Source organism: Schistocerca gregaria, chromosome X, assembly GCF_023897955.1.
Source record: "Schistocerca gregaria isolate iqSchGreg1 chromosome X, iqSchGreg1.2, whole genome shotgun sequence".
NCBI classification, from domain to species: domain Eukaryota; kingdom Metazoa; phylum Arthropoda; class Insecta; order Orthoptera; family Acrididae; genus Schistocerca; species Schistocerca gregaria.
In genome coordinates, this window is record NC_064931.1 from 713185918 (window position 1) to 713258006 (window position 72089).

Below are 72089 nucleotides of genomic sequence, written 5' to 3' on the forward strand. Positions count from 1 at the left end.
GTCCGCTGTGCCGTGCGTGTGATCATTGCTTGTACAGCCCTCTCGCAGTGTCCGGAGCAAGTATGGTGGGTCTGACACACCGGTGTCAATGTGTTCTTTTTTTCATTTCCAGGAGTGTATTTATCGCTGTTGAATAGACCTTCAGACACCATATCAGATGTTTCACAGGTGGATTCACCTTCGAACCTTTTCCAGGTGCATGGTGGATCCATCTCTAAGCCCCATACCGACAATAACCTGTGGTGTATCCACCTTCGAACCTTATCCTGGAAGTAACACATGGTCGATCCACCTATGGGCTCTATCCTGGTCCCTCTGATTTTTGAACTTGCATCTGATTTTTTAATTTCCCGCCAGTAGAGGGTGGGGAGAGGATGCCTTGGGATTTCCCAGAGGGAGGGAGGAGGAGGAGGAGGGGGAGGAGGGCTAGGGGGTTGCTCAGAAGGATGGATTATCTCTAGGGAGTCATAAATCAGGTAGCTTAACAATAGGTGAAGGGGTTATGGCATCAATTTAATTAATCACCTTATCAATTTGATATCAATTTCCTATCAATTTGATATCAAAAGTGCCGTGAAACTCCCTTTGCTTTACTATTTTTACTGTTTTATAAAATACTTTTAGCAGACGAGCTAAGTTGATGCTGATGCAGTTTTCTGAGGAGTCCTGCTGCTGAGACGAAATAACTGCAGTTCATCCGAATCACAATATGACCTCAATTTGTTCAGGTCATTAGGCAGAAGGGTCCCAGACAAAAAACAAAATGGTCCTTGTACAAATCTTACCTGTAAGATGCTATTTACTATACTTTGACTATACTTTCAGACCGTGTATGATGTGATTTACAGTTCATGTCAGTGTCATCAGCTAATCTAAAATGGTACAGATATGATGTGTTTATGAGTATTCCTTCTGCATCCCAGCTTAATGACTTTAAGACCTCTTACAAAGCAGCAGAAAATAGTTTCGGTGAAATGAAGTACGCTTGCCTCACTTTTCTCAATTCTAAACAGTTCCTTCTTGATATAGTCGAATGGAAGCTCCAGCCTTGTTGCATATATTCTTCAATGAGCTGATGTAGGGAGGTTCTGTCATTTGACTGTGAAGTATTACCGCCAGAGATTTTATTGTGACAGTCAAGCACTTCCATAAAATCTGGTAGCTAACATTCGTTGCAGCCTTCTATATGTCACGGATTCGAGGCCCCTTCCGCCGGAGATTCGAGTCCTCCCTCAGACATGAGTGTGTATGTTGTTCTTAGTATGAGTTATTTTAAGCTAGTTTAAGTAATGTGTAACTCTAGGAACCGATGACCTCAGCAGTTTGGTACCTTAGGAATTCGCACGCTCACATCCTTCTGTAATGTCGTTGACAATCTGCAGATGGTACAGTGTAGTATACCCACTTCTAAAGCCAGCTTGTTCTTTCACCTGGTTAGAGTCTATACGTGGTCGCCATTCATTTGCTTGAAGAAACCACAGTTTGCTACGGTATTAGTCAACAAGGCCGTTTGGGATCCGTGTGAAGCGCCTGTAAAAGTCAATAAGTGTGTAGCAAGTGCAACCTTAAGTCCAGTGAAAAATTTGGAAATTTGTGATAAGATCTTATGGGACCAAACTGCTGAGGTCATCGGTCCAAGTCGAGGGTTTTAATTGTCTATCACCCTGATTGCTGCAGGGCCCAGAGTGAATTTAGATTTAATGAAGTTCAGGAGAGGTTGCATTCCTGCATATGTTTTTGGTACATTATTTAAGATGATTTTAACTGACCTCCACAACTTCACAGCTGCCTTTCCGGGTGGGTCGAAACGAGGGGACTACGTTGCTTGCTCTGTTGTTTTCTCTAATCGTGACCTCAAGGTCTGGCTCCTGAAGACTTTACTGTCTTCAAGGTAGAATTATATATGATCTTGAGAGCACTGAGGCAGATGAGACGTGATTTGAGCACTAAATTTCTTGTGTGTTCCGACTGTCTGAGTGCCCCTTACTCTGTAAAACACATGTACCCTGCAGATTAAGTAGTCAGGAATATTCAGGACGCCCTCCTTCAACCACAATAGCTCCGAAAGGAAAGGTCTTAGTGTTAGGTGTCAGGGCATGTGGATATTACGGGGAACGAAACGACAGATGTAGCAGCCAAAGAGGCGTGTCGAGATCCTCAGTTAGTGTGATGTGCCGTCCCCTTGCATGCTATCGCCCCGCTGTTGACATACAGTCTTGCGTCAGTGGGAGTATGAGTGGCTGGCAGTGACTAGTAAGGCCCGGAAAGCGGCCGTGACATACTTCCTTCCCGCCACGTCGACGGGAAGTGGTCCTTGTAAGTCATCGCATAAGCCACAGCTGTGTGACGAATGGCTTATTCCCCCCTCCATTGTGTGGTGTTTGTGGCGTACATGTCAGTGATCGCCACATTTTATTATACGGTGTTCCATTTTCAGACCAGAGGGTAGCGGCAGAGATGCTCACAGCCTTGCCCTCTGTCTTAACTGATTTTCCAACCAACTTGGTTAGAGTTTTAAGCTTTAGTGGACTGTCCAACATTTTTCCCAAGATTTTTGGGAGATGGTCATAATGTGTTGCCAGGGCGATTGGCTAACACATGTTTAAAAAAATGGTTTAAATGGCTCTGAGCACTATGGGACTCAACTTCTGAGGTCATCAGTCCCCTATAACTTAGAACTACTTAAACCTAACTAACCTAAGGACATCACACACATCCATGCCCGAGGCAGGATTCGAACCTGCGACCGTAGCGGTCTCGCGGTTCCAGACCGTAGCGCCTAGAACCGCACGGCCACTCCGGCCGGCAACACATGTTTATTGAAGTAGCCAGCCGGTGTCATATTTCTATGCGACTGTTTTAATTCTTCTGCCGTTTTATTTGTGTTTTAATCTCTGGTATAGTACCTTTCACCTTTTCTCCGTTGTCTTAAGGCGTGCGAGCTCTAGTGATTGTGTGAGTGAATGTGAGTAAGGTGGGAGTGAGCGAACTAGTGTCGTTGTGTAGAATTCATCTGCACTGCGCCGGCCGGAGTGACCGAGCGGTTCTAGGCGCTTCAGTCTGGAACCGCGCGACCGCTACGGTCGCAGGTTCGAATCCTCCTCGGGAATGGATGCGTGTGATGTGCTTAGGCTGGTTAGGTTTACGTAGTTCTAGGTTCTAGGGGACTAATGATATCAGAAGTTAAGTCCCATAGTGCTCAGAGCCATTTGAACCATCTTCACTGCGTACAAAAATTTTAGCGATTTTATCCATGTTTGTTAATTTTAAAATGTTCCAGGGCGCTGATAACCTTACCATTGAGCACCCGTAATGTCAAAACACACACTTCGTGTTGAGGGAGTAAGCGGGACAGGTGACTACGCATGCCAAATAATCTTTAGTAAGACGGCGCTGAGTTAAAACAACGGATAGTTCCCTCCCATTCATCCCGCCAAGAGAAAGGGCAAGTGAACAATGTTGCCTCAGGGCTAAGAGGGATGGCGCCCCTTGTTTACCTTCCGTAAGTAACTGCCGTAGGAACACGCCTCGAACGTCGCGGCCTCTTTTTACGACTAGTCCAGTACAAACAACCTAGGGAAAAAGCTTTGTGGATTGTATTCACTGCACAAACTCGTATTTTTCGCAGTCTACAGTCGTAGTTTTCTAGATAATGTAAAAGTTTCAAATTTACTGACTCTTATTGAAGATTCACTATGCACGGACCTGTCCGCCTGCTTAGGTGGGCGGTAACGTGTTCGCCTCCCGTGCAAGTGGACCCGGGTTCGATTCCCGGCCGGGTTGGAGATTTTCTCCGTTGTCCTCATTATCATTTCATCCTCATCAACGGTGCACAAATCGCCCAATGTGGCGTCAAATGAAATAATACTTCCTCTTGGCGTCCGAACTTCCCCAAATAGGGGCCTCCAGGACAATGATGCCGTACGCTCATTTTCTGTACGGACCTATGAGCACATGTGTACACATTACATACGCTTTCGTTTAACGGCGTTAATTAGTCATTAGCATGTTCTGTGGATCGTATTTGCTTCCCGTTAATGAGAAGAACACCGCAAGTGCCACAACACGATTTCCCAGAAAGTTCGCTCAGCGTAAGAGGAGTTAAAATAAGCAAGCACGTGTCTCAGCATTTCCGTAGAAACTCGACAGTTTCTGAGAAAACGACGTTGAAAGTCTTCGACGAAGTTTAGGTGCCTTTAAGCTTGCGATAATTTTTGCCGGATTTGTGACATAGTGGCTAGCGTGACGGCCTCTCAGCTTTGCTGCTCGTACTCGAAACCCGATTATTCTCTTATTTATTTATATTTTGTCACTTATCTACCCATTTCCGTAGAATATTACTACACGAATGTTTCTTATGAAGAGGATAGAAGGGCTTCATATCAACTGAAAATTACAACTGGGTTTCACAATAATTGTAGTACACTTATTACACATTGAAGTACTAGGGAAACTGGTAGAAACATGCGTATTCAATACAGATATATGTAAACAGGCAAAATACGGCGCTGCGGCCGGCAACGCCTGCATAAGGCAGCAAATGACTGGTGCAGTTGTTAGATGATTACTGCTGCTACAATGGCAGGTTGTCAAGATTTAAGTGATTCTGAACTTGGTGTTATAGTTGGCGCACGAGCTGTGGGACACAGCATCTTTGAGGTAGCGATTAAGTGGGGATTATCCTGTACGACAATTTCGCGAGTGTACCGCGAATATCAGGAATCTGAAAAATCATCAAATCGCCGACATCGCTTTGGCCGGAAAAAGATCCTTCAAGAACGGGACCAACGACGACTGACAAGAATCGTTCAACGTCACTGAAGTGCAACCCTTCCGCAAATTGCTGCAGATTTCAATGCTGGGCCATAAACGAGTGTCAGCGTGCGAACCATTCAACGAAACATCATCGTGTACCCTTGGTGACTGCCCTAAGCAAAGCTTTAAGCTTTGCCTGGGCCCGTCAACATTGACATTGGACTGTTGATGACCGGAAACATGTTGCCTGGTTGTGCGAGTCTCGTTTCAAATTGTATCGAGCGGATGGACGTGTACGGGTATGGAGACCTCATGAATCCACGGACACTGCATGTCAGCAAGGGACTGATGAAGCTGGTGGAGGCTCTGTCATTGTGTGCAGCTTGTGCAGTTGGAGTGATATTGGACCCCTGATACGTTTAGATACCACTGCGACAAGTGACACGTACATAAGCATCCTGCCTGATCACCTGGACCCATTTATGTAGATTGTGCATTCCGACGGACATGGGCAATTCCAGCAGGACAATGCGACACTCTACATGTCCAGAATTGCTACAGAGTGGCTCCAGTAACGCTCTTCTGAGTTTAAACACTTCCGCTGCCTATCAAACTCCCCAGACATTAGCATTTTTGAGCATGTCTGGAAGGCCTTGGCACGTGCTGTTTAGAAGGAACCTCCGCTCCCTCGTACTCTTACGGATTTATGGACAGCCCTGTAGGATTCATGGTGTTGATTCCCTCCAGCAATACTTCAGACATTAGCCAAGTCCATGTCACGTCATACTGCGGCACTTCTTCGTGCTCGCGGGGGCCCTACACGATATTAGGCAGGTTACCAGTTTGTATAGCTCTGCAGTGTAGCAGCATGCGGATCTAGGAATATTTTTCCTCATTCAGTGCATCATATATGTGAGTATAGTTTTTTCAGAGTTATACTATTTTTAAACTCTCATAATCTGATATTACATTATTATATCAATTATTATGTTAATTCTTTCATTTTCTTCTTATGTTTATTTACTGTGGTGAATTCTGTTGGATTATACCGATCGTAGAAACATTCAAAACACAGAAATTACGAACAGCACGAGCATCGCGGCAAGGCAGGTTTGCCACAGTGACACTTCTTCATATGAATTTCATACGGGAAACACTGCTAAGGATTTTGCGCATTGGCTATAATTTCGCTGCAAACTACGCATAACAGGAAACCGGCACGTAAAATTGATTATGAATCAAGATATACTACGGGAATTTCACCAAAGTCAATTTCAGATGATTTTTCATTTTTTAAATTCGTTCCCCAGATATATACACTCCTGGAAATTGAAATAAGAACACCGAGAATTCATTGTCCCAGGAAGGGGAAACTTTATTGACACATTCCTGGGGTCCGATACATCACATGATCACACTGACAGAACCACAGGCACATAGACACAGGCAACAGAGCATGCACAATGTCGGCACTAGTACAGTGTATATCCACTTTTCGCAGCAATGCAGGCTGCTATTCTCCCATGGAGACGATCGTAGAGATGCTGGATGTAGTCCTGTGGAACGGCTTGCCATGCCATTTCCACCTGGCGCCTCACTTGGACCAGCGTTCGTGCTGGACGTGCAGACCACGTGAGACGACACTTCATCCAGTCCCAAACATGCTCAATGGGGGACCGATCCGAAGAACTTGCTAGCCAGGGTAGTTGACTTACACCTTCTAGAGCACGTTGGGTGGCACAGTATACATGCGGACGTGCATTGTCCTGTTGGAACAGTAAGTTCCCTTGCCGATCTAGGAATGGTAGAACGATGGGTTCGATGACGGTTGGGATGTACCGTGCACTATTCAGTGTCCCCTCGACGATCACCAGAGGTGTACGGCCAGTGTAGGAGATCGCTCCCCACACCATGTTGACCCTGTGTGCCTCGGTCGTATGCAGTCCTGATTGTGGCGCTCATCTGCACGGCGCCAAACACGCATACGACCATCATTGGCACCAAGGCAGAAGCGACTCTCATCGCTGAAGACGACACGTCTCCATTCTTCCCTCCATTCACGCCTGTCGCGACACCACTGGAGGCGGGCTGCACGATGTTGGGGCGTGAGCGGAAGACGGCGTAACGGTGTGCGGGACCGTAGCCCAGCTTCATGGAGACGGTTGCGAATGGTCCTCGCCGATACCCCAGGAGCAACAGTGTCCCTAATTTGCTGGGAAGTGGCGGTGCGGTCCCCTACGGCACTGCGTAGGATCCTACGGTCTTGGCGTGCATCCGTGCGTCCCTGCGGTCCGGTCTCAGGTCGACGGGCACGTGCACCTTCCACCGACCACTGGCGACAACATCGATGTACTGTGGAGACCTCACGCCCTACGTGTTGAGCAATTCGGCGGTACGTCCACCCGGCCTCCCGCATGCTCACTATACGCCCTCGCTCAAAGTCCGTCAACTGCACATACGGTTCACGTCCATGCTGTCGCGGCATGCTACCAGTGTTAAAGACTGCGATGGAGCTCCGTATGACACGGCAAACTGGCTGACACTGACGGCGGCGGAGCACAAATGCTGCGCAGCTAGCGCCATTCGACGGCCAACACCGCGGTTCCTGGTGTGTCTGCTGTGCCGTGCCTGTGATCATTGCTTGTACAGCCCTTTCGCAGTGTCCGAAGCAAGTATGGTGGGTCTGACACACCGGTGTCAATGTGTTCTTTTTTCCATTTCCAGGAGTGTAGTTTGTGCATGGTTAAGGACAATGTTATTTCAATATACATCAGAAAGCATTCGTGTAGTAATCTTCTATGGACATGGGTAGATAAATAAAAAACAGAAATAAAAATAATAATCGGGCTTCATACACGTGGCACAAAAGCGTGAAGCTGCAACGCTATGCACTGTGCAACCGCTTCAGTTTGACTATTCACTCGCTAAAAAGCATGTCAAGCACCTCTAAAGCTTTGGCTGTCCATTTCTCAGAAACGACTGAGTATATACGGATAAGCCGAGACAAGTGTTCCCTTATTTTTAACCCTTTTCCTCTAAGCAAAGTTTCTGGGAAAGCGATTTACGCTACTTCTCATGTTCTCCTCGTAAAGTATGGATTTTGTTAGTACATTCACAAATATACTGTCTGCTCAAATAACGTTGTGCATCACTCTCTGCAACTTCTTAGTGTTGATGAAAAACATAGTAATAAAAACTCGGCAAATAAAAATTGTCAAGATACAAATTACCAGATTACTAAATCATATATTTTAAATCCTCTGGATTCATGCTTTCCTGCATGTGTACTCCCTGTAAATGAAACATTTGCATTCCGAGGAATAAGCTTGTATATCACGTAATGCTATAAAATTTTGTATCACTTCCGTGCTTTCATAAATATTTTTTTAATACTTAGTTTTTATATAGTTTTAAGTTACATTCTTACTACTACTGGCAAAAATGCACCTTATAGCAGTAGAACCGATCTATTAGTCACATAGAAGAATCATAATTAGTAAAAAGTAGTGAACTAGTCATTCTTTTTTATCCATTATAGCAATGGAGACATGACATCACTTATACAGTACGCCAAGACTAAGACCTTTAAAATTCTCTGTAACATCTCTTGAAGGATTCCATTAGATAGAGTAAATCCTGTTTTTCTTCAAATTTCCGTGCATAACGGTGAGAATGACGCAGTAGTATTGAAACCATTTGATGTGATTGTGTACTCTTTTGTCCTTCATGGATAATAAAGATGCTGAAATTGTGCCACATTCTGAGTTTCCTTTATGGAAACGCCTGTAAGTAATCATATATAAATGTTATCTGCATAATTTGGTAAGTTTTAGTTGAGGATCTCTCTTAATGTCTGAACCCATCTACGAAAAATCTACAAAGCCGACTTGAGAAATCTCTCTGTTGACGAAATGCCTTTTGTCAGAAGTTCCAGCTATTACATTCTTTCCAGTCATAGAGATTGGATTGTTATCCTATTGGTTGACGCAGATGAAGCCAGCGTGTATGGTTGTCAGATTACTCGTGCATTTTCACATAATTTACTCCCGTGTCAATTATCTTCATCGGTATAATTTATCGTCATATTAGGATTACCCTTATCCTGATCGTTATAATTTATTAACCAAGAATCCTTACCCTTTCATTAATGCTCTATCTATCTTATTACCCAATTTGTTATCCTTATTACTGATATTTATTATCCAGCTACGCTTTACCCTATAGTTTCGCCCATGTATGCCTTTTACACATATGTTGATCACATCTCCTCCTCCTCCTCCTCCTCCTCCTCCTCCTCCTCATCCTCTTCCTCTCTGTGTCCACACCTACTGTCCACGAATCCTCCCTCGCCTACATGTTAACATCCTCCTCCCCACTCTATCAGTCTCTTCATCTGGTCCTCCCCCTTTCTTTGTGCATTTCCTCGAGCCCTTGTTTCTCACTGTATCTTTCACCCACTTCCCTCTTATCATCTCTCCTCCCCTTTCTCTTTCCATCTCTGCCTCCCACACTTCCTTTTGCACCTACCCACCACCTGCTTACATGTTCCACCTGTCTCTTGCATCCCCCTCCTCCCCTCTCATTTTCCTCCTCCCCTCGCTCTGCCCATCCCCATATCTATTCATTTCACCTTGCCCCAGCTATCTTCATCGGCTCTTGTAGCCCATGCAATAGTGCTCAATAAAGCAAGCTGATTCCATCCCAAAATATGCCTGTTACGTAGAGTGGGCGACACAGCAGGGGCTTTAAAATCATTTATTTACCCCTGCTGTATAGTCCGCCATGAAAAGCAGTTTGATAGAGCAGATTGATACAGCTCCTGCAGAACACGAATGTCATGCAGACTACATGTGGAGACCCAAAAAACCGTTTCTTGCCCTTTGCACATTGGCTGCATTTCAGAACAGGTTAACTTGGCAGGATCATAAAGTTTACACATAACGTGCCTGTCTTGCAGGACAGCCAAATCGCCAGGGGCTAGAAATAAACACTTTTTGCCTGTATTTCCGCTCCTATTGGAGCTAGGAGGGTGTAGACACCATTGTGTTGATACACATGAGGCCTGCTGCTTCTGTGCCAAATTTGCTAGAAATCTATCAAGGAGTTTGGGATGAGCTCCCAGAAACACATACATGCTCTACTTTATACATATAACAGATTAGTATAATTTTTAATCCCAGGTGGCGTCCAGTATGACACAACATAAGAGTCACCATGATGTCAGATATGTGAAGTATTGTATGAGCCCACCTACTGTAAAATGAAAGAAAATTTAAAAAAATCTGGGTGAGGTATCAAGTTAAGGTATCTAATTTGACAGTTGCATATTGCGTGTTTTATTATTTTAACATGTTTAGCAACAGCGTGGTGCAATTTAACACACCACACCTTTTAAAGACGTGTGTGTAGCCATCTTTTTTACACAGATTGCACTCTTGCTATGTAACACTTACACTGTGGAGGTACAGGTTCTTTTTTATCAAATTACACTGACAGTACTTTTTTAACAATTTTTGTGCATTAGTGTTGCACCCACACCAGTGCATACATCAAGTGGCACCGAGCGTAGCGCCAGCCCTGGACCTCTGCTGCCACCTGCTACCGCTGTGTGTGCAGTGTGAGGGCATAAATTAAAACTGCAGTGGTGGCAGGCCCAAATTACCTTTGGCACCCACCCAGCCTCACTGAATTGCAGTAGATTCATCCCCTCAAGACCATGTATAAAAATTAGTATTGGAAACACCTATTAACTCTCAGAAGCAAAGTCATACTGGAGCACAATTGTCTTAACTTCAAGAAGAAGTTTTACCACCAACATGATGCCTTGGCAATTGGAATTGGCTTGGCTAGGATATTACCTGACATTTACATCAACCATATAGAACAAGAAACAAATCACTAACAAAATAATATATTACAAAATATATGTTGGTGATGCACTCATTCTCCTTGATAGTACAAACAGTGAAACTGATACATCGGCAGCAGATTCCAGAAAAATGCATAAAATTATTAAATTCACTGTTAAGCATCAAAGAAATAAGAGCTCAAATTTTCTCAATAAAATTTTGAATAGTAACGATTAACATCAATTTAGCACCCGCCACCACAGATGTCATGATTGACAAGTCATCACGTCATCCCATCCACCAGAGCCATGGTACAATGAATGCAAAAATTACACGAGTCACACAGATAATCAAAATGGAACCAATGTAATCAAAACAGTTGCTCATAAAAATGGCTATGATCCTATAATAATAAATAAACTCCACAACAAAATAAAAACAAAAACCACAGATTCACAGATTAGCGATTCACACAACATTCACTCCAACACAAAACAGCCTCCCACAGAAGCGAAACCTATGTATACTGTTACCCCATACACAGCCCCACTAGCATACAAAACACTAAACGTTTTTAAAAATAAGAAAATTAAAATCAGCTTCTCTCCTAATAGTAGCAAAATGTTATGTATGAAATAAGTCTTTCCGAGGCACCCTATAATAAACCGAAGTTCCAATGAGATTTATGCACAAAGTTCTACAATGGAAGACAAAAGTTTTGAGATTAGGAAGAAAGAACCCCTTCATGATTTAAGGCTTAGAAACTTGTACAATTCTACATTTGCAGCCCACATTGCTGCCGAGCACCATTCGGTTTAGAAACATTGAGAGAAACATTTAATATTACATTTAGTAAAAAAGGAGCAACTATGAATCTGTTATAATAAACAGAAATTCACACACACACAAACACACACACACACACACACACACACACACGCGCGCGCGCGCGCGCGCGCGCGCACGTTCCACTGATAACATCCTTTATGAGTAAACTTATCTGGTTGACAGAAATTTCCTGAAAATCTTGCACCAAATACTTACCACACTAAAATATAAATAATCTATACACTTATCAGCATATCAAGTAATAAACCGTATAATACTGTACGTATCTACTACAGTCAATATTATTCATAGCACTAAATATCAATTAAATTTAAGGTACTATCAGTATCACTGTTCAGATGACATGTTAGAACGTTACATGCTTCTATTTACATTTGTTCCTTTATAATTTTGTAAAATGAGTTTGTAACGCTATGATTCACAAAACCCCATTTATATTTCAATTTTTAATGCCCTATAATTCATGAAAATATCTTTACAGTTTAACACAACAGTAATTTACGCTTCCTTTCCAAAACTACCGCATCTTTATACCGCTACATGGCAGCATTTTTGACACTCATGTTCATCGTAGGCATTTGTTTGTCTTCATACAATGAGGTGACAAAATTCACGGGATAGAGATATACACATATACAGATGGCCGTAGTATCGCGTACACTAGGTATAAAAGGGCAGTACATTGGCTGAGCTGTCATTTGTACTCAGATGATTCATGTGATTTGGTTGCCGACGTGATTGTGGCCGTACGACAGGAATTAACAGACTCTGAACGCGGAATGGTAGTTGGAGCTACATGTGTGTGACACTCCAGTTCGTAAATCGTTCGGGAATTCAGTATTCCGAGATCCAAGGTGCCAAGAGAGTGTCGACAATATGAATTTTCAGGCATTATCTCTCACCACGGAAAACACAGCGGCCGACGATCTTTACTTAACGACCAAGAGCAGTGGTGTTTCTGTAGAGTTTTAAATGCTAACAGATAAGCAACACTGCATGGTATAACTGCAGAAATCAATATGGGAAATACAGTGCCTCGAAATCTGGTGTTAGTGGGATAGGGCAGCAGACGACCGACGCCAGTGCCTTTGCTAAAAGCACGACATCGTTTGCAGCACCTCTCCTGGGCTTGTGACCGTATTGGTTGGACCCTAGACGACTGGAAAACTGTGGCCTGAGCAAATGAGTTCAGATTTCAGTTGACAAGAGCTGATGGTAGGGTTCGAGTGTGGTGCAAATGCCACGAAGGCATTGTGCAAACTGCTGGTGGTTCCGTAATATTGTGGCTTGTGTTTGCGTGGAATGGACAGAGTCCTCTGGTCCAACTGAACCAATCATTGACTGGAAACGGTTATATCCGGCTACTTGGAGTCAATTTGCAGCCATCATGGACTTCATGTTCCAAATCAAAAATGGAAATTTTATTGATTGGTCTGCGGAATATTCTAGACAGTTCATGCCGATGATTTCACCACTCAGATAGCCCAACATGAATCCCTTCGAACATTTATAATACATAATTGATAGGTCAGTTCGTGCACAAAATCCTACACCGTGCGGCGGGGCGAGGTCGGTCGTTTGTGCTGTTGTTTGTGTTGTGTTGTTGTTTGTGTTGTCTTGTTTGTGTTGTCTTGTTTGTGTTGTTGTGTTCAGCTCACCTACCTCAATAGGAACCTTGCCGATGTCCCTTCACTCTGTGGTAGCAGATAGGTGCTAGGTAGTGTAAAGCAGTGTTGATGAAACAGCTACCTAATACTTACCACACAGAGGCCGCGTAACTCTAGTGGAAAGTCAGTAACTGAAAGTGGATGATCAAAAAGTCGGGTGTTCGGGATATTCAATCTAATTAAAGAAAAGCGTTTAAAGTTATATTAACTCTGTTTTTTATTTATACGGAAACACATGAAATGGCTATCAAGCCCACATTTAATATGGTGAAACGTTATCATTGGAAGTTCACTGTCCGTGTAACAAATATTCACTCGAAAAGCAATCAGAATTGTAGCGAATCCGACCCGACCAATTTTCGCGTTCTACCAGTAACAGACTCAAAAGTATTCGCTAATTAGGCATTCGGTAGTTTCAGTGGTCTTCTTCGTAAGAAGTGCTCGCCCAAATATTCCGTACAGAGCACGCAATACGCCACCGGAGTTGTTACTACGACCAGAAAGTTCAGACTCTCATATCTCTCAAACCATTTAACTTAGAAACACCAAACGTTCATTAAAATGTTTGTAACTCCAGTCGCTTCAGTCACGATATGTTCGAACCGAAATGAGCTCACTATTTCCTCATCTTACACAGTATTTTTATCGTGCGATCTATCGTCGTGTTATCCGTAGGACGGCTAACAAGCGACTCCCCGAGGTACGCACGTCTCTGACCACACTTCTATTCGCGCAGCAACAGCTTAATTCTGACTTGCTGTTGATGTAAACCACCAATGAGAATGTTCCTTCATTATCATTCACGCGGCTAATCTTGCCTTATCCAGTCACTAATTTGATAATAATTAATTTCAGCAAAACTTCAATTTCTTTCTTTTTTTTTTTGGCATCACTGGTTTGATGCGGCCCGCCACGAATTCCTTTCCTGTGCTAACCTCTTCATCTCAGAGTAGCACTTGCAACCTACGTCCTCAATTATTTGCTTGACACATTCCAGTCTCTGTCTTCCTCTACAGTTTTTGCCCTCTACAGCTCCCTCTAGCACCACGGAAGTCATTCCCTCATGTCTTAGCAGATGTCCTATCATCCTGTCCCCTTTCCTTATCAGTGTTTTCCATATATTCCTTTCCTCTCCGATTCTGCGTAGAACCTCCTCTTGTATTATGTTTAAACAAAATAAGCAAAGTGCTAAAAATTTTTCAAATTGGTGAATAAACTAATTCCGCCTCAAACCTCCATTCTGGCAGCTTTTATACAAAAACATGCTCACACAGACAAATGTCACCTGAATCGTGGTTGCAACATACTTTCCCCCGGTACGCTTGTACAAGGTTTTACGAAAAATTAAATATTAAATTTTAATTTATGTCCCACACACACTCACTCAATCATTCTCACGCACTCAAAAGACAAAATATAATCAAATAGTAATTATGAGCGATTTTTGTATTACGTAATGCAAAGTGACTGAAGTTTAGAAAAGAAAATTGTAATTAATTGATTTTTATGCACTGATATCTTTGTAGGAGAAGAAATAAAAACTTTGAGGTTCGCCGATGACACTGTAATTCTGTCAGAGACAGCAAAGGACTTGGAAGAGCAGTTGAACGCAATGGACAGTGTCTTGAAGGGAGGATATAAGATGACCATCAACAAAAGCAAAACGAGGATAATGAAATGTAGTCGAATTAAGTCAGGCGATGCTGAGGGAATTAGATTAGGAAATGAGGCACTTAAAGTAGTAAAGGAGTTTTGCTATTTGGGGAGCAAAGTAACAGATGATGGTCGAAGTAGAGAGGATATAAAATGTAGACTGGGAATAGCAATGAAAGCGTTTCTAAGGAAGAAAAATTTGCTAACATCGAGTATAGATTTAAATGTCAGGAAGTCGTTTCTGAAAGTATTTGTATGGAGTGTAGCCATGTATGGAAGTGAAACATGGACGATAAATAGTTTGGACCAGAAGAGAATAGAAGCCTTTGAAATGTGGTGCTACAGAAGAATGCTGAAGATTAGATGGGTAGATCACGTAACGAATGAGGAAGTATTGAATAGAATTGGGGAGAAGAGGAGTTTGTGGCACAACTTGACAAGAAGAAGGGATCGATTGGTAGGACATGTTCTGAAGCATCAAGGGATCACAAATTTAGTATTGGAGGGCAGCGTGGAGGGTAAAAATCGTAGAGGGAGACCAAGAGATGACTACACTAAGCAGATTCAGAAGGATGTAGGTTGCAGTAGGTACTGGGAAATAAAGAAGCTTGCACAGGATAGAGCAGCATGGAGAGCTGCATCAAACCAGTCTCAGGACTGAAGACCACAACAACAACAACAACAACAATGTTTATTCAGAAAGCAAACAAATAGCCAAAGTGGCAGTACTTAGAGTTATTTAGAGTTACTGTTACACTCCAGCCTATATCCATTTCACACAGTTCGATCATTCACAATCTCATCGCGAATTACAAGTCCATCTCGTTAACTACGCTAAATGTTAGAGCTCACACCAGGTGCGCGGCTCCTCATCACTCAGAGACTAAATCCTGCGGTACCACACAAAGCGAAATTTTCTAAGTCTTGTATCCTTTGGTGTCTCGAGCCGAACTGTCCGCTTTCGCGTCTGCTCCAGTACTGTCCCTCCTCACGTCCCCAGCAGCGTTTCCAGGGGGCCGAATATCCTCGCTCAACTGACCAGTGCAGTTCCATTTCCTATAGCCATCCATCTGATTGGCTACAGCTTATTCTACATTATTTTAACGTATTTAAGTATACAAAGCTTGACCACTTTCACGTTCTAAATAAAGTAACAACCACATCCATTGTTAAATTCTTTAACATAAAACCAATACAATTTCCTTCTCAACTTTGAATGTCACAGCTAGTAGCCTTGCACCAATGTGCTTTGTGATAATTAAATGAAGAAAAAAGTAACTATTATGCACTAAACTTTACAACAAATATACAATTACCTAATTGTTCAATAAGGTGTCATGTTGTCATCATTCAATGTATTTTGTGTGGAGGAAATAATGATCTGATGCTCAACGGAGAATATTGACAATTTAAATTCTCGAAATCTTTTAAACAAATAAAATTACAGAGTTAATTTTTACAAAATTTGTCATTTGCTACAGAAGAATGCTGAAGATTAGATGGGTAGATCACGTAAGTAATGAGGAAGTATTGAATAGAATTGGGGAGAAGAGGAGTTTGTGACACAACTTGACAAGAAGAAGGGATCGATTGGTAGGACATGTTCTGAAGCATCAAGGGATTACAAATTTAGTATTGGAGGGCAGCGTGGAGGGTAAAAATCGTAGAGGGAGACCAGGAGATGAATACACTAAACAGATTCAGAAGGATGTAGGCTGCAGTACGTATTGGGAGATGAAGAAGCTTGCATAGGATAGAGTAGCATGGAGAGCTGCAGCAAACCAGTCTCAGGACTGAAGACAGCAACAACAACAACAACAACAATGTTTATTCAGAAAGCAAACAAATAGCCAATAGTATCTCCTGATGTATTTTGTAATATTCCGCTGTTTTCGGAAAATCTGAATGACCTAGGCCACTTTTTACCAGTTTTACCAGTTTAATATTGTCATCTTGATTTTGTTCCCTCCTGAGGTTCTTACAAATGCATTTAAGAACCATCTTTTTTAGGCACCACAACCAGTGGGTTGTTGTACACACTAATTCCCCCTCCTATAATGTCCCATTTAAGCATTTTCTGAATCATATCTCTCACATCTTCTTTATCTAATTCCGCAACAGCGAATTGCTTTCAGAAGAAATGTGCATCCTCTTTTACAGTTAGATAACATTCGTAATCTCGAACTAGTCCTGGCTGGTCAGAAAACACTTTCTGATGCCTGCTCAAACTTTGTTTCAGCACATCCTTTTGTGTTTCTGTAAAATCGGATAATCCCTGTTCTTTTTCGTTAGTCTTCATTCGCATGTTTTCTATCTCAAAAAGAACTACTTGCTTTCTTTCGCCATACTCATTATATCCCACAATATCCTCTTTCTTTCTGCAGTAACGTATGGTCATGTCACTTTGCTCGTCGGACTCATATTGCCTTTTACCAATATAAGGCATATCTACTGTTCTTCACTGCACCACAATGACAGCTGCATCACGGCCAAACTCCACATTCCCTTTGTACTTTGGCATGAAATGTGTTCCCACCAGTATTTCCACATTTAAGCCATTTCTTATCAGAAAATTCTGGTCCAACTGTACACCACTGAACCTGACAGGTAGCATAACTTCATGTTCAACTACCTTCTTACTTTTACAATAATATTTGTGTCATTCATCCTTACTAGCAGTTAGAGCAGTCACAAAACCCTGTGACGCTGCACATAAATCGGAACCACTAACCAGTAAACAAGGAACCTTCTCACTAAAAATAGAAACTACTGTTATAGGCTGTCCTGCAGTTTTCTCCTTGACTTCAGAATCAGGTTCGTATAACAAATCTTGCACTACATCACGTCTGTTGAATCCTACACCTTCTATGGAAATTACGCACATATTCACGGAATCTTCTTCATCTTTAGCTGTGGCGGCTTTAATTAGTCTGTGCATTACTGACAAATCAAAACATTTCTGCAAACATTCTCCTTCTTTAATAATAATATTGGATTCTGCAACACTTCCCATCGTGTTGTCAGAATTATCAAAATGACCCCCTGCTTCCTCCACTACTGTTCCTTCTTCGTCGCTGTCAAACACTACTCCTTCTAATCTACATAAAACTTCCTCTGCCATTCTATATTCTTCCTCAGGTACCTCTAATACCGTTTCCCCCATTATAGTGCTAATTTCACATTTCACCGCAAAAAAATTTTTTCCGCAGAAATCTACCACACTTCCTCAAAAAAACATATTTTAGCAGTTTTCCTCTTCTGTGCAACATCTGTTTCTACTATACCAACCGCAAGATGTTCAGCTGGTGGCTGCCTTAAAAAAGGTTTTGCTAGATGATTTAACCTGTGCTGCTGCAGCCTGCAAACGGAGGCATCATTACAGACTGCCATTAGTTTTCCCCCTCTCCTACGAGATCATTGCCACTGGCATTTCTTTCGGCTGGCCGTCTACGGGACTCTTCCCAGTCAGCGGACTGGTGCTGTCTATATTAAACGTTTCGGTCTCTGTTATTATGTCTACTTCCAACAGGACCCCCTAGCCCTCGGTACCTGCCTCTGTAATTACTGGATCTTTGCACTTTTATTCTGTTTACATATGCCTCGGCTCTGCTTTAATTTTGCTTAACGGAAGGCCTATAATCCCTCCTAGCGTTCTCCTCCTACTTTAGAAGATTTTCTACCTTCTCAAGATAATGAATAAATTTATGAATATCATCTCTTGGTGCCGAGATTATTTTATTACGCCAGTAAAAATGCAACTTTTTCTCTATACCCATAACGATCTCTTCCGTCTCCACTTCGGAGATCAAATATGACAAAGTGATGACACGTTTATGGCCGAGGAGACGTAGCAGTGTTAAATATGGCGGACCTAAGATCGCCTATAAAAGGAAACATTTAAGAAAACTATTTAATTATGTTGTAATGCAAGGAATCGAGGCACAGTAATTTTAATCTACCATCCTTCAAAAAATTTCATGGTGATCCCAGTAAAACTTGAATATTCATCACATCTGTAATATTTTATGATTTATTGTTAAAGTGAAACTAAGAAGTTTTCTAACAAAGACCTCAATACTCAAATCTGAAAGCTTTGGTCGATATTAACGGTAGACATTTCATACAGAAGCGCATCATTAAAATGACAAATTTTGTAAAAATTAACTCTGTAATTTTATTTGTTTAAAAGATTTCGAGAATTTAAATTGTCAATATTTTCCGTTGAGCATCAGATCATTATTTCCTCCACACAAAACACACTGAATGATGACAGCATGACACCTTATTGAACAATTAGGTAATTGTATATTTGTTGTAAAGTTTAGTGCATAATAGTTACTTTTTTCTTCATTTATTTATCACAAAGCACATTGGTGCAAGGCTACTAGCTGTGACATTCAAAGTTGAGAAGGATCCTTTCCTTGCTTGATTTGATTTTCCATTACAGTGTGGCTATGTTCACATTGTTTTCCCATATTATTTACTTATTCCTGCATCTTATTTATATCTGCATTTACTTGTTCCCCTAACTGTTTCAGCAGCTTGCTTAATCTGAGATATCAAATCATTTTTTACTGTCACAACAGCATTATTACATTCTTGTTTTACTTTACCAATTTCAAATTTTTACATGGTCACTAAAGAAAGTCATGTCATTTTCACATGAATCTCTAAATTTAGAAATTTTGTTCTCCATTCTGGATTCCGTTTCTACTGACATCTTAGTAAACACTTGATTAACTTCAGAAACCAATCCATCGGCTTCAGTATGCAACCCATTTATTTCAGTGCTCAACCCATTTATCTCCGAACTTAAAGAACTCTATACATCGGAACACATTTCCTTCATTATAGTGTTCATATCAGAGCTTAATGAAATTTTAATTTCGGAATCCAATCCATTCATTTTGATATTCATAACCCCATATGTTTCAAATTATTTACTAACATTTCTGAAACATTATCTTTCTGCACACAAGCAAATTAAAACGGTTCCTGTTTCATCTCTGTAACAGTAACAAGTGTAAACTTAACATTAACCTCAGATTCTGCTTCAATTTTTTCTTCCTGTATAGGGATAGGTGTGGAGTTTTCAAACTTAGATTCCGTTTTTAGGCTTTGAACAGAAAACCGTGTTCTGTTCATTGTCTGTCCCATAATTAGCATACACTGAATCTGGCAAGCAACTGTCATTTGTTTGTGATGCATCAAAACTAAATTCACCAGCCACTGCTTCATCTGCATGTATTACTTTCTCCAAATCTACCCTCACATTCTATCTACTATAGCAGGGTTATTATTTTCCGCCATATTGACAAGTTTCTTTCCACACACACACACACACACACACACACACATCAAACGATGTAAAATACAACTCAGCTTTTCTCGATTGTCGTGAGCACCGCGAGATGTTACAGCAGGTCCATTCCCCAGCCTCTGCCCCCCCCCCCCCATATATAGTTTCTGGGTTCTCACTCTGTCCACTGCGGCCAACTTCGGCAGACAGTCGGCTGCTTTTGTTCGTTGTCGCGCGATGTTCAGCTGTTGCCGACGTCGTCAGCCGCCTTCTCCACCGGTTGTTCTAGCCGCTAAATCTTCCACTTCGCTATTGCTGTCCTTTCTGAAACATCTTTCCTTTGAACACATTGTGCCTCTGTCTCTCTATTAAAGTTTTTTATGCATGTGTGGGACTTTCTTTTATCAGGTTAGCTACACTGCTGCTCTTACAATGTGCACTCTTTTTAATGTGGCATTTCCCGGATACTAAATGCACCAATTGCACTGGGGGGTGGGGGGACGGGGTCGGTCGTCTGCATTCTCTCTTTCACTTGTCAAAAGTCCGCCTACCTCGATAAGCTTCATTCCGACGTTCCTTCACACTGTAGTAGCAGACACGTGCTAGGTAGTGTAAAGCAGCGTTGGTGAAACCACTACCTAATAGCTACCATACAGTGGCCTTGTAGCTCGAGTTGAAAATCAGTTCCTGAAAGTTCCTTTTAAAAAATCGGGTGTTCGGAGGATGCAATCTACTTGCAGAAAGCGTTTAAAATTATATTGAATCTACTATTTATTCATATGGAAACACATGAAACGGCTGCCAGGTCCGTATTTACTATGATAATACTCTATCATTCAAAGTTCACTGTCTGTACAACATAGTTTAACTCAAATGGCAGTCAGAATTTTTGCAAGTCCGACCTGACTAATTTTTACGTTCTAACAGTCACAGACCCACAACTATTGCCGAGTTAAACATTCGGTCGTTTCAGTGGTCTTCTTGGTAATAAGTGTTCGCCAAAGTATTCCGTACACAGCACGAAATATGCCACACGGAACTGCTACTATCACCAGAAATTTCACACGATCATAATTTTCAAACTATTTAATTTAGAAACACCAAACTTTCATTAAAATGTTCGTAACTCCAGTCGTTTCGGTCACCAGGTATCGAACCAGAATTAACTTACTATTTCTTCATTTTTCAGAGTATTTTTATGGATCTACCTAACATGGTGTTATCTGTAGGCCGGTTAGTAAGTGACTCTGTCGAACTACTCTACTCACCTCCACACCACTATATTTGTGAGGGAACAGATTAATTCTGATTGGCTGTTGATCTAAATAACCAAGTAGAATGTTTCTTCTAGGTTATTCTTGCGGTAAAACTTCACTTATGCAACCAATAGTCTGATAATAATTAATGTCATTAAAATTTCTATTTCTAGTATATTGTTTAATCAAAATAAGTGATGTACAAAATATTCTCCAAATTGATAAATAAATTTATTGTGCCTTTAACTTTCACTTTTATACAAAAGCAAGCTCACGGCGACATACATCATCTGAATCATGTTGTACTGTAACTTTTTGACGGTCTATTTGTATAAGGTTTTATGAAAAATGACATATTAAGTTTTAATGTATGTCCCACATACACTCTCTCAATCATTCTCATGCACTCACACAACAGAATATAATCAAATAATAATTTCGACCGATTTTTTATTACGTAATGTACAGTGACTAAAGTGTTAAAATTCTAATTAATTGATTCTATGCACTGGTAACTCTGTAATGGCTTTAAATGATAATGCAAGTCAAATGGTATTTGTTTTAAAGATGGTTTTAAAAAACAAGCATTGGTATTAGGAATTTTAAGTAATTTTATTTATATCCATCACTATAATAAATAAAAATCTGAAATTAAGACAGCATCATTCCATTAATAACGAAATACTGTGTACCAAATTTGAACCCAAATCGGATAATAACTATTATGGTTTATTTAGATTCATAGAGGGCATGAATCCTTGAATCGACTGAATGTTATGCTATGCAGTTCTCATGGCAGGCAGCCTCAGTTGTTCTCTGAGCAGAGTGAAGGAACCACTGTACTAGGTGGCTGCATGCCTTACTGCAAGGAATGTTATGTTGTAGTAACTTGCTGCATTACAACTGGCAACAATTTCACAATGACATAAAATGGACATCGTAATCTGCAATATATTTATTATTTGCTTTTACATATCTCTTACAACATGGGGGTAGACCTCTTTTTATTCCTTTTTCAGCCATTAAAATCATATCGTAATTATCTAATGAGCCTATTGATTGTTTAGTCATTTTCAACATTGCATACCAAGTTGACCAGGTGCAATAAAATATCAAGATGGAACTAAACCATAAGCAGCTACACAAGCTTTTCTAAAGTTTCCGAACACATCAGCAGATAACAAAAGATCTCTTTTAAGGTACAAATCAAAATATTCGCTAACATTTCTTATATTAAAATTTTTTCCGAATTATATTTGTATGTTGACAATCTTTATCACATATTTCACAGTTATTTACTTCAATGTAAAATTCTTTCTTTACAGGTAATTGTGTTTCTGAAGATAGATAATGAAATCAAATTGCTATTGTTTCAAGTACCCAGTTTCCAATACTTTTTGAAAACAATTAAATTTTATGTCTTTGAATAATAATTTTTACTTCTCTAATTCTAGCTGCTTTTTATGTGTTTTTCCATTGTAAATGTAAGTTAAACATGAGTTTAATATTTATAATATACCATTCATTTATTCATGCTTCACAGATTCGAAACAAAGCTAAAATTAACAAACCTTTTTCTGTTGAATGTTCACTGATTATTTCGAAACGATTGTAATATACAATTTATATATATCAAATTTTTATTTGAATCTGATCGGATGAAATTTTCCTGCACCACTACAGTTTGTACCTTCATGTAGAATATTTACAGATCCATTGCTAACATTATCAAAATTTCATCATAAAATTTGTATACTTATCTGTTGGGTAAATCTTCCATTTCTAATATATCATTTAGATTCATGAAGAGTGTGAATCCTAATATCGACTGAATGTTATTCATGATGACCAAAGTTTGTGTCTATAATTTTAACTTTTCTTATCAAATACTTTTTGTCTATTGTAGGTCCCTAATATTTTTGTAATTCCTTCTTTGACATTTCATATACTAAGTGTCTCTTCAATTTTTGTACTTTAAAATAAAAGATATATAAAACATTGCAAACCAAATTTGTCTTTAAAATATTTATCATTACCTATTTCATCTTCTTCATTAGAATACGAATCATTTTCTTCAAAAAAAGACATTGATAATTTCTTTCAGGATTTTTTAGATATTTGCTTCCACTGTGTTTATTTAAATCTGTTAATCCCACAGAAATATCGTTTTCTTTATCATAAACAGTGATTTTATACTATTATTTTTGAGTAAAATGAAATCCAAATATTCAATTTGGCATTCATTGTCTAATAAAGTACTTAATTTACGCCCATATCTTGGTAAAGCATTTTATTGTGTTAAAATACCTCTAAAATTTTGATATTGATATCTTCTTGCATTTATAACTACAATTTTATTATAGCATAATTTTTAATTTAAATAAAGTCGTGCTGACCACTCAGCTACTGGGGATTTGCAGCGGATAAACTAATTACTCCTGAAGATATTGCACTCTCACAAACAGATGTATTTGTTTATATTTCCAGGGAAATTATAGATAAAGAATTGGTTCTGTTATTATTTAATTATTTAGGATAATAATGTTTACTGTATTTATACCACAGAAGATGGAAATTTAATTTCACCTTCGTGAATTGAATTTTTTACAAGATTACATAGGTATGCAAGAAAAATTCAAAACAATTAAAATAGACAAATAAGAAATTAAAGGTTAATGAACTACATTCATGTGCCTTTCTTTCCTCTTATTTGGTGTTTTTTTTAATTTTACCTAATTTAACTTAAACCTTGTAATTTACATCTATTTTTAGTTTCTAATTTGTTCTTTCGATCAATAATCAGAACAATAACAATCTTGTATATTTTGAAATTTAAAAATATATCTTTTGCACAATAATTTTCGAATGCAATATCGAAAGAAATTACGTCAAATTCTTTTTTAAATCTTGCTCTATTTTTACATTTTCGATTATTTCCTTATCTTCTTCTTTATACCACAAACTCTGTGCATCTTCGAAAATTGCTAGAGTTTTTAAGTACATTATTTTATTAAAAGAATGTCGCTTAAAATTGGAAAGGCCATATGAATTTATTTCAAATAATGGCTCTTCTTTAGAATACTAAAAAATTTCTATTTCTTCTGACAGACTACTGTATGCAATACAGATAACTCCTTCTTTCATAATAATATTTATGTTTTTCTCCATTTTTGTAATTTTTTATTTCGAGCTCTAACAATATATATTGATTTTTACCATTATTTTCATCTAAAACAACAACTCATATAAAATTATTTTTATGATTAATTATCAAAGCATAAACTTTATAAACTCGAGTTATTCCAGTATATATCTGCTGTTTAAAATAACTTTTTACCTTTAATTCTGTTTCTCATATTTAATATTTGTTTTAAAAGAAATTTTTGTATTCAGTTGTAAAAGATTCTATATTACCAAATTATTTTAGTTTTCTTAATTGTATGCTTAAATTTTCAAAATTCTTGTTGTCATTGTTTAATAGATTCTATATACACTGCATTAATGGATTTAATTTCTATAATAGGATAAGGATAAAGTTTACTATGGTTATTTATTCTTTTCCTACACACACAATGAATAATATTATTTGTTTTTATTAATTGTAATTATTAAAAACTTATTTATTTTGTTGTTAAATAAAATAAACTATTGGATTTGGAAAAATATGTCTCTCCAGATTATATAAAACCACTTTGTATTACAGAAATTAAATTCTCAGTCTCTTCGAAAATTTCTATGGAGTTAATAGGTGACAAGTTAAAACTGAAAACAGTTAAAACAAATGTAATAATTATTCCTCCTCATTCTTGATTATATAGTACTATTTTTATTGGATTCCTGTTATTTTTTGTATTTTTACTTCCCAAACAGACATATTTTAAAAGATTGTTAAAAACATTGCAACTACTATTTTGTAAAGGATCTGTAATTTTTTCTTACATTTTAGGTATTGGAATGAAGTAAAAAGAAGCATTTTCGAAATATTTCCTATTACTTCTTAGTAATCATAAATAATTTGTTAATGGAACAAATTATTGTTCATTTTGGAAATCAGGATGAACATAATTATTAATTGTTCCTTCCAGTCTTGTTATTCTACTTTCTTTAAATAATGTCCAAGCAAACGTTAGTTTTAGCTTTTTGTTTCAACAATTTAAAAATGTGCAATGTAGTTGCCCTAATTTTGGTTTATTCCTGCACTTAATACTTGACAAATACATTTATTGCATATTGTTACTACAAAATTTGAATTTATCTACGTTAAACAATCTGTTCGAATATAATTATCTTCATTTGCTATTACATTACTATCTTCTTTATATTCTTCTTATTTGTGAAAATTAAAATTATATCTGAGAAACAATGTAAATTATAAGAAACAGAGTGGATGTAAGATTATTTTCAAATGGAGATATGTGTGAGCAGTTAATATCTACACCAAACCTTAAACAAAGAACTCTATGTAATACAAAGCTTGTTGCTATTATCATGAATAAAACTAAGATCACATTTAAGAAAACTTGTATGTTGGAAGGTTTATACTCGGTTTATCAGACGAACTAATTTATGGTTTTTATTGTAGAATAAGGAAACCAAAATATAGAGAAAATATTATCACAATATGGACAATAATGTATACAATATACAAGCCATGTGTCTATTGAAACATGAAATCAGTGCTTGATTATTTTCATATACGTGAGCATCCAACAGTTAAAATTTATGGTATTCAACAGGTAAACAATAAAACTTTAGGAAAAATGAAAGATGAATGTAATGGAAAATAATGGTAGAATTCATTTGTTTGAGATTAAAAAGGTAGACTTATAAAGACCATAAACTTGTTTATTTAAGAACAGAGAACCATAGAGAATGACGAATTTAGTTCTAAGTGAAAAATATGAAATCAACACTGTTGAGATAAACTAGATGGCCTTGAGCCCTCATGATAAAAAAAGGTGTCTTTTGCAAAATAAAATAGATATGTTATCATAGACACATTACACATTGTGAAAAAATGTAACAAAACCTTTTCTATATTAATGTAAATATTTCTGAAAAGGCTCATAAATGTTAGCAACACTAATTTCTTTAAAAAAATTAGTGAATTAGAAGTAAATTCTTTATATAATATTACCAATTGTGAATATTTACCCACCACATATGGAAAAAACTGTGTGAAACCCAATGATGAATTTAAAAAAATTTTTAAATTATAAATATTTAAAACTATTTAGTAATTGTCATCTTCAATTTTTGAAGGAGAGAATATTAAATTGAGATAGAAAGGAATGAAGATTCTTAAAATATTGTTAAAGAATTTCATAATTTGGAATTTAATCTGTGAAATTTTGTTCAAAAAATCTATTTTCCCTATTAAATTTTATAATCTTTAAATCGACAATACCAAACCGCTATAGCAGTTTGATGATTTTTTGAATAAAAAAATATAAATGAAATTCAATAAGTCACAAATCAAACAGATAAATATTGTTGTGTTTGTAAAGACTGTAAATATAAATACATAAAATTAAAAGTTACATGCAAATCAGGTACAACTATAGTCAAGTCTGATATCAACAAACATGAAAATCAATGCTTCACCTCAATCTTATGGCTCCTCAAGAAGAATGAAATAGGAAAATTCTAGGAAAGGAATAGTTCACACAAAATTTAATTTTTTCCTTTGTTAATCATAATTCATTTATTATTTACATTCTCCTTCTGTATGAAAAAATATCTTTTATAATAATTGAATGTCATAAGAAAGAATATTTCTTTTTCTAAATTTTCTAAGTAATTTATTATAAAATACCGTTTTTAAATGAAAATAAGTGAGTCAGACAACAGTATCTAGATAACAGTAGTGAAATTTTTTTAAAGCTAGTGAGTGAGCAAGTGAAACAAGAGAATGAGTTATTAGTTAGGTTAAAAAAAAGAGCCAGAACCTGCTGACTCTAGCTAATACAAGACACATTACTCACATTTTGCCACTACTAGTTAATTTATGAGACAAAAAAAGAATGATTGTGTGCCATTTTTGGCCATTAGGCCCTGTCTGGGGAAGTTCAGATGTTGGTTGCAAGTCTTATTTCAGGTAACGCCACAATGAGTGACTTGCACGTCAGTGATGATGAGATGATTATGAGTACAGCACAGTACCCAGTCCAGGGGCAGAGAATATCTCCATTTGTCAGTACATACTTATGAAAGATTTGTTTACTTCCTCACACTAGTTTTGATTAATTTTTTCCTCATCTTTGCATGAGCCATAAAATGTTTTGAAAACCAGTTTGGGACTTCACAAATAGATGACACTGAAAAGTCTCAATAACTACTTCATGCTTACAAATATTTCACTAGTAAGTGGTCGCAGTTATCTCTATTTGTATTCAACATCTTCATTAACCTCACTATTATTAAATACATCAGCTTTATGAACATGTAGCTCATTCTAGGTTTTCATTAAGGCTCTATCTTCCTCATTATCAGCTGAAAAATTTTGATGTACAGTTCCTCAAAGTGTTAATAAATGATGGATCTAGGATTATGAAATTTTAAACTGAATGGAGAGCAGAATAGCATTTATATCTCAGTTTACCTCCATTAATATATGGGTATGTTTCCTAACATAGCCTGTATACTTTACATATGTTCAGTTTTGGGGACAAGAATTTAGAGTCTGTTTGAACCTCACTATAATGGCTAAGTTGTTTTGGGAAACTATCAATACATTTCTCAAGTAAACGCTTTCCATGAACTGATATACCATGCAGTTGGTCGATATGAACCCTGTTTACATCAGTGTGACTCTGGCCAACCGATTTTAGCTAAGCCTTGAAAATGTGCAGCTATAATGAACATACTGTCACAGACTGGTTTCTCACATATTTCTACTTGTTGGTTTTCAAGTTTATTGAAATATCTGTAAGTATATTTTCTTCTTGACAATGCCTCTACATTATACATCTCATTATTTGTTCATTATAAGAAATAGCCATTTTCTCTTATATTCAAAACCATTTAAATCCTTACAAACTGTCATATTTTCTCAATTGAGAGTTTTGCATAGCCACCTTTGAAAAATCTTAAGTACTACATGAACATTCCCAAATTAATAACAACATATAATATAACAATAACGTGAAACATTACGATAGCTCTTTCTGTGAAACTAGATTGTAGGCTGTCCCGAGCTATGCTGCAGTCTGGTTATAAATTCGAGTTAGATTACTATTATAGAATAAACTAAATTTATCTCCATATTAATCTCGACAGCAAAAAATTTAATATGCCTATAGTGAAACATGTATTGTGGTCAGATAACCATACTGAACATCAAAATGCTTGGCAGTCATCTTTCGCTGCTGGTGTAAATTTCTCAGGCCTGTATGTGACTCATAACGTTTTTGCACTTGACTTGTCTGAATCTTATTTCCTGTCTATGTTATGACCTTTTGCAGCTGTGTGTCATTTTCCTGGGTTCTGTAACTTCTTTCTCATATTGATGTATCGTTTATCTCGTTTCTTCTTCGTTTCCATCAGTTGTTTGTTGTTTTTAATGTACTAGGAGAGAAAGTCATGTATCTGACGCCAACCTTCCTATTATGATAAAAAACAAAACAAAAATATTCCGTGGAGGCTTGTATTTCAAAGTTAGTGCCACTGCCCTTAGATGGTGTAGTCATGTCATAATAACAGCAATGGATTTCTGATGTGATGCACGGTATATGTATAATATATATGAATAAAACAACTAGGTGATAAACTAATGTCCAACTAGCAGCTAACTTGTTTATTTATAACATCTTGTGGGACTATGGGAGCTAAAGCTATTTCATTATGGAACAAATCAGTTCAGAGTTTATAGAATGTGGATTACAAAACATGAACAAAGAATTAAAGAATGAAGCAAATACGGTAAATGAGAGAGTACACAAACAATAACTCTTCACACATGACAGTTTTCAGCTACTGGTTGAAAATCCTATACAGAATATGAGTACACATAAAGAAACTTTCAACTTGTGTTCGAATACTGGAGGTTTGTCACTCGAGCCTATTGGAAATGAAACCTGCTGAGAGGTGTTCCCTAACTGTATATCGTTTTTCCGTTTAGTGTTCACTGAATGGATATTGCAGTTTCTTGTGAATGAGTCAATACTGTCAACAACACATAGTGACGTTAGGATTCCGAAACACTTGTGCAACAGCTTTCACAAAGTCGTGACACCGCAGATCAGTCTGACCGCCCGTTTCTGGGCTACGAATATTCTTGGTGAGTGTGTATAGAGATGCCCAACAATCTGGCTCCAAACGATATAATGGAGTAAAAGAAAACAAACCTCCATGTTTCAGTATCACAGACTGTAAACATCATTCTTATAGTGAAGACAGTAGCATTCAGTGTCTGCACAAAATCTAGAACTTTATACTTCCAAGAAAACCTATCGTCATTACTCAGAATTCAAAATGATTGACGAGACTAACTGTTTTACCACCTTTGGACAGTCAAACTGCCCTCTGACATGTATCATAAATTGTATGCACTGCGTTTTATTACAGTTAAGTGTTAATCTCTTTTCTGAAAGCTACAGCTGACGTTGCTAAGCACCTTAATGGCCAGAGTATTTGTATTACTTTTCCCATCTTTCACAATAACACTTGTTGAAGGGAAGGAGGACGTTTTTTCCTCATCTGTTTTGTTTAGTGGCAGTTCGCTGACATACATCAAGAAAAGTACTGGACCCAGAACGGAATCCTGTAGCACTCCTGACTCTACAGTAACCCAACCAAATTCAAAGTTATTCCTTGTTGTTGACATTATGAAAACAACTTTTAGCTTCCTACATTCCTAGTATGAAGTGACTCATTGTTGACTTTTCCGTAGTCACATAATGTTCCAACTTATGGTAACATAATGTATGTTCCATACAAATAAATGATTTTCTTTAAACAAAGAAAATACTATCTTCTCCCTCTCATTTAGTCCTTCTTGTGCTTCATACACAAAAGAATAAATAGCATTTTCTATGACTACTCCCTTCATGAAGCCAAACTGAGAGTCTGACAGCAAATTATGAATACTGAGATGTGCCACTAATATCCCGTGAATTGTTTTCTCAAAAACTTTTGAGAACAATGATAGCAAAGATAATGGTCGATAATTGTTTAAGTTAGGTCTTTATCCTTATAATTAAGTGGTTTTAATTCCGAATGTTTCAATCTGTCACGTAATTAACCATGCCTGAAAGACCCATCGTCCTGAATTATCGTATAATGCATTAATCTTCATAATCCTGTTTGAGTTTTCATTGCAAGTAAAGAAGCCTTTACTCATTAATGATGTAATAATCTTTCCAGTTTTATCTTTTCTTGCTTCATATAGGCCCATTCTCCTAAATATGACCAGGCGCGAAATAGAAACCAAGACGAATACTGAATGAAGCTTTGCGTTGTGTCTTGCGTTGTGTGTTGCGCGGTGTCTTTAATCTGCTGTCGATACCGTCACGTCGAATTTTTTCAGTTCGAGCACACAGTGAGCACGCAATGCCTAGAATGATAGACGCTCTCACCAAGTTTGAAGTGCTTGCTGTCATTCGATTTCTTCACGCAGAGATATTTTACCTGAATTCATGCAGACCATGTAACGTAACTGTCATATGTGTCAGTAAAGTGGGGCAATGGTGCACGTTCTTTGAAGGGGTGAATCGGGACGTACAGACGTTCATAATTTAGGCGGTTAGATAAGGATGGATGTGTCAATCGACTGATCTTGTTCAGCGAGTGTATCGGGTGATTCTAGATAATCGTCTACGAAAGGGAATTCAGAACAAGCGAAGAGGAATATTGACTTCACGCGTTGTGATTCCTATTGTCAATGCTCAACTGCAACAAAGGTGATCCTGGAGAGTTGTTTTCAATGGGGGATGTTTGATCACCCACCATAGAACTCGGACTTGGTTTCCTCTGATTTCCATCTCGATGCTCACATCAACCACTAGCTATTAGGACAGTATTTTGACACAGAAAACGTGCAGCAGACAAGCGTAGAGAAGCAGAGAATATGTGGATTTGAGATTAGATTAGATTAGTTTTTCGTTCCATAAATCCATGTTGAGGAGATCCTCGTAGATGTGGAACATGTCACCTTTTTTATTTTTTTTAAGCTGAAGTAACAATACTAATAGTATAAAAATATACAACACATCATTTGTTTCTATTTAAAAATTCGTCAATGGAGCAGAAGGAGTTGGCCACTAGCAAGTCTTTAAGATCCCTTTTAAACTGATCTCTATTTGTAACTAAATTTTTCCTATTTGCTGGCAAATTATTGAAGATGAGTATTCCTGAGTAGTGGACCCCTTTTTGAACTAAAGTAAGTGCTTTTAAGTCCTTGTGCAGATCATTTTTGTTCCTGGTATTGTATGTATGAACTGAGCTGTTTGTTGGAAAAAGAGATATATTATTTAGGACAAATTTCATTAAGAAGTAAATATACTGAGAGGCAGTAGTTAGTATACCCAGTTCTTTGAAGGGGTTTCTACAAAATGTGTGTGAGTTTACTCCAAAAATAATACGTATTACACGCTTTTGGACTCTGAAAACTTTTGTTTGACTTGAAGAGTTACCCCAAAATATTATACCATATGACATTATGGAATGAAAGTAGGCAAAGTATGCAAGCTTTTTCACTTTTATGTCGCCTATGTCTGCTTACACTCGAATTGCAAATACAGATTTGTTAAGGCGTCTCTGCAGTTCTGTGGTGTGGTCCTCCCAACTGAATTTAATATCAAGTTGTAATCCCAGGGATTTAAGATTGTCAACCTCTACTATCTGCTCTTCTTCGTACTTTATGCCTATGCTGGGTGGAAACCTCTTACAGGTTCTGAATTGCATACAGTGAGTCTTTTCGAAGTTTAATGTCAGTGAGTTGGCTTTAAACTATTTATCAATATCCATGAAAATATCATTAGCAGATCTTTCTAGTACTACACTCGACATACTATTTATTGCAATACTTGTGTCATCTGCAAACAATACAAACTCTGCTTCTGGCAGTGTAACTGATGAGAGATCATTAATGTACACAAGAAAAAACAATGATCCTAAGATGGATCCTTATGGGACACCACATGTAATTTCTTCCCATTCTGATGATGACTGATGACTTAATTCACTAGTCCCTTTCACTGACACCCTTTGTTTCCTGTTAGCGAGGTATGACTTGAACAATTTTGCAGCACTGCCCGTGACACCATAGAATTCTAATTTATTTAAAAGGATGTTGTGGTTTACACAATCGAATGCCTTTGACAAATCACAGAAAATACCTGCTGCTTGTAACTTGTTATTTAATGAATTAAGTACATTTTCACTGTAGGTGTAAATAGCCTTTTCGGTATCAGAACCCTTCAGAAATCCAAACTGTGTTCTTGATAATATGTTATTTGTGGTCAGATGGTTGAGAAGCTGCCTGTAGAGTATTTTTCCAAAATTTTTGAGAATGCTGGCAAAAGTGTAATCGGTCTGTAGTTTGATGGCATCTCTTTATCCCCTTTCTTGAACAGAGGCTTAACATCTGCATATTTCAGCCAGTCAGGAAATGTCCCAGTTATGATTGACTGGCAAGTAACTTAAAAAATGCTTTGTTTTAATATTTTATTATGGAAGTTATTTCTTTTGGTGATGTGAGTGACATGTTCATGTACCTGAAGCTATTTGTAAAGACTATTTTCAGATATTCAAGGGTATTATTTACTGATCCTGACAATCCCATTCTATCAGTAATGGATATAAAGTACTTGTTAAATAGATTTGCCACACTATGCCCATCGGTAACTAATGCGTCATCTACCCTTAGTGCTATTTGATCCTGTTCCTTTCTGGTTCTACGGGTCTCCTCTTTCACTATATCCCATATTGCTTTTATTTTGTTCCCTGACATTGCTATCTTCTTCTTGTAGTGTATTTGTTTAGATGTCTGAATCACTTTTTTTAATATTTTACAGTATTCCTTGTATTTAGCTAAATCATTAGCATTGAAGCTATTCTTGGTCGATAGATACATGTCCTTTTTGTCTTACAGGAAATCTTTATTCCTTGTGTGATCCATGGTTTTATTATAGACTTCTGTTTAATTGTAGTAACTTTTAGAGGAAAACAGTTTTCAAACATGGTACTGACATTGTTCATGAATGTGTTACATTTTTCATTCATGTCATGAGCACTATAAACATTTTTGCAGTTCATATCTTTGAGCAGTTTTCTAAAACACTCAATTTTTGGTTGATTGAATACTCTCCTGTACTCAGAGGTAGCAGTCTTGATAATGTGCTTAGAATTTACATCTAAAACAAGGAGCTCCATGTCATGATCTAATAATCCATTTATTACAGGTTTTATGATATAATTTTGTTCCTTTGATTTGTCTATAAAAATGTTATCAATGGCTGTCCTTGAGGATTTAGTGATCGTAGTTGGAAAGTTTACAGTGTCAGTTAGATTGAAAGATAACATTACTAACTGCAGTAAATGTTTACTGGAAGATTAAATTAGAAAATCTGTACTAAAGTCACCAGCAATCAAAATTTCTTTGTTTCTTACTGTTAAATAACCCAAAAGTGCTTCTAGATGATTTATGAATAGATTATAATTTCCTGCAGGTGCTCGGTAAATAGTTACTATTATATAGGATCTGTTATGAAACTCTACTTCTGTTGCACATGCTTCTAGATGCTGCTCTAAACAGAATTTATTAATATCAATGTTCTTGAATTTATGGCAGTTTTTAATAAATGTGGCAACTCCTCCTCCCTCCATATCTACCCTGCAGAAGTAGGAAGCTAGCTTAAACCCTGAAATATCTTACATATCTATACCAGTGGTCACTTGATGTTCAGAGAGGCAGATTATGTCAATTTCGTTAGATGAATTCATTTCATCGATACAAATGAGTAGTTCATCAACTTTATTTCTGAGTCCCGGAATGTTCTGGTGTAATAAAGATAACTGATACTGCATACTAATGGCATTATAACTGCTTTGGTGAAGATGAACTGGCAGTTTCTGATTACTTTCTGTTAAACATTGTTTAAATGGAGGCTGTATGCTAAAATCTGACTCCTGTTTATCTATTTTCTCAAACTGATTCTGTCTGCCAATCTCTCTTAAAACTCGTTTTCTATCCCCCTTCCCTATCCTAAGAAAAGGCATCCCTCTGACACCTGTGACCACTGGTATTTTACCAGTGTCCCCACTTAAGTTTTCTGCAATCAAGCCAGACAGTTTTCCCTTCCCTTTCCTATTGAGGTTAAGGCCATGCCTAGTGCAAAGTACAGGCGTCTGCCATCTGTGGCGAGGGAATTGCGAAGTTGGCAAAACGCTGCGACAGAGTTCTAAGTCGGAGCATCCAAAACGTGGGGAAGTAGCTGGAAGTTGTAATTCAATGATGCTTATAATTTTTTTTTATTTTCGCTGTGGTTTCACTCTCGCGACCAATCGGACGAAAAAAGAATAGCCATCATTTATTGAGCACCCATACTTCTGCCTTGGCATCTCTTCCACAACTGACCACATAGTTTTCATACTACCATACAAACGCCACGTAGTTTCACTGAGAAAATATGGCTATATACTGGACATTTACGTAAAAGGGTTTTTATTTAATTTAAATCAACAATAACATTTAAAAATTTATCAAAAACACACAGACAACATTCATTCAGAAATTAATCTATGGCAGAAGTACTTGCCAACCAGGCAGGATTCCAGTTTGTTCTAATACTTTTCTCTTTTTCCGTCAGCAACTTTATTTCACAAATGTGACGGTCTGTTTTTTTTTATTGCTGCATTCTTTGCTCCTGTCTGTTCTAGTGTAATAACATATTTCTTATCTGCATAAGGTTCGAGAGTGGACTCAATATATTACCGTTACAGCACGTTTCAGGCAAATGAGTACGAAGCGTGAAATTACCACAGAACATTATTCCATATCATATTAATTAATGGAAGCATTGTAAAGAAGTGAATGAACTGTGTGTTTCCTAACTGGCTTAGAATGAATCAGCATTATATCATAATTTTTCATTTTCTGTTAGTTCTGCACTGGGACTGATTATGGTGCTTGCATCATCAGTGTAACGCGGAAGATCATTTGTATAAGGTAAGGACATATAATTCCGTGATATTTTTCAGCTTCAGCTGTGCAAAATTCACAAATAAAAAACGGTCGTTTGAATAACAACTCCCGAAGACAGACTGTACGTTCTAGAATTCTTTTTGTATTGGACTGAGTACTGTTAAATTTTACAAATATACTGAAAAGGCGTAGAGATGAACTCTTTTACAACTCTTTTACAATGGCTCCTAAGTGCAGGACAACGTTTCTAAATACGTGATAGTGGTGTCCTAGTTCCGTGAATTGTACCCTAATTCTGTGAGATCAAAAACCGTCAACATAATGTTCACAAAACTACCACTTCCTAACATTCTGTTGTGATCCACTAGATTGCAGTAATATTTCTAACTTGTTAAAGCGACGGAAAAGATCTAAATGGCAAAATCTACAGACACTTACTTCACCTTAAGCAAGACTCATAATATAACAAAAATGAGGAACAAATGTACAAAAATAAAAAAAAACATACCAATTACTAAATCTAACACAGAAGGAGAAACCAAATTGTGTTTTTTTCTCCGAACAAACACATTAATTTGCACTTACTGAACACATCTAAACGATTTCGTCAATATCATCCTATACATCCTCACATTTGGCTCCAGTGCAATTCTTTATATCACCTTCATAGTCCAAGTTGAACATGAAACATGTAGTGATGTCATGAGATTTAGCGTTTCTTCCCCAATTTCTCCATCCATTTCTTCCCTCTGGTTTTTAGAAGGTGGTCGAACCCCAGTATTAGCATTGCGTGTAATAGGAATAGGATATAAATTGGTGTAGATTACGATTTTCTACGAGTGTTCCTCTCTGCTGATGGTTCACTTACGGCAACTGACAGTAATTGCTCATCCTTCGAAGTACATTTCACTCAACAACTGGCTGGTGACTGCAGAGGGTGCCAGAGTCTATGGCGGGACTGTATCTCTGTGAAAAGGGTGCGTCCCGGACTTCTTGATCCCAGATTTAGTTATTTGACGGCAGGAAAATTTCTAATTGCATGCATTTCCCCTCATATGCGAATCAAGTTCAACTTTACAGGCACTTTTCAGTTATTTATAGACACTGACATCTACGAGTAGCAATATATGTGTCGTGTACGACGGAAAGTTAAGTAAGACGATGCCATTTCCTTAAGCGACTTTCAGTGCTTCTGGAGACACATGCGAACCATGAGAATCCATCAACAGCAGAACAGCTCCATTAGGTGGAAGTGATCTGACGAAGTGCTGTAACCATTTCACGAAAATGTCACTGTTTATCCAACCTTTTCGAATAACTTCCGCGATGGCCTCACTGTGGACATCAAATTTTTATGCTAGGATATTCTGCACACCTATAAAGGTTATTAGGAGTGGTCCAGATTTTGCAGAAGCATTGCCACATCTACGTGTTGTAATCGTTGTTCCTCTTTGAACGTAAATTCGCTTGAATTTTTATTTTATTTTATTTTTTTGCCCAATGCTTGTCACCATTTTTGACCCAGCTATGATGAACATCATCTCTGTTTCATCAAAATTCCGAATCTGATTAGACGAATTCCTCTAATTGTGGTGATCAATGACTTAATCGAGACAGTCATAAAATCCATGAGTTAATACTGGATTATCACATGATGCGCTATCCTTCACAAGTTTTAACGTTTCGTAGTGTAGAATTCATTCAGCTCTTAAAGCCAGCAAACCACATTTATTCCGGCAATTTCCCGTTCAAAATACAAACATCCATGTGGGATTATGGTCTGCCTTGATGAAAAACACTTTTATTTTTTATTCATTTATTTCCAAATGAATTTCAGCGACAATATTGTCATCAGTGGTTCTTTAATTCTAAAACATCCAAAAACAGCATACTCATGAACATTGTAAAACATTATTATATGTGTACCGTCTGGTCCCAATATATTGTTCACTGTGAAGAGTTTTAAAAACATTCAACATGTATTGTGGCTGTTAGTAAAGAAATATGAAAAAGCGAACTTATGTACGTCAGCATTTTTCTATTGGGATTGCGGTAGTATTGTGGATACAGTTTTGGCGTGTACTAGATTCTTATGTAGTTTGTCATGTTTTCATTTCGTGTATAGCCTCTTTGATGTAATAATTTTCTTATTTTGTTAGTTTTCGTTGTAAACTGTACCTGCGTTTCAGATATATAGATCAGTTTCGCTATTCATGTGGTTGTAGATTTTATTCATTAGGTGCCCTGCAAAAGTGGAATGTGTGCTGTCACTCTTCAGAGCTCTCATGTGCTCTGTGTACCTTGTTCGGGAGTTTACGCTCGTTTGTCCTGTGTACTGGGCCTCAAGGGGCTACAAGTGAGTTGGTGTATTCCAGAACTGTTGAATTTGTCTGAGGTTCTTGTGTCCGATCTTAATCTTCACTGAACTGTGTTGTTTGCTCTGTATGCTACTGGAATCCCTTGCTTTTTCAGTATGTTTCCAATTCTATGTGCTATTTTGTTAATGAATGTTAGTGTGTATCATCTGCTTCTTTTTCTTGATGAGGTGTGGTCTTCTATGATGTCTGTGTGCTCGTCTCTGTGTTTTCAGAAGCTTTGGTTGCGCTCTTGAGTGAGTGCACGCTATTATTATGTTTATTTCTGAACTTTTTGTTGAGCTTTTTTATGGTATCTGTTTCTAGTCATTTTTAACAGCGATCTTATTGGTTACATTTCATTTCTGTGTGTAGTTTTGGTTTAAGAGGTCTTCCGTCTATCGTGTGGAGCATGTATATGAGACTGGCATGTTTATGAGCTGTAAGGTGGTTGCATGAGCTGTGGATGACAGTTCTTGTGGCTGTGGATTTTCTATAGATGGAGAATTAATGTTTCTAGTCATTTTTAACAGCGATCTTATTGGTTACATTTAATTTCTGTGTGTAGTTTTGGTTTAAGAGGTCTTCCGTCTATCGTGTGGAGCATGTATATGAGACTGGCATGTTTATGAGCTGTCAGGTGGTTGCATGAGCTGTGGATGACAGTTCTTGTGGCTGTGGATTTTCTATAGATGGAGAATTAATGTTGGTTGTTGTTTTTTGTAACTTTAAGATCGAGGACATTTAGTTTCTTGCTTTTTGATTTACATTATGGAGTGGATTTTTGGACGTATTGTATTAATGTTACTGTGTCGCTCTTCCTTTCTATTTTGTGTTTTATTTGTGAGACACATAATGTCATCCACGTATCGGTAACAGTATATTATTTTGCACCCTTACTGTTCTACAGTGTTATTGAATGTTGTTTTCTCTATGTGTTCCAAGAAAATGTTGGCTAAAGTTCACCTGTTGTTATACACTTTTCTCCTAATTTGTAGGCACGTTTTCGTATGTGGATAACGGGTTGTTTAAATCTGATCTTTTGCATTTGAATTATGTATTATGCGAGCTGTTGTTCAACCTCCGAGGGAAACCCAGCGGCCTATCCCCTTTTCTAATTTCCAGTTTTTGATGTTGGGTTGTGCTGCAGTCGAGGTGCTCTGTAGCTTTCACGACATTTTCCGTTAGAGTGGTGAATGGGACTGAACAAAGTTTTGAAGCTTTGTAAATGCTGAAGTCTTCTTTTAAAACGTTCCTCACAGCCAATTCAAGCATGCTCCATCATATGGTTTCGTGCAATGTTTTCAAGTTTTGTGTCTTTCTTTACTCACCCCGTTATTGACACAGCAACAAAATCTACCGCTAAAAATATAGAAATTGTTTTGTACTGGCACATAGTCCCCTCCCAAAATAAACCCAAAAAAGCGGTAAACTCATTGTGGCATATTAAATACTACTTGCCAATATTTTCTACCATTGTAGCACCATAACAGTTAAAGAAAATTACACATTTAGTTGTGTGTGAACTTCACAAAATATATATGTAGACACGTCATTACTCTCATGAACTATTTCAATTACTTAGCCCTTTTTTCTGTATTTACTATCGTAACCCTAGTTAAGTAAGAGGTCATGTTTTAGAAAATTGTAAAATTAAGTTTGAAACCATAAAGCTGTTCTAACACTGTGTAACCGCGAAATTATTATAATTACATGCATTGATTCCTTGTAACTTCATCTACGTTACCAACCATCGTTAACGTTTATGCATTAACATTTACCTCTCAGTTCACTATTTCGTCAGCAATGATCACAAACTATAGATGATCTCTAGCGCATCACCAATGTTCACTGCATAACATGTGCTGGAGTCATCCCCTTTCCCACAGAGTGCTGTGGTATACAGAACTGGGAAGTAGGCTGTTACGGCGTAAAATCAGCTCCGGCACGCCAGTCGGGAACGACAGGGAAGTGAAGGCTGTGAGAAGAAGTCAGCCAATCGCACGCTCACCGACCTCCCTTCCAGGACGACAACGCGAGAACAGCAGCCCCCGTGTGAAGGGGACATAAACGCCGCGGGCGACTGGTGGCAACCCACTTCAGTAGCAGCTTCGAGATTACCCACTTGGATAGCAGCCTCAACGCTAGAGACATCATTAGGACCCTCTATGTAGCACAGACTTGTATTTGTCTATTCTGAAGAAGACTGCTTATTTTGTATGTCGCCCTTTGCTTGCGACACATCTAGCAAAGTTAAATATTGCAATTTTCTTATTGTAATAAAACTCATTATTACGAGTTGTTTGTTTGTTTGTCCAGCGAACCGAGTAGGCAGGATTCCTAGACACAACACAGGCCACTTGCGCTATCTGTTAGATACTTCAGAAAGGTGAACTCACAGAGCCAAACACCATCACAGGCTGCTATACCAAGTACCACAGCATTAGAAATACCAGGGAATTAGACATCGTTATCCTACATACCAAGGAAAAGTGTAGTTCAGCATTTAAACGTATGGAACTAACAGTAATATGCCCTCACTCAAAGGCTGATTCATAATTAAAACTGCATGAGATATATAAAATGCCCCTTGAGTTTCACATAAGGTGACCCACTTACTCACTGAACCTTGAAAATCACGAAAATATTTTCAACAGCCGCTGTTGTATGATTTAAGTCTCACAAAGCAGGCGGACCTTGCCACGTTTCCACACAGTCTTAGATTTTTAAGTTCTCTTTCACTGGGCTGTTGAACCTGTAACTTCCCATGATGATGGCAATTCCCCAACGGCTGCTATCACTATTCTGCGGAGGACTACTTGCAAGGGAATGATCCTATCCTCCACGTCGAAAACTAATCTCAAATTTTTCACAAAGGAGAAATAGACCGAAAGGAAGGCACTGTAAAACTTTTAGCTGCTAAATCTCCCTGCAAGTATGTTTGGTTCAAATGGTTCAAATGGCTCTGAGCACTACGCCACTTAACTCCTGAGGTCATCAGTCGCCTAGAACTTAGAACTAATTAAACCTAACTAATCTAAGGACATAACACACTTCCATGCCTGAGGCAGAATTCGAACCTGCGACCGTAGCGGTCGCTCGGTTCCAGACTGTAGCGCCTAAAACCGCACGGCCACTCCGGCCAGCAAGTATGTTAAGTAAGTGCTAAAGTTACTGATGTTTGCAACGCGAAGAACCGCTTATAACAGCGGTTTGTACAGCCCTTGCTGCCTATCGCGCAAATCGGCGAATAAGCAGACACATGCGTGACAAGAGACGGTAGCGCAGCGTACCACGATGTCCAAACTGCATACATGCGAATTTTCAGAACTTAAACAACACCAAAAGTTTCTCAAATAATTAGTTTCTTGACAAATTTGCAGTTCATACCGACAGGGTAACCGGTGTCGATGCAATTGTTGCACAAGTGACTGGCAGAAGAAAGAAAATCAAGGCAGTGAATTATGCTACGTTACAGATGTCTTCCATCAATCGGTATTTTAGTTTGTTGGCATGAAATATTTTATCACAATTCCTGCAGTACAGTTGTTATGATAATTTTCAAATAATACACATTTTACTAACAGTGAAACAGTTTCTTGTTTGTTTCCTGTTGTCACAAAAATGCGAAGTGTCTATTGGATGAGGTAAACAAATATTTACACCAATTTTATTTATTTATTTATTTTACACAGAACTGGGTTGGACTCAGAAATGGTCGTGACCGTTGTTCTGTATACTGTGCTGCGTACCAAGCATACTCATTCACATTCGTACAACGTGGTGGTGCAAACTGACAATGCACAATTTTAACAATACTGTTCTGCTGATAAACCTGAAATGACAAAGAGCTATCGGAAATTGTATTTCCCGACAATTTTCTGAAAAATACTTTACACAGTCGAAAAATTTCTTCGTCGACAGGCTGAACCATTAGTTTTGGGTGGAATTCGAATTATACAGGGTGTTTAAAAAATGACCGGTATGTTTGAAACGGCAATAAAAACTAAACGAGCAGCGATAGAAATACACCGTTTGTTGCAATATGCTTGGGACAACAGTACATTTTCAGGCCGACAAACTTTCGAAATTACAGTAGTTACAATTTTCAACAACAGATGGCGCTGCAAGTGATGTGAAAGATATAGAAGACAAGGCAGTCTGTGGGTGCGCCATTCTGTACGTCGTCTTTCTGCTGTAAGCGTGTGCTCTTCACAACGTGCAAGTGTGCTGTGGACAACATGGTTTATTCCTTAGAACAGAGGATTTTTCTGGTGTTGGAATTCCACCGCCTAGAACACAGTGTTGTTGCAACAAGACAAAGTTTTCAACGGAGGTTTAATGTAACCAAAGGGCCGAAAAGCGATACAATAAAGGATATGTTTGAAAAATTTCAACGGACTGGGAACGTGACGGATGAACGTGCTGGAAAGGTAGGGCGACCGCGTACAGCAACCACAGAGGGCAACGCGCAGCTAGTGCAGCAGGTGATCCAACAGTGGCCTCGGGTTTCCGTTCGCCGTGTTGCAGCTGCGGTCCAAATGACGCCAACGTCCACGTATCGGCTCATGCGCCAGAGTTTACACCTCTATCCATACAAAATTCAAACGCGGCAACCCATTAGCGCCGCTACCATTGCTGCACGAGACATTCGCTAACGATATAGTGCACAGGATTGATGACGGCGATATGCATGTGGGCAGCATTTGGTTTACTGACGAAACTTATTTTTACCTGGACGGCTTCGTCAATAAACAGAACTGGCCCCATGTTGCAGTCCCATCGTCCCTGCATCCTCAAAAAGTACTGGTCTGGGCCGCCATTTCTTCCAAAGGAATCATTGGCCCATTTTTCAGATCCGAAACGATTACTGCATCACGCTATCTGGACATTCTTCGTGAATTTGTGGCGGTACAAACTGCCTTAGACGACACTGCGAACACCTCGTGGTTTATGCAACATGGTGCCCGGCCACATCGCACGGCCGACGTCTTTAATTTCCTGAATGAATATTTCTATGATCGTGTGATTGCTTCGGGCTATCCGAAACATACGGGAGGCGGCGTGGATTGGCCTCCCTATTCGCCAGACATGAACCCCTGTGACATCTTTCTGTGGGGACACTTGAAAGACCAGGTGTACCGCCAGAATCCAGAAACAATTGAACAGCTGAAGTAGTACATCTCATCTGCATGTGAAGCCATTCCGCCAGACACGTTGTCAAAGGTTTCGGGTAATTTCATTCAGAGACTACGCCATATTCTTGCTACGCATGGTGGATATGTGGAAAATATCGTACTATAGAGTTTCCCAGACCGCAGCGCAATCTGTTGTTGACAATTGTAACTACTGTAATTTCGAAAGTTTGTCTGCCTGAAAATGTACTGTTGTCCCAAGCATATTGCAACAAACGGTGTATTTCTATCGCTGCTCGTTTAGTTTGTATTGCCGTTTCAAATATACCGGTCATTTTAGAAACACCCTGTATTTACAGTCTTTACGTCGTCCTCCTAAAGGCAGTGGTGTTGCTTGGCTTTAGGCCAAGAGTCTAACAAAAGAAATGAATTACTTTCTGCAACTGGTAAGAAGACGTTTCAGATGTAATGTTAATAATTATTCCCTCCCACTTTTCCAAATTTTGCTACGTCCACTACAGTCCGCTTTTTTTATATTTTTGGCTGTAAATTGCCTTGAGGATCTTGGAGAGAGATATTAAAATTGCGAATGATATTTATTACTGGCATTGTTGTGTACGAGTGTGTTATGGTATTCATTGACTGCACAAGCTATTCTGTCTTTCTTCGCGTAAAATGATAAAGTGTGGTTTGTACGAAGCCTGACTCATTGGCTTTATACGAAGCTTTTATGAGATAACGAGAAGCTTCGTCTTCATATCAGCTACGAATTGCTCTATAGTATTACCTACCAATGACATCTCCTCTACACACTTATTTGCGGAAAACTTCTTAATTTTGTGACATTTTTCTGTATAATTTACTGACTTTATTTAACTAGGTCATAGTATCTTCATTTAATTTGAAATTCAGAGGTCCAGTCTCGTACATCACGCTCGTTAACACAACATTCACTATGACGAGCAGTTCTAAAACTTTCGAATGATTTTTCTTTCACACCTTTGCGAGCTTCATTGTGCCGCATATTTCGCATCTCGTGTAAACCTTTCTTCCATTTACGCAACTCTAAGCGTTTCCCACCACCGTCGCCTAGCCGCAAAATTTACAGCCTTTTGTTTGTCTGTGGAAGCTATTACTGTACATGTTGTCTTTGGGTTAGGAAGGTACTGTATTTTTGTCTTGGACTTTAATTATCACAACAGTCATCGTTTGAACCTCAGTTCATGGAATCGTCAATGTTCGTTCCTCTTTCTTCTGTTTTAACCAATTCCAATGAAATGTCGAATAAATTTAAATAACAGATATGTAGGTATTCAGGAGAAGCAGGTATTTCAGTTGTATATCAAGTTCTTCATATTTCGTCTTTCAAAGTTGAAAACTTTAGTTGGATTCCACATTACTGTGAAACTCTGGAAGTTGCACAAAGACAGATGTTAGTATGCATATTCGAAGAAAACATAAGGAAAATTAATTCAATTTTGTCTCCATTGTTAGCACTTAGCGATACCACAAATGCAATTGCTGATTACTGTGAATATTAAAGGAGCTGCAAATTCGAGCAAATTGTAATTGTGCACAATTGTGTCAGAGAAACTATCAGCGGAAACTGAAATCCGTTTTACAAGTTTCGATGGCGTTATGCCATGTTATCTGTTTACTGATATGCTGTCAGCTAGGGGTATACAAATGCAGTGTTGTGGGTGCACAGTCTGCCACAGCTACGGAAGAGGATTACAGTCGTGCTCAAAAGTATCCGAACGACCTGAATTGCATTTTGCCTGATTTGCATACAACCCTCATAACGCAGCTGTCTAGCAAGTTCTCTAATCGCTCCTCGGTACAGTCGTTTGACTATTGAAAATGGTTGAAACAAATCACCACTAGAAAAATTGCTTTGTATCGCAATAACTCAAGATGTAAAGTAGTACCACGATACTATAAATATCAGGGAACACCTTATCACAGATAAAACTGTCCTTGAGGCTTCTAAGCTCACATTTATTACAACAAATGATTTACCTGAAAAGTTACCACTCTCATTATTATATCAGATAGGTAATGCCCGTAATAAGTTCGTCATATTCATGATTTCCTCTTCAAAGTAACATACCGTACTTATTATTTAACACAAAATGAGATAAAAAATTTACGTTCTTCACGAGCTGCTAGTTGAGAATATGTATGAACTTCAAATGACACGACGAACTGTCTCGTTCTGCATATGGACTCAAACCCAGGTAATGCAAACTAAGCAAAGATTTCGTGACTGACGGAAACCAACAGTCATTCCTGACTAGGCATACAGAGAGGTACCTCGATTTTATACAGTATCAGTTAGGGTATATCAACTTTAAATTACATAACGTAAACATTTTTAACGGACGGGAATTCCTACCCAGCATCAATTGTCCATGTTAACGAACTACAACAGATGTTAAATATTGTTTCTTCACAAGTAACTTACATGAAATGCCGTGAGGTAAAGCTTTGTGTTGGATAGAGACTCGAACCCAGAACATAATCGGATTGTTATCGAATCACAATCACCTGTCACATATCTGATTTTCTCGACAATAGCAAGATGTTTTAACTGAAATGACGGGACGAAACACTAATTTTTTCCTGCCCAGGACTTCAACCCGGCACCCATCGCTGTTATATTATAGAGAAAAAGAACGTTAAATATTCGTTTGTTACACCAGCAGCAACATGTGAACATGTTTAAACTAGAAATAATATGACGAAGAGTTCAGTGCTGACTCGTAATCGAACCACACACATATCGTTGTTGACTACACACAAAGAGACGTCAGCTACCAAATTTATCTCCAGCAGCAGCCCAGAATAACATCCTTGAACTTACAGTGATCTCGTAAATAGTTATGTGTCTTACTGGGAGTCAAAAACGTCAGATACCATTAGTGTTGACAACGAATGAAAATACATTAAAAATCAAAATTATTATTCAGCCTCAGATAGGTGTTCTCATGCTAGAGCTTGATAATACATAATGAAAACTTTAGTACCGGGCCAGGATTCGAGCCCATTCAGGCTCAATATGTGGAGATGTTGAGGAATCTGCAGTTTTGAAGAAACAACAAATTGTAGTCGAGCTGTATTGTCACGAAGGGATCAAATTCCGAGTTAAGGGCGGTCTGAGTTGCATTCCCAGTTCAGAAATAATTTTATCGACATACAGAAGCTCAAATAAAAGATGAAATAAGTGTCCTGTGACCATACAAAGCGTTTGTTTCGTCACTAGAAATAAATAACTAGTATAAGAAAGGTTACTGGTGATAGAGTTTCTACATGTCACCACTCCTGACTTTATAGTGGTTCAACTTCATGTCTACATGGTACAGAAGGAATATCATGTTTAATGTGATTTTCAGACCACAATGCCATTATTCCTTCATCACTTGGCGTACCCAGAAGAGAATAGCATCTGCCTCTCCGTATCAAAAATCATCGGCATAAGTGCGAATCGAACCCAGACTATGAGTATTCGAAACTCTCAGAAATCCAACAGACCACCAAATACGCTTCTCTGTGACTCATTTTTCTATTGTAACGCCGTTGCGCCACACTGGATGAGAATTCTGACATAGAGGCTCCCTGTAGTGGTTTGCAGCATGTTCAGTACATTCTTTAACTTGGTTGACCGAAACGCCATGAACTAGCTGCCTCGGCTACCCAGTGCATACATTCGACTCTATTTTTTAAACACCGAAATAAAATCACGTAACTGCCACCTACACAGATCTGCCAACAGTGTAGGATGCAGAAATTTAAATAGGAAGTGTTCCTTTCCACTTAAGCTACTGTATTGCGCTATCTGTTTGTTGAAAACATCGTGCAGTGCAAAAGAAAAGCTGTAGCTGTCTATCTCTCACAAGTCTTCATCCGCCCATATCCATTATCTCACACTAGTGTGGAATGCGGACGTTCTGTAGGATTTGTTGTTGACTTCTAGAGCGGATGTATGTACGGCTCAGCTAGTAGTGTGACAGTAAATGTAGTGCACTGTAGACAAAACGTCTGAGTTCAAATACATTCACTGCTACATTTTTTTAAAACGCAATTCTCCTGTCTGCTGAAGTTACCAGTCTAATGGAACTTTGAACATAATTCCCTTCACTTCCCAACTCAAAATAGTAGTACGTGGAGAAAGGACCAACTACTGCGACATTTTGTTCTTTTCAGGTTTAATAGTCGGCCACGCAGCAGATGCATCTCGTAGCTTTTGTATTACGTATGAGGAGAGCGCATCGTGCCAAAATAGTCAGAAAAGTATTTTCTACATTAGCTGTCGTGTGGTAGTGGCATTTTATTCTTCTTCAAGCCTTGTTTGACAGCTTTAACTCAGAACAAGTTTTATACATGCATGCAATCAATAAACTGCATGTACATTGTCAGACAGTTATACATAACGTCAGAGAATCCGTATATATCGTTGATGATTAATTTCTCTCTCATGTTATCTATTGTTTAAACAACACTAAAAGAAACCCTAGGGAAATTGTGCACTGTATTATAAGGGTTTGGGTTGATTGGGGAAGGAGACCAGACATGGAGGCCATCAGCCCCATCGGATTGGGGAAGGACGGGAAAGGAATTCGGCCGTGCCCTCTGAAAGGAACCATCCCGGCATTTGCCTGGGGCGATTTAGGGAAATCACGGAAACCCTCAATCAGGATCGCCGGACGCGGTTTTTTTTTTTTAATATTAGGACAACACAACACCCAGTCCCTGAGCGGAGAAAATCTCCGCCCCAGCCAGGAATCGAACTCGGGCCCTTAAGATTGACTTTCTGTCGCGCTGACCACTTTTTTTTGTGCCTAGAACCTCATTTTTATTATTATTAAGTAGGTCATGGGGCAGAGCGGGCAGGGGTCGTACTTGGAGGCCTGGCCACGGTGTCCCCGTCTCCTTACAGGATAAGGGAGAGGCAGCAGGAATGAAACATTGTACATTGTAATTTTTTGTTAGTAACAATAATATTTTATTTATTGATTTAATTTTAATGTCCCAAAAGAAAATCATATATAAAAAAGAAAGGAAAGAAATATAGGGCAGAAGTGACATCCCCGTCACTTCACTGGGAGTAGATCCTGTCCCTCGAAACAACGTAAACCTAGGACTCCCCACCGCTGCGGGGGGTTATGAAACATGCTGCCTAGAAAGTTCGCAAAATGCGTTTCATATTTAGAGTGGCGTCGGATTATTTCGTGTTGTTCGAGTAGATAATGCCAATAATCCATGCTCGATATCAAGGTCCGCGAGAGCACGTAGTGCGATGCGTGTCCTCCAATCCGTCGGATTGCCGATGTTTTTTGTGAGGGGAAAAAGACAGCCTCAGGAAAAAATAAAGCGTCCGTCGTGATCGTGGATTCGTCGGTGCGTCGGAGGAGGGCCATGATGCGTTGTGTCAGCCGCCAAACATCCTTCGCCTCACCGCACTGCTGTGACTGTTCGTCAGTGTCCTGCATGCCACATATAAGGCAGAGCGTGGAATCTACCATGCGAATGGCGTACAATCGTTGGCGGTTGACTGTCTTGCGGTTGATAAATGTATTCCATGACGATAGCGCTGCTGTGGTGAGGAGAGGTGTATGGACAGCTCGCCAAATCTGTTGCCAGTTTCGTGTTGGGTATTTAAGTTCGACAACATTGCTGCCATGATGACGCCGCAAGTATCGATATATCTCACGGGTAGTGGGGATTCTTGTAGAAGATATCTGTAACTGAACATAACTAAAATCAACAAAAAAACGGGCTACGTGAGAAAACGAAGGCGAAATTGTGCCTACCGCCACCGATGGTTCAAAGGACGTGGGAAGAAGCACATCCAGGATGGCCGACGTGATGGCTTGTTGCGTTGGTTCCAAGTTCGTAGCATCGCTCGCAGGTATAGAGCTAGAGTCTTGTTCCGCACATCCGTGAGGTTAAGTCCTCCAGAATGGTGTGGGAGAGGTAAAGTCTTGTATTAGATCTCAAACAACATTCCTTGGCTCACATAGTATCCAAAGGCCGCCATTAATCTGTCAGCAATGCCATGTGGCATTGGCAGTACCTGTGCCAGGTGCGGCAGTCGAGAGGCCAGGTGAACATTAGTGTATTCCACCCTTCGGAGCAGGTCGTGCGTTCGGAGTGAATTGTTGCGTATGTGCAGTCGGACGTGCTGGAGGAGACGTCGATAGCTCGCCGCCGCTGATTGCCGTAGCGATCGGGTGAACAATACACCTAAGCATCACAATGTGTCCACCGTCGTAAACGGACTGTGCAGAGCGTCCAGCCCTCGACCGATGTGCATGACCTTGGTTTTATTCATGCTGACCCTGTTTCCCGCAGCTACTCCGTACGTAGTAAGAAGGGTAACCACCTTACTGACTTCGTTCTCCGACCGGACGAATATCATCAAATCGTCGGCATATGCACGACACTCGAAGGAGCTCGGACGGAGTCGGACGCCTGTTAGAGTCCGTCTAAGAGTCTGCATCAATGGTTCGAGCGCTATTGTAAAAAGTATCATCGACAAGGGACATCTTTGCCTAACTGAGCTGCACACAGGAATCGTTCCTACCTCCCTGCCATTGACTCTAACCGTCGAAGAAGCGCCGCGAAGGAGGCGCCTGAGGACGGTAATAAAATCCTGTAGTATCGCCATGCGTCGCATAGTCGAGTTAAGGAAATCGCGGTTGATCCTGTCAAAGGCACGATCAAAATCCACCGATACAAACGATGCTCTCATGCGACAAGCTTCCGTCAGGGAAATTACATCACGGTATTCGCCGAGGAGAGAATGTATGTTGCTCCGAACCCCTAGACAAGCCTGGTCTGGTGGTATTGTCTTGGATATTACAATCTTGAGCCTTGCCGTCAACATTCGCGCAAAGATCTTATAGTCAGTATTGGGCATCGTGAGCGGTCTAAATTTATGGGCGCTGACACTTGCTGTCGGTTTCGGTATTGGTATAAGCAGTCCCGCCATGAACTGCGACGGAACGTCTGTGTCAGGGCTCAATAACTCAATATACATCAATACCAACTAGGACATCATTAAATCCGCAAATGCGCGATAAAATTCTAGTGTCAACCAATCTGGCCCAGGGGATCTATGCACCGCATCCTTCGCGAGTGCGCCCCGGATGTCATCTTCCGTTAGGGGTTCCAATAGCGCCTCTGCATCCAGAACATCCACCTCCGTTTGCATCTGTCGCAAAATTTCTTCTCCTGTCCGATTGTCCGTCGGCGTCCCAGTGAAAAGGAGGCGGTAATGCTCCAGAAACTCAGCAGCAATGTCCTGTTGTGACGTCAAGGGCCGACCATCGTCATCATGGAGCACTGTGATTATGGATAGGCGATTACGTGCATGTTCCTTGGACACATGATGCATGGTAATACGTTCTCCATCGACGTTGCCCAAGCACCGAGCGCGGATCGAAAGTCACTCCAGTCGACGTCTCGTGATCGATAAAATGCAGGGCTCAATGTGATGGACTTCCGCTTAACGCTCGGGCGATGGGGCCTTGGAGAACAGGTCGCGGAGCACCATGTAGTAATAATAAAGTGTATCTCGGAGCCATTTCTCTTTTTCCTTGCCATACGTTATGAGAGCTCTTCGTGTCGCCGGTTTTGCACACTGCAGCCACCATGAAAGAACCGTACGGTGCAGCGGCAGAAGGCGAGTGCAAGTCTGCCATGTTTCTTCGATCCGCTGGCGACATTCAGGATCCACCAATAAGAATGAATTAAGTTTCCAGGAACTACGACTCCGCCAGAGCCGCTGCCGTGGGAGGGTTAACGTGCAGAAATATGCAAGGTGATCCGTAAAAGCTGTGGGCGAACGTTCAGCAGCCAACACGTTATCTCTTAATCCGTCAGAAACATAAATCCGATCCAGCCTGCCCGCCGAGTGGCTAGCAAAATATCTGTAGCCCTCTCGCTGCCAATGGATCTTTTCCCACATGTCAATTAGGGCCATGCCCCGGCAGATCGTGTTCAGTGCGTGGCAGGAGCCGAAATTAGGAGTTTGATCCTTCGGTGTGAGTACACAGTTAAAATCCCCCCCCCCCTCCCAAGATGTGGTCATACCTCCCATGAAATAGGGGGGCAATCTCCTCCGAGTAGAATCGTGCACGCACCTGTCCATTGTCAGATCCGGAGGGTGCATAGATGTTGACGATACGAATGCCGTTCACGGTCATAGCCAAATCCCGAGCCTAAGGAAGATAATCGAGGTCACACATCGGAATTCCTTCCCGGACTAGTATCGCTGTGCCACGTCGGAGTCGGCGCTAGATAAGCGTCGTATCCATGCACGTCGGGAAAAGCAGAGTTGCAGATTTCCTGCATCAGCAGAATATCAACGACTGTGGCGTAGATCATGTCCCGGAGAAGTAGCATCTTTGCAAGCGAACGTGCGGTGTTAATGTTCACTGTGCCCACCTTATATGCGTGGTTCGTTGTCGTTGGGATGCTCGTGTCATGTCATTGAGTACTCCACGGGCTTTAGTCCACTATTCGTGCTCAGAGGGGTACCCGCCAACGGGCTGCCCTCCTTTGTTGTCGTTCCGTGGTGTGCATCATGTATGTGCGTGGTCATAATTTGGGGATTGGGGATGGCATTTCCTGTATGTCTTCGACTGGTTCCACCCAGTCGCAGTGGTCATCTATCCGACAGACGTCCTCTGATGTATTTCGACGTGGCCTGACTCTGTTGTGGTTGGCAGGAGAGCCAACGCAGGGTTACTAAAGGAGACCGAAATGCACGCGTTTTAGCTCACGCAGGCTGGCGTGAGGTCTGGAACATGACAACGGAATAACTAGAATTGAGAAAAACGGACGTAGCTGGTGGAATACTTAGCTTTAATCCATTAATGATGAACGTCGCTCTTGACGGTACATGATGCACAATATCAATAATAATTGATAATGGCGCCTTGCTAGGTCGTAGCAAATGACGGAGCTTAAGGCTATGCTAACTATCGTCTCGGCAAATGAGAGCGTAGAAGTCAGTGAACCATCGCTAGCAAAGTCGGCTGTACAACTGGGGCGAGTGCTACGAAGTCTCTCTAGACCTGCCGTGTGGCGGCACTCGGTCTGCAATCACTGATAGTGGCGACACGCGGGTCCGACTTATACTACCGGACCGCGGCCGATTTAAAGGCTACCACCTAGCAAGTGTGGTGTCTGGCGGTGACACCACATTCCTCCCCCGCAAATCGGCGTACGGTTGTGGCATAAGGCTTCCGCCCGCCGTGGGGAGGACCCCATGTTGACGTATGCGACGAGGTAGGGAGCCTAACAACAGACGAGGCTGTGCCACCCGCACCCTACCATTCGGAGCGCGGGCAGCTAGGAAACGCCTAAAAACCTGCTCCAGGGTGCACGCCAACATACGGTGTATGCGCCCGTAGAGAGACAGGAGGGACCGAAGGGTCGATCTCCATCGGGCCGGGGCACCCGACGGGCGAAGAAAACATATGGTCCGTCGCGACAAGAGTTCCATATCGGAGGACAGCTGGTCACGGGAAGCGATCGGCGGCGCGTGACCCAGGGAGACGCCCGGCGGTCGCAGCGACGCGTCCACTGCGGGCGTCGCCGGCGGTGGCGGCGGCGCGTCGCCATGGGGCAAATGGAAGGCAGCGTCGCTAACACCTGGGGCTGAGGCGAGCCAGTATATGGGTCCCCGGGGTCGCTGACCGGACGGCACCGTCGCTGAAAGCAGCCGGCGAGCGGCAGATCCCGTGCGACGACAGAGGCGCAGCTGATTGAGATGCCGACACACCTCACCAGAGGCCCCCAAAACCAGATACATAGCGCGTCCGAGGCAGCGAAGAATGCGCCCTTCGAGCCAGCGCCGTGAACCTCGATAGTGGTGATAGTAGACAACGTCGCCTGGAGCAAAAGCAGGTGTCTGCCGCGGCACAGGAACCTGATGCGGCGGATGTAGCAAAGACATCAAGGCTCGGTGATGATGACCGTGGAGCAACTCGGGGCTGAGAGCGATACGAGGACAAAAAGAGCAATAACGCGTCCTCCCGAGAATGCGACTCTTTCAACTTCAACATCTGTGACTTGAAAGTCCTGACCAATCGTTCAGCGGCACCGTTTGACTGTGGCGAAAACGGCGCGGACGTCAGATGTTGAATACCATTGACCTTGCAGAATGACTGAAATTCTGCGGACATGAATTGTGAGCCATTGTCGGAAACAATAGTCTGTGGAAGAACTTCAATGGAAAAGATAGCGGATAACGCTTGGACGGTGGCAGATGACGTCGTGGAAGACATCCGGACAACAAAAGGAAAATTACTGAAGGAATCTACCACAACCAACCGTCGAGCATTCCAGAATGGACCAGCAAAATCGATGTGTAAGCGTTGCCAAGGGGAAGTGGCTTTTGGCCATGCAAAGAATTTCCGCGGTGGTGCTGATTGTTGTTCGGCACACACCATGCAAGAAGAGCATATTTTCGTAATCGCGGCATCGATTCCGAACCAAGTACAGTGCTGACGAGCAAGTTGCTTCGTTCTCACTATACCCCAATGTCCTTGGTTGAGAAGCTGTAAGACAGAGGACTGTACCACGACCCTGGGCTGATCATTAGCAGAACGCAACAGCAAAACACCACGTCGTAAAAAAAGTCCTTGTGAGCAAAAAATCGGGGAACCAACGGGTCCCCATTCCGTGACTTTGACAAGGGCCATTGCGTAGCAACAAAACGCAGAACGGGAGCAAGGACAGGGTCGGCAGCTGTGGCTGTAGCTACACGACGAAAATCAATCGGAAACGATTCGACCACGTCATCGGTTGCTGCATCAATGAACATGCAAGCAAGTTCGGAGGAATCGAATGCCCTATCCTCAGCAACAGGCAAGCGGGACAACGCATCGGCGTTTCCGTGCTTAGCATTGGACCGATACAAGATATCGTAGCGGTACTGCGAGAGGAAAATAGACCAGCGAATGAATTTCTGCGCTGTACGTGGAGGTACAGGCTTGGTCGGATGAAAAAGCGACGTCAAAGGTTTGTGGTCTGTGATTATGGTAAAGTGACGACCATACAAGAAATCATGAAACTTTGTAACACCAAATACGAGAGCCAATGCTTCTTTTTCGATCTGTGAATACTTTCTTTTCGCAGATTAGAGCAATTTGGACGCAAAGGCAATAGGGCGATCGTGCGATTCATCTTTGTGCGCAAGCACAGCACCGAACCCGAATTCCGATGCATCCACCATCAACATGAGGGGCTTCTGGGGATCGAACGGCGTAAGGCAAATATTGGAAAGCAACGCCGATTTCAACTGGTGAAAGGCGCGTTCGCATTTCGTCGTCCAGACGAACGGAACACCTTTACGGCGTAAACAATGAAGCGGAGCTGAAATGGAAGAGGCATGCGGCACATATTTATTGTAATACATAATTTTTCCCAGCACACTCTGTAGCTGCTTCAAATTCCGCGGCGAAGCCAAGTCTTGTATGGCACGAAAGTGCGTTGGACTGGGATGTATGCCTTGGGCATTGAGTACATGTCCCAAGTATGGTAAGTCCCGAGCAAAAAACACACATTTGTCCTTCCGCAAGTGAAGACCATTTTGTCGCAAGACCTGAAAGAATGTTCTGTAATTGGTCAAATGTTCTTCTTCCGTCTTTCCGGAGATCACTATATCGTCCAGATAACTTGCTGCAGCAGGGACCGACGCACAAACAGTTTGTAAATATTGCTGAAACAATGCAGGGGCTGATTCACACCCGAATGGCAGTCTTTTGAATAGATACAAACCAAGATGCGTGTTAACCATCAAAACGCGCTGGGATTCTTCGTCCACCGGTAATTGCAAGTACGCATCTGCGAGGTCCAACTTAGAAAAATATTTACCCGGGCACAGTTTGTCAAAAAGATCTTTCGGGCGGGGTAAAGGAAAAGTTGCAGTCACTAGTTGTGGATTCACTGTTGCCTTAAAGTCCACACAAAGTCTGAACTTTCCGGAAGGTTTTGGCAAAATTACTAAGGGTGATGCCCAGAGAGAAGCCTGCACACGTTCAATTACACCTTGTGATTCCAATTAGTGTAATGTTTTTGCGACCTCATCACGCAATGCGTGGGGAACATTGCGCGCTCTGAAAAATTTCAGTTGCGCGGTTACTTTCAGTTCCAAATGTGCTTTATAGCTTTATAGTTTTTAGCGCAACCGAGGTCCGGTGCAAAAATGTCTGCAAATTCTTCACATAGACGAGAAACACTGTCTGAAGGCACAGTCTGGTTCACTGAGAGGACCTGATTTACTATAGACAAGTTAAACAACTCAAACAAATCGAAACCTAACAAGTTCACTGCAGAAGAAGAACGAAGGACGTAAAATGACACAAGTTTTGTTTGTCCTTTGTATGTTGCAAGAAGGCTGCACTGTCCTAACACAGGGAACTTTTGTCCTGAGTAGCTACTTAACTTAACATTTGCGGCACGCAAAGGAGGTGTGCCCAGCAGTTTGTAAGTGTCTCGATTGATCAGTGAAACTGCAGCTCCGGTATCGAGCTGGAATGGTGTCACTGTGCCGTTAATGTCCAAGTCTACAAAAAGGTTTATTCTCCTGATGACGACTAGAGCGACTGTCTCGTGCAACGTGAACTGACAACGGTACAGAATCACTTGCGACTTGACGGGAGTTACGGCGATGTCGACGCACACTATTTTTGGGACGAACACAGTCACTGTTAGAGAGAATGGCACTGCGCGGAGTGGAATGAACTACATGAATTTCCATGGGCGAAGTTTCGCCAGCCTGAGTATCCTTGGTTCGATTCCGATTCCGGCGCGAAGCAAAGGGCCTGGAACGGTTTTGAGCTTCCGATCTGAGCTTTTTCTGGCAAACACTCTGAACATGTCCTTTTTTATTACAATAAAAGCTTGGCGTGACGGGCAATTCTCACGCGAATGTTTAGTAGCACACCGCGGGCATGATATGATCACTGCATTTGCTTGCCGGCGCGGCACACGTGGCTGAGAGCCTGGCGGCAGCGGCGCGGCCGGGCGCGAGGGCTGTTTACTGCTCCGTGCAGCTCGCCCGTCGGGCCGGTTAACCTGACACACTGCTGGCGAAGTTTCAAATGATTCCTGAGAAAAGTCAAGTGTGTCCTGCCGATCCAATATGTCCATCACTTGTTGAAGAGAGGGATTTACTAGTTTCAAAATCTGTTCCCTTATACGAACATCAGAAACGTTCTGTGCAATTGCATCACGTACCATAGTATCTGAACAAGGGAGTCCACATTGACACTCAAAAGCACAAACCCTAGTAAGGCCTTGCAAGGTTGCAACCCACTCCTGATTAGTCTGACCTGCCGTACGTTTTGTGCGAAAGAAGGTATATCGTTTGGCAACTACATTGACTGATTCTTTGAAATATGCATCTAATGCAGAAAAAATTTCGTCGTAGGACAGAGTTGCTACGTCGCGTCGGGGAAATAATTTGACTATCATACGGTACGTTTGTACCCCGATGGATGAAAGGAGAAAAGGCTGCCGCTCGTTACCTTGAATTCTGTAGGCGGCGAGATGGAATCCAAATTGGCGTGACCACTCCGTCCAGCTTTCCAGTGCAGCATCAAAAGGTCGAAAAGTGGGTGCAACAGCGTGTTGCGGCTGCGTTAGCGGTGAAGCGACTGCTTCCGCATCGCTTTGCATCGTACTTTGACCCTGGACGAGCTGTCCAAGGGCATCCAGTAAGGCCTGCGTCTGCTGTTTCTGTGAGCGATAACATTCGGACAGTACATCTGGAGATTGTGGCGAATCCATTACACAAGTAAACCAGGGCAATTTAGATAAGAACACTTTTACTCTCGTCGCCAATGTTGTGGTTGGCAGGAGAGCCAACACAGGGTTACTAAAGGAGGCCGAAATGCACGCGTTTTAGCTCACGCAGGCTGGCGTGAGGTCTGGAACATGACAAGGGAATTAGAATTGAGAAAAACGGACGTAGCTGGTGGAATACGTAACTTTAATCCATTAATGACGAACGTCGCTCTGGACGGTACATGATGCACAATATCAATAATAACTGATAATGGCACCTTGCTAGGTCGTAGCAAATGACGTAGCTGAAGGCTATGCTAACTATCGTCTCGGCAAATGAGAGCGTAGAAGTCAGTGAACCATCGCTGGCAAAGTCGGCTGTACAACTGAGGCGAGTGCTAGGAGGTCTCTCTAGACCTGCCGTGTCCGTAACCGCGGGACAGCTACGGTCGCAGGTTCCAATCCTGCCTCGGGCATGGCTGTGTGGGATGTCCTTAGGTTAGTTAGGTTTAAGTAGTTCTAAGTTCTAGGGGACTGATGACCACAGATGTTAAGTCTCATAGTGCTCAGAGCCATTTGAACCATTTTGAACCTGCCGTGTGGCGGCGCTCGGTCTGGAATCACTGATAGTGGAGACACGCGGGTCCGATGTATATTACCGGACCGCGGCCGATTTAAAGGCTACCACCTAGCAAGTGTGGTGTCTGGCGGTGACACCACATTCCTCCCCCGCAAATCGGCGTACGGTTGTGGCATAAGGCTTCCACCCGCCGTGGGGAGGGTCCCATGTTAACGTATGCGACGAGGTGGGGAGCCTAACGACAGGCGAGGCTGTGCCACCCGCACCCTGCCATCAGAGTGTCGAAATGTAAATCCTCTTTGAGCAGCGGAGAGTGTTCTTTCACACGCAGCTTCATGGGTCATCTTTACGTACATTGTACTGCTTACAATGGGCAGGTGTTTTCCAATTATGTCTGCAGGAGGTAAACGAAATTTTTCCCTCAAAAAACGCTCTATTTCGAAAGCTATTGGTCTGGCAAATTCGTTGTCGAACGTAGATTGGAGCGTAGCCTTTCGAAAATTGTGTGCCATGGCGATCGAGTCAGACAACAACACGCGCAAGCACCGGCGGTGTAAACACTTCCTCGTACACGCGCGCCTGCGGCCGGGACAGCAGGTCCGTGCCGCGCCACCGCCTGAAGCAGACTGTGGGATTTGAACCGTCGTCCTCCCGAATGCGAATCCAGTGTCTAACCACTGCGACACCTCACTCGGTTGCATTATAAGAAATGAAATAAAACTACCCACAATAACCTTACGATGAAAGTCTGTTTTAATAAAGCTGAGTATCTGTTCACAAGCGTGCCTCTATCGAACCGAATTAGTAAAATACTACTCACTTTGCCGGCCGCGGTGGTCTCGCGGTTCTAGGCGCTGAGTCAGGAACCGCGCGACTGCTACGGTCGCAGGTTCGAATTCTTCCTCGGGCATGCATCTTTGTGATGTCCTTAGGTTAGTTAGGTTTAAGTAGTTCTAAGTTCTAGGGGACTAACGACCACAGATGTTAAGTCCCATAGTGCTCAGAGCCATTTGAACCATTTTTGAACTACTCACTTTGATTTCGATTGGGTCTGTGTTTAATTGACCACAATGGTCAAGAGGTATGCAAATGTTTTCGTAAATAAAGTTATGTATTCCTAGAAACCCAAAATTTGCTTGTCAGCAACGAAAGAGGCATTACCTGTTGTGCAGCATTGTGAGTTTTTCACCATTGCACTATGAGCCGAAAGTATTTTCTTGCGTTTTCCTTATCGATGTTTGATCTGACTGCTTGTAGCTCTTTCACAGAATAAAAACGTCACAGTCAGCGAGACTGGAACCGCGACCCAGGACAGACGCTTCCTTAGAGAGCAGCATATTACCACAGAGCTAGCGAAGAGGTGTATGTTTCAGAGTTCCTATTACAAGGCCAATAGTGACTAAAACTCGTAAATCGCTATTTAAAGGACAAGATTAGTTGCGATTTCCCCGTGCAACGACTTTCCTTGGCTGAAAACCGTAAATGTACAAACTTTTGTTACACCTCAAGAGATAATAATTTAGATTATTCAATGAAAATCAAGTGAACTTTTGGGGCTTAATTCCGTGCACACCAGGAAGTAACTCGTCGATCACAGAGTTGCCAAACATACCTTCCCTTTTTTTCTTTTTTTTAAAATTGGTTTAAAACATATGGAGGTTCTGACTCAGTGGGCATGCTCTGGAGCCTCTTTGCTCCTGAGATTAGAGAAACGGTCCTCTCGGCCGGATCTGAACAAGCGACATATGGATAACTGTGAATCCTCCCCTGCAGTCCACCGCTCTACCATCTTTTTTTTTTCCTCTCCTCCTAGACCTCTTCCACTTCAGGCGTTGCTCCCCTATCTCCCATACCACCCCCAAAATCCTATCTAACCTAAAAATAAAAAAAATAAAAATAAAAAATATAGCTCCACCGTCACTTTCACCCTAACCAACTTTCTTTTTTTTAATAATATATAAAGAAACTGAATAAATCTTCTTTCTGTGACAAACTGTCCAATACCCGTAAATCAGAGGAACACGATATCAGTTAAGCACTTCTGATTTGTTTTATGTTATGTTACGGCTTCTGGGAAAAGTAGTTTTCCTGAGACACTTTGACTTGCCGTACTATAAAAATAAATAAATGCCAACTTAATTATAATGAAGCAAAATTAGTATCGGTTCTCTGTACTGTTGTGCACCAACCAAAAATTACCGCTTCATTACGGCAGAGTGTGAAGTGAGAAATTTTGAAACAAAGCTTTGTATTTCCGACTAGTTTTAAGGTTGTGGTGCTCTTCCATTATATACTGTATGCAGTCGTCTATACTCGCATGAGTATTCGTAACTGCAAAATATACAAACTGGCCGATAATCCAAGTGTAGCTATTGTGCTTTGTTGCAGGAAAGAAATGCCAGTCTGGTTGAAGTACATCTTTAAGTGTTATAGCAGAGTCTATAGTTCTAGTAATTATTGCGAGTTTTTTTCTAGTCCAGTTCCATATGTGGTATTGGTCTCGGCAGATGAGAATGTGTGCCAAGGTATCTACAGTACGGCAATGATCGCAGTACTTACTCTGCTTCATTTTGATATTGTGCAGCTTTTCAGCTGTGGGGACCTTCTCGTTTACCATGTCTTACCATGTGGACACTACTTGGGAGTGGAGGGTGGGATTGTTAATATTTTTCCAAACGTTACTCTAGTCGACCGCTGGATATTTGGCTTCCATTGGGTTTTGCCTATGCTGTCTCGTGAGGTGGTAATAGATCCGTCTGGTGTTAAACAGCTGTGAAGTATCCTGAATTTAGCTCATTTCCAGGTAGTAAGTCCGGACGTGATCGAGTTGAGCGCTGATGCGACCAACATCGACCGGGGCCTTTTCGCTCGTTGGGACTAACCTGTTGAATAACGTTTTCGTAATTGTTGGATGGGGTGTCTGCAGTATTTTGCGGATTCGGTCCATATATATGGCAGCGCATTGGTTCTTGATGTCTTTGACACCTAAACCACCAGCGGCGTGGGTTAACACTATGGTTGACATGGTGACTTTAAACATGTTTCCGCTCCATATGAACCAATACGCTGCAGCTAAAAGCTTTTGTGCTATATCCTTGGGTACTGGTAACACTGCTGCGATGTGATATATTTTGCTTAGCGCATAGCTGTTAAGCAAGAGAGCTCTGTATCCGACTGAGCGTTCTAGTTTTGTGTTCACGGAGATTAGCGCTGAATATATTTAGTTTATGGTCCCAGTTGCCTACTGCCATCTCTCTTGGGTTGGACATTAGTATCATACCTATGTGACTCGTCTTCTCTGTCTTTTGTAGTCATGTTCTTTGAATGTTCTCCATATGGGATCCGACAGGTAAAATTTTCGATTTGTGTTCTTTGAGTTTGGCTCCTGAAGAAGTGGCGTAAGCGTGGATTATTTGTTGAACGATTTCTATTTCTGAATGCGTGTTAACTACTACACTGATATCATCAGCATAAGCGTGACACACGGTTTTTGTACCCAACACCTGTAGACCTTGTAACCCGTAATGCAGGTTTAACAGTAACGGTTCTACGGCGATTGCGTATAATGCCATAGAAAGGGGGCAGTCTTGTCTCACTGATTGCTTGATCGGGACTGGTGAACTTAGCTGACCATTAATTTTGATTCGAGAGGAAGTTCCAACTAAACATTTGCGTATTATATGGATAAAATGAGCACTGAATCCCATCCGTTGCGTTGCAGTTAATAGAAAGTGGTGGTTGATGCGGTCAAAACCCTTATCGAAGTCTAAAAACATGAGACCAACATTGCATTTACATAGCCGCGACAAATATATTATGGCCCTATATTCACATAATACATTCGACATAGATCTCCCTGGATCAGCACTCATTTGATAAGGGCCAAGTACTTTCGGCAGTATCGTCTCCAGTCTACAGTTTATGAGTTGGGTGAAGATTTTATAGTCGGAATTGAGCAGAGTTAGTGGTCGAAAATCCTTCAGCGTAGTGCTATGTGCTTTTTTGAGGATCAGGACAATCAGTCCTTCGGTAAACTGAGATGGCATCTGCACGTTTCCCAATAATTCAATGCATACTTTGGTGAATTCCGGTCCTGTGATGTGCCAAAAACAAGAATAAAATTATATGGGTAGGCCATCTAAGCCAGCAGATTTCTTTGTAGGCGAATCTTTGATTATGGCACATACTTCTTCCTCAGTTATGTTGGCTACAAAGTCGGCGTTGTCAGTCGGATGGACCGTGGATTCAATATAGGATAAATGCGGCTCACTTGCCGTCGAATCAGTCGCCGACGCGGAGTAAAAATCTCTATAATGTTGCACCACGTAGTTTTTTACTGTAACTTGTTGATCGTATTCGTTCCGCTGTTCATCACTGAGAGTATGGAGTAACTTTTGTTTACCTCTCTTGGCTTCCCGTATCACGTGATATACGGACGTATTCTCCTGCGTCAGTTCAATCGGAGGAAGCGATCGAACTTTTTTCCCCTCTAGTGATTGTCGTACCAACGCCGTTATTCTTGCTTTAGAGAGTTTTATTCTAGAGCTGTTTGCTACTAATCCCATGGGGTCATCATATAGTTCGCGGAGGCAAAGAAAGTGATAACCCAAGGTGCGTTTTCGCCCGTACGCTTTCATGCGACCATATCGTGCAATGCATTTTTTTTTTTAATCTGCGGTTTCGCAGACTGTAGCCACCACATGATGCGTGTTGGATATCTGGATTGCGTCCGAAGACAACGCTGCCATGTATCATGGATCTCCTGTTTCAGTACTGCGTCCTCCAAAAGTGACACGTTTAGCAGCCATACGCCCCTTCCCAGGAATGTTTTTTGTTTAGTGTGTTGCGCGGTTATTTGAAATGCGCAATGATCCGAGAAGTTAAGAGGTCAAATTTCGCAGTCAGTTACATTATGGATAAAACCTTTCGTTACACATAGCCTGTCGAGTCTGCGTGCCGAAGTGCTGGATACGTAAGTGTATCCTCGGGTATGCGGCGAAGATGGCACCAAGCATCTATCTTATCTAGTCCGTTAGTTAACATCAACAGCTCCTCACAAAAGTTGAAGTTCGGGATTTGATCTTCTGGACGCAATATGCAGTTAAAATCTCCACCCATAATTATGTGCAGGCGAGGATCCGTTATTAATGGGACAATTTCGTCCCGGAACAGGTTTCCCCTTGCTCGTTTTCCGCTGGATCCAGAGGGAAGATATATATTAACAAGAAGTAGATCATATATTTGTGCAGTTATGCATCGTCCAGATTCAAGTATGGCTTTTGCTGTACGTGGTGTGCCGTGTTTGAACAATACTCCCGTTCCACATTCATTGCCTATGTTTAAGATTGCCTCATATCCGTACAAATCCGCTATTTTGGTCGTACTACCTCTTGTAACGTCGCTATGTCAATGTCGGCGGCATATAAGTAGTCCTTCACAGATTGTAACTTTACTTCCGAAACTATTCTGTTTACATTGAGCGTGGCGATTTTATACGCCTGCGTCATTCGGTAGGCCAACCAAGCGTATTCAGTGTCTTCAGACCATGCTGTCCCCGTATAAGGACCACAGCGGTCAACGGTTTCCATTGATTCTTCAATTGATGGGGCGAGGTTCATCTGTACGTCCTCATTCGGGTTGGGGATGTCTGGTTTTCCGATGTCTACCACGCCTTGCTTTCCACTTTCTCCAGTTCTTGAATCCCTTCAGTGCTCTGTTTTCGTGTTTGCCGTTTAGGTTTCACCCGCTACTGTCTGATGTCTTCCTCAGCATTCTTCAAATCTTCTAAGCGGGTGGTGTATCGAGCCAAATTGTCGACCGTGCCCTTGGTGGATGATGGTGTTAATACAGGAATGGGTTCACTATGAGGTAGCTCATTCCGGGATGGTTCTTGCATGTCATCCTCAACAGCAGAGGAATCGGAAAATTTGCTGTGGGTCCCAATATCTTTCGGTGTCTGTGGTGCTGAAACCGTTACACCTGACACGATTTCCTTAGGTTCGGGTGGACTCGCTTCTGTTGAGTCAGTGGTGGCAATTTGGGCTTCTTCTCGGGTTGGATGGTTCTCCGTGTTCACAACAGGGCTTGGGGTCAGGACTCAGCCGCGGGCAGCCGTAGCGTAGTTCGCTGGCAGCGCAGTCATAGCCGGCGGTCGCGGCGCCTCGCCAGCCGGCAGCTGCGCCACTCGCCGCTGTAAACACTCCGCGCGGACGTGGCCGGGAGAGTTGCACGCCGCGCACGTCCTCGGCTGGCCGTCGTATATAACGATACCTCGGTATCCACAGACGCTGATGTATGACGGTATATGTTTGTGCAAATCGACCTTTAATTGTCTCACTCCGTTGAGAGCTTGGAATTGGGCGCGTGGAACTACCGTTCGGCAACATGACTGAGAACTTTACCGTACGGCGCTATCACTGCGTTTATTTGATCCGTTGGTACTTCGAATGGTAGTTCGAACATCCTGATAGTTCGTATTCCAAACCGTGCATGTGTTACGTTGACTTCACCTACGTTTCCATCACAATGTTTAAACTTCATAATTCCTCCGCAAGGCTCAACTATTTTGTCACATAAGTTAGCATTCCTCAATTTCACAAATCCAACGCTGCTCACTATCGAAGCTGGACGGAGTGGCCGAGCGGTTCTAGGCGCTACAGTCTGGAGCCGCGCGACCGCTACGGTCGCAGGTTCGAATCCTGCCTCGGGCATGGATGTGTGTGATGTCCTTTGGTTAGTTAAGTTTAAGTAGTTCGAAGTTCTAGGGGGCTGATGACCTTAGAAGTTAAGTCCCATAGTGCTCAGAGCCATTTGAACCATTTCCCTATCGAAAGATGCATCCCAATGACATCCTCTGAATCAACTTTCACTTCGTATTCCAACCAACCTTCGATTTCGTGTAGTTTAGGTCGGGCGTAATTACGATCAAACGAGAATTTCAAAGTATCTTGTCTGTTCAAGTGGGCCATAACGGATTCACATTTCAGATTTCAATTTGCGTAGAAGTTCTGCAACGATGCAAGAAGCGCTGCGACTGACCATGCCGAAGCACAGCAGACCGCGGCGCACGAAACTCAGCACACGTCCGCACAGCACGGCTGACGCGGAGAGACTGCCTTGTTGCCAAATCTCAGTTACAGTAGCAGCAGGAAGAAGACGAACCGATGTGTTCCTACAGAGGGCTGGGAAGTGACCATAGCTGGCATCTCAAAGACGCGGCTGGCACGGCGTGGGATGCGTCTGATTCGCATTTCTGTAACTAGGTTTAGGGACTGGAGCGTAGTTAGTAATAATAATCAGAACTGACTGTAAACTAAGCATCATAAATCAGTAACTCTCATAGTTGTTTATATATTCCTTTCGTAAGTGTACTCAAAACTAAGATATTCATTCATGGACGTTTTCGTGCCTGGCCGATAGTCGAGCACAACAAAAAATAAAAATAAAAACAATATGTGTGTGTGTGTGTGTGTGTGTGTGAGAGAGAGAGAGAGAGAGAGAGAGATGGGAGGGGGGAAGAGAGAGAGGGAGAGAGAGAGAGAGAGAGAGAGAGAGAGGGAGAGAGAGAGAGAGAGATAAATATAAAAAAGAATGAGAGAGTAAATATTCTTGTAAAGAAATTGCATTATGGCATGTAAAGAAATTAAAATGACACGTTCCACATCATTACGAAATTTCGTATTCATGATCTATGGAACAAATATTAATCTAATCTAATCATATTGCTGAATAGCCATGAAGACTCAGGAATTACCGAAATATTCGCCAATATTGGTAACCAAATCTAAACTTGAAAATAAAAGACCACAGTTTTTGTAATAAACCGGGACTCTATCAAGACCCTTTCATCTCTGTTAGCTAACCACGAAAGATGTCTGATATACCTCCATTCAGAAGTAACAAAGTGTGCATGGATTTAAAGATGGAGCGCATGATGTGGAGTTTTGTAACGGAGATACGAAACCAACACATAATCGGATTGTTAACTAAGTAAAATCAAATGTTATGTATCGGTTTTTCTTACCAGCTGCTAGGTGTTTGAATCTAAAATAAGGGTACAAATTTTTGTGCCTGAGCGACAATCGAACTGCACACCTACCGTCCTTCTTTGTCATCCACGAATATAGCTTAAGTATCAATTGGTTACTCACCAACAGTAAGATGTGTGCGTGTTTGGCCGAAAATAACGACACCTATGGCGAATGTTGGCAACATATGATCAGACATTAGAAATGCATATTACTTTTCACTTGCAGGCCGGTGAGCACGTTATATGGCTTGAAATGAAATTATGAATATTTTTGTACTGGATCAGTATTCGGAGCCACGTACTTATCTTTGGAGTAGACCTAGAGGAGACTGCAGTCTTGGGAAAATGAGCGAAATGACTGAACTATACTGTTCCGAAAGATTCAGATTCTCGAGAGAGGAGATACGAATTCAAATCACAGTCCAGCACCAAATTTTTCAACTTCTGTAGTTCAATCAAGTACAAGTAAAATAAGAGCCCTGTTCCTTTAAATGGCTATCGGTTCATCAAAAAAAAATTCTAACGTAAGTAAGTTTACTGGCGACAGTATTTCTGTTTACCATGACTTCCGCCTATGTCATTTCCCAACGTAAGTCGGCTCTGCCCAGTTGGTAAAGAAGGAACGTGATATTTAATGCGGATTCTGAATTATAAAGTCTCTTGAGGTTAACAGAGGTAAATTAAATCCGTCTGTGCCTCTAAAACGTAAATGCCTGAACCCACGCATTGCACCTGAGATAGTTCGTTCCACCAGACCATTGTGGCCACATTTCCCAACCCCAGGAGTGTGCTGTAACAGATGATACGCTTAGCTTTCAAAATTAGTCACGGTGGAAAAAATGCCAGTCTATTAAATGGTTAAGTAGAAGCAATCTTCCGACGCAGAGATTATGCTATTCTCATGTCAGCAGGATGTAAAGACTCTTCTGGGCATCATAGCCTCGATGTGAAGCCATTTTGAAATTTTCACTAATTCAGCAAATTTCTTAGTTCGAGAAAATCCACTCTGATGTGTGAAGTTACCGGGTAATTATTACTATCATTTTCTTCATATCGCTGCTGGAACACATGTGCTTCAACATCATTTAATGACTTTTGGTCGTTATAGAAGTAGTTGCCCAAGAACAGGTTCTTTTCCTGTCTACAGAATTCTATTCATCGCTCTGAGCACTATGGGGCTTAACTTCTGAAGTCATCAGTCCCCTAGAGCTTAGACCAACATAAACCTAACTGTCCTAAGGAAGTCACACACATCCATGTCCGAGGCAGCATTCGAACCTGCGACCGTAGCGGTCGCGTGGTTCCAGAATGAAGCGCCTAGAACCGCTCGGTCACTTCGGCCGGCTATTTTTATGTTAATATCAAATATCAGCAATTACTCGTAGATTACATTAAAACTGAAGTCACTTGATAACACAAACGCGCTGTCTTTCTTTATTTACTTGCGCCTAGAAATATCAGTTCAAATTTAGTATTCGCTTCTGTAATGTCGAAAAGTATTTCACAGTTTCAAAACCCGCATCCGACCCATTGACCAAACGCTTAGTCGCTGACCATAAATTCTGTCTCAGAGTGACACCAGTTTAAGTAACCTAACTTAGCGAAGACTGTTTGCCAATGCTCTTTCTCACCGTAAAATACGCAGTTAACCCATTGGGCTCCATAAGTACACTGTAACAGTAATTTCTGTCTATACGCAATGCATACGGATTGTAGAATTTAGTGGTGTTCTCTCTTCCACTTCTGTATACAATATGCCTGATCTAAACGGGCCCTTTATCATCACAGGCCTTGGGCAGTGCAACATTATACTGACAACAGTAATGTGCTTTCACTGACAACATCACTGTTCGTTTTACCTGATTTTGTAATCATTTAAATAAAACAATATGACCTTCCAGTGGGAGACATTTCGTCCCCCTTTTCCTTCTGTGAAATTTATCAGTAAACTTTTCGCATTCCAACCAGTGAAATGCGGGAGAGTACGGCTGGTAAACGATTCACAAACCACGATTTAGTGCCGTTAAGATGATTTCTTTAAACGTTGTAGTAGCTGAAGGAATTTAGTTTCTTCTTAAATCGTCCTATGCAGCAACGTTCACATATATCTCAAATAAGAAAAGCTCTTTATCCAGGTAGGAAGGTTGTAAAACAAACTTCCCACAGTTTGTGTCAGGTTGATCTTTTCGTCTGATAGCACTGCGTAAGTATTTTGCCTAGAGGTATCACAAGTAGTGTTCATGTAGCTGTGGGAACCATTGGTTGAAAACGAGTTTAACGCCAATGGGTATAGTACTGCTAAATATTCAAAATGATTATTAATCTAAGACTTAGTTCATTCACAAACTGAGGTATAATTATAATATTGAAGCTAGAATGTGTATCCTTGTCTTCCTTGAGTGGGCATTGGAAGGCGTTTACACACACATGTATGTAATACTATGAATACTGCGTATGCTATAGTTAACGTTGCTCTCAGACAATTTTTTTTTAAATTCTTCTGGGTCTTCAATGTGCAATATGTGTTGCAGATACAGTCTTAAACAAAAAAATTGACCGCCGTAACGTTCACGTTAGGTGGACAATACAGTCGTGCTCCCCTCAGAGTTCTATGTCCGGTAATATGGTAGACCTGGCAACATTGTAAACTACGGCACTTCACGGAGGAAGTCTGGACTGTAGTCTGAGTACACCAGTTTTGACTAAGACCGTAGTCTTTAGGTAAAACACAAGACTGGGTAATACGACATCTGGCAACAAAAAGCACACGTCAAAAAATCTTTCATCGCCGTCTCCTCTCGGTGCTGAATCTATGAGTTTAATTCAAGCGAATCTATAATTTTAGTGAGAGATTTCTTGGACGGCCATCTGCCTCTGAACACCGCATGTGTCTGAGTTCTCTGGAACCCATTTGCTGCCTACTGGCGGGGACTGAGGCACTGCGCTGCCTCGCCTTCTGCTGACAACGTCTGCTCCACTCCTCACTCTCGACAGAGTAACATGCTTTAATGTTGTTGAGTGGTGAACCATAAAATCTGTCTACTATTTTTGTCTCAAACTCGATAGCAACTGAGGCAGAAAACCGTTTTTATTTGATGTGTATTTCATTACACTAGTATGCAATACATCAATGTCGCATATGATTAATTTCATTGTTCCTGTTCCAGTGTGCTATAATTAAAGTGTCACATCCTGTTCTTTTTCCTTTCACAGGAGATTCTTCAAATAATTTATTTTAGTCATGGATTCATATGCGTTAGTCAAGGCACAGAGAGTAAATGCAATGTAATGCATTTGGTTAGTTTCTTTGAGTCCCTATGGTAAATGGATGCAAAACATTGTGTCAATACCTTTCAGAACATGCTCTATAGCTACTCAGGCAAATTACTTGTTTTGTGGTCCATACATTAATTAATGGAGAAGTTAACACTGTTCAAAAGTGATATTTAAAATATTCAGTTGGATTTAAGGTGACAAAATTGCCCATATTTGATGGTACCCAGAGAAAAAGTAAGTTGCTAGAGCCGCTGTTACCAAATGTCTGCAGAGAGTTCCTAATTGCTACTGTGGAAAGTTAGCATAGAGGCCCTATAGCAATCAAGAGGTTCATTTCCTTCATACTCATCACCCCGGCATGTAAGTCTTAAGTGAAGAAGAATATTGAAATTCGTATCGTTGATCGTCGATTCGAAATTTCTTCAGAGACGCTTGTATTGTGAAGCAGCTTGGCAGTCAGAAAGCCGAGATCTATGATCATTAACACAACTTGCTGTGTCGAGCTGCCAAGAGGACTTGATGTGTAAAGGTTTTCTTCCGATTTCGTTAGAGAATTTTTTCTGGAAATTCGCAGCTCCATAAAATAACTCAGAAAAAAAGCTCGCACATGCTGATTCCTGCCACGGTTAGAAGTGACGACTCATTGAGCCATTGCGACACGAGATACGGGCGGGGGTACGAGGCTGCAGACACACTGTTGCCAGCACGCCACTCTAATCATGGTATTGGTCGCTCAGCCTCATAACGCATCGTGAACGATAATAGAAGTTGTCATTTACGTGAAGAATAGCATTTCTTTAGCCAAAAAATTGAATTTTCTGTTTCAGTGTCTAGGGGTTATATAGCACGAGTCATTAAAATTGAAAGGGAATATCAAGTGAATTTGGCGAGTCAATTCTGTGCCATACGTGGAAGTGATTTCACTGTCATAGTGTTGCCAAATTTTTGTGACGATGTTGCCAATTCTCAGTTCTGCTAGGAACAGCTCTGTAGCAGTATGCGAGTAGAATCGCGTGCTCGTGTCATAGGAGGATTAATATGCAGCGTGTTCTCCTACCAGTTGTGTCAAAGATTCAAGTGTATAAACTTCCATCACGATTACAGTTTCCCACAAAATATATACGAATAAAACACTTACCCTGTTACTTTGTGACAAAAGATTATTTCAGTACAATAAAAAGTCTTTGGAAACCAACTTTACCCACTTTTCACGAAAAGTAAGATAACAAACACTTTCCACCTCGAAATCTATTGCATCTATGTGCAGTCTTGTGATCGTAAAAGTAGAATTTCATGAATTTCACGAGAATGTAGAAACATGTTGGTGGGAATGGAAGCTATAAGAAACACAATTAACTAATTATTCAGTGCCACGTTGAAAATTCAGAAGAGAAGAAACTAAAAATCATTCACATTAACACAGAAACTAACGTGCACATGCGAGCACTGTGCAGATCTGCGCTTTTTCATCTTCAGATCTATACATATAATGTATACTAACCAGCGTATTCATTGCTTTCATAATGTTTCCCTCTTGTTTAGTCTTCTAATGATGAACTGGATCCACACCTATGAGTCTGATTGTTTCTTTGTGTCCTTCCATCTACTATTCTTGTGTTCAGTGTTCAAAAAGCAATATGTTATGCCTGCTCCCACGAGGAATTAGAACTAGATCGCAAGAAGGCTAACGCCCGCATCTCGTGGTCGTGCGGTAGCGTTCTCGCTTCCCGCGCCCGGGTTCCCGGGTTCGATTCCCGGCGGGGTCAGGGATTTTCTCTGCCTCGTGATGGCTGGGTGTTGTGTGTTGTCCTTAGGTTAGTTAGGTTTAAGTAGTTCTAAGTTCTAGGGGACTGATGACCGTAGATATTAAGTCCCATAGTGCTCAGAGCCATTTGAACCAAGAAGGCTAACGAAGTATAATCGAAATACATTGAGACGCCCATTTGTCTGTCGTCATGGTGTTAAGTCTACAGAAATAGTTGGGTATTATTGCCTGCATCACCGGCATCCCATTGTTGTCTTCTCTTACTGGGATTTTCATATTACCCTGAACACAAGACGCCGAGATAAATGTGTATCTTCTTCGTGATGAAACATACCACATTCCATTCATCCTGATCCATTCGTTACATGCATCGGCAACAATGAGTGATAGGAAAGTTGTTGTGAGGTGGCGAATAACAATAACAAAGGTAGGAGTAACAAATCAGTAATCAATTATGTTTAATGCCTTACAGACAATTGATAACGCTTAAAAAAATAACCAAGAAAGACTGAGTGTTTAATTGGCGCACCGCATACGTGTTCTTACCACTTTTTTACTGAATTCTGTTCTGGATGTTTACAGAGGGAAAAGAGAGAACCCTGTAGCCATGCAAATCGCTAGTGCAACGAGATATTACCTATCATCTATCCTTGCTTTACACCACGAGACGAACATGGTGTCACCGAGCTGATATTTGAAATTGCTGGCCGGTGTGGCCGAGCTGCTCTAGGCGCTTCAGTCTGGAACCGCGCGACCGCTACGGTTGCAGGTTCGAATCCTGCCTCGGGCATGGATGTGTGTGATGTCCTTAGGTTGGTTAGGTTTAAGTAGTTCTAAGTTCTAGGGGACTGATGACCACATATGTTAAGTCCCATAGTGCTCAGAGCCATTTGATATATGAAATACATTTCTGTTTTCTCTTTCTATCTTTTTATTTTTATGTTTTTGAGAAAAGCATCAAGAAGCGCGAGTAATAAGCAAGTAGCCATATAATCTATTTACAGTTATTTTCATAGGGTTATACACTCCTGGAAATTGAAATAAGAACACCGTGAATTCATTGTCCCAGGAAGAGGAAACTTTATTGACACATTCCTGGGGTCAGATACAGCACATGATCACACTGACAGAACCACAGGCACATAGACACAGGCAACAGAGCATGCACAATGTCGGCACTAGTACAGTGTATATCCACCTTTCGCAGCAATGCAGGCTGCTATTCTCCCATGGAGGCGATCGTAGAGATGCTGGATGTAGTCCTGTGGAACGGCTTGCCATGCCATTTCCACCTGGCGCCTCAGTTGGACCAGCGTTCGTGCTGGACGTGCAGACCGCGTGAGACGACGCTTCATTCAGTCCCAAACATGCTCAATGGGGGACAGATCCGGAGACCTTGCTGGCCAGGGTAGCTGACTTACACCTTCTAGAGCACGTTGGGTGGCACGGGATACATGCGGACGTGCATTATCCTGTTGGAACACCAAGTTCCCTTGCCGGTCTAGGAATGGTATAACGATGGGTTCGATGACGGTTTGGATGTACCGTGCACTATTCAGTGTCCCCTCGACGATCACCAGAGGTGTACGGCCAGTGTAGGAGATCGCTCCCCACACCATGATGCCGGGTGTTGGCCCTGCTGCGCAGCTAGCGCCATTCGACGGCCAACACAGCGGTTC